We start from the raw sequence: 60948 nt of genomic DNA on the forward strand, positions 1-60948 counted from the left end.
TCATTTCTTCACGATTTTATTATATGTATGTAATTGGTTTTGTGATTTTGTACTGCATATATATGTGCTTTGAGTGTCACACTGTTATGCTTGAGAAAGGCTCACATCGAGCTGATACGTTGCACACACGTGGAATAAAAGGATCTTCGTTTTGAATATTTGGTAGTGCTGTCTCAATTTCTTTTTGTCCTGATTGAGGGGTCACTCTTGGACTGTGACCTAGGAGGCGTGCACCCGCTTGAAAATATTGTCTTGTGCTGCTAATCTGTATCTATCTCCTGTGTCACTCCCTGTGTCACCCCGTAAAGAAATTGTGGGGCGCCTTTGGGTTTCCATGGCAGCCGGGGGCCTAACAGAGGCATGGCCTAATAGATTGCCTGTCAGTTTTACACTAACAGGCAATAATGCTTTGGTATTCTAGGCATACCAATGCATTTTATAAGAAATCGGCAGATCCCATGAAGAAGTCCTCTAGTGGGACAAAAAAAAAGTAAAACAGTTAAATAAAGTTTATGAAAAAAATTAAATAAAAAGTTTACTGTAAAAATAAAATAAAATCACTTTTTTTCCCCAAAAAGTGGTTTTAGTTAGTAAAAGTGTAAACAAATAAATAAATAACACATACACATATATGGTATCGCCGCAATCAGAATTACTCAAACAATAAAGTTAACACATTAATTAAACCGCCGAATGGCGTCCAAAAAAAATGCAAAAAACAATGGCAAAATTCCTTTTTTACTCCCATTCCCACCAAAAAAATTAAAAATAAAAGTTAATCAATAAGTCCCATGTACCACAATATACTACCAATGAAAACTACACCTTGTCCCGCAAAAAACAAGCCCACATATGGCTACATCAATGGAGAAATAAAAAAGTTCCGGCTCTTGGAATGCAGCGATGCAAAAACAAGTAATTTTTTCTTTTAAAAGGATTTTTATTTTGCAAATGTAAACATAAAACCTTAAAATATTTGGTATCCCCGTAATCGTGACAACCCATAGAATAAAGGTAACATTTTATTTATGGCGCATAGTGAACGGCTTAAATTTATAACGTGAAAAACAATGCTGGAATAGCTGCTTATTTTCAATTCTTTCCTAAAATAAAGTTAATATAAGTTAATCAATATATTATATGCACCCAAATATGGTGCAATTAAAAAATATGTTGACGGAATAAAAAAAAGTTACCACACTTAGAATGCAACAGTGAAAAAACAAAAAATAATCCTTCGTCATTAACGTGCAATATGGCCTGGTCATTAAGGGGTTAAAACAAAAAAACACAAAAAAACAAAACTTTACTCTAATATACCGTATTTTCCGGATTATAAAACGCTGTTTTTATCTGTAATACAGATAATAATCTGTGCTGTAATCTTCTGCTGCGTCTTATCTCCTAAAGGCAAACCTGCCAGTGTATGAAGAAGCCGGAGCTTCAAAGGCCCTTGCAGTGTGGTATAATGGAAGCAACATGTCCTGTTCTGTGTGTAAAGAATCTCTCTATCTGCTCACTGAACAGTCACATCTAAGGCTTCGTTCACATCTGTGCTAGGGCTCCGTTCCAACGTTCCGTCAGAGCCTTCCGTCGGAACGGAGCCCTGACAGACACAAACGGAAACCAGAGGTTTCCGTTTCCATCACCATTTATTTCAGTGGTGACGGATCTGGTGCCAATGGTTTCCGTTTGTCTTCGTTGTGCAAGTGCTCCGTTGTTTTGACGGAATCAATAGCGTAGTCGACTCCGTTCCAACAGAAAGCTCCGACAGATCGTCGGAACGGAGCCCTAGCGCAGATGTGAGCGAAGCCTAACACACAGACTACTGTCATGTCACTGTTCACTGAGTAAATAACACAGACATTCAGTGGCGTAGCTATAGGGGTCGCAGCGGTCGCAGTTGCGACCGGGCCCCCGTTGCCATACAGCAAGCTTCCTAAATAAATCTTCTGTGCCGTGAAGCCGGCACTTCCTGGTTACTGCGGTCACATGGTACACTTAGTGTACCATGTGACCGTGTTCTCACGTGACACGTCTTCCAGACAGTGGAGTGGAAGAGTCGGTTCGGAGGACTCCAGGTAAGCTGCAATCTGTAATGTAATGTATTGTGTGGTGCTGTAATGTAATGTAATGTAATGTGTTGTAATGCAATGTAATGTGTTGTGATGCCTTGTAATGTATTGTGTTGTATTGTGCGGTTTGCGGTGGAGAGGGGGGGCGTTTAATCACAGCCCCCCCTCCTCTCTCCACCGCAAACTGCACAATCCAACACAATACAGTATAGTACACATGGCTGTATGAGAGCGGGGCTGCGGCTGTGTAATACAGTCATTGCCCCGCTCCTGAGTCCTGACATGTGCGCGCGGTCAGGATGATGTGATTCAGCCGGCGCTGCACTAATGATCTGCGGCACTGAAGACAGAACATGGCGGGCGCGCTACAAAACCCCCCCATGTTCTGTCCTCAATGCCTGAATGCTCATTAGTGCAGCGCCGGCCGCATCTCCTCATGCTGACCGCGCACACGCACTTAATGTCAGGAGCGGGGCAATGGCTGTATTACACAGCCGCAGCCCCGCTCTATAACGGCGGAGATCAGAGAAACCTCTCATCTCCGCCGCTATTCTCCTGAATGCTGCGATCAAAGCTGACTGCAGCATTCAGGGGAAAATGAGAAGGGGGATGCCCCTGGATCGCGTCACATTCCTTCCTGTGACGCGATTGAGGGACATACCATATATGGGCAGACAGCCCAGGGTCCATTGAAGGACCTCAGTGCTGTCTGACCATATTTCCTGTTGTTAGGGCATACTTAGGTCTGTCCTAACAACTGACTGTGTACTATCAGCACACAGGCTAATGTACTGTAATATAGATATATGCCAGTACATTCAAGTTTAAAAAATTAAGTAAAAACAAAGTAATGTTAAATTAAAAAAAATACACATACGCCTTTTTTACAATAAACATTAAAATAAGTCTCAATACATAAAATATACATATAATCGGTATTGGCGCGGCCGTAATAACCTACACAACAATTTTTTTAATAAATACCTATATAGAACCAGACCTAACAATAAACGTTATGGTAAACGTCCACACATATCAAGGAAAACAAGTAATAAATACCTATAACTGTATGTGAGGACAGATATATGCACCCCTAAGGGTAAAATATAAAACCCAGTACAACCAAAGAATTTGCAAAAATATATAATCCTTTATTACAATAAATACAAGAACATTTTGGCCATCAAGACCTAAAAACCACAAACAATTAAAATATGCACAGTGGACAACATGGGATTTATTGACAAATGGCATATATACAATAAATCAAAAAATGCCAAACAAGAATCATACTGTCAGTCATGCCATAAATGTAAATGAATGTCCACAGCAGGGGCTCCTGCTGTGGACATTCATTTACACTGATCTGGCATGCAATATATTGGTTGGTATGGCTTCTGGGACTTATTATGACTTTAGGTGATTTTCTGGTTTCTATACCTACATATTCACACTGACTACTCAGTGTTGGCTACTTAGTTTTTTTTTGCATGTCATTTTTTGACCAGGGTCTATACTATACTGTTAAGTCTTTGCATATCTTTCTGGAGATACAGCTCCAGGCTTCTGCTATATATTCATTTGAGTATACACATTTATGGCATGACTGACAGTATGATTCTTGTTTGGCATTTTTTGATTTATTGTATATATGCCATTTGTCAATAAATCCCATGTTGTCCACTGTGCATATTTTAATTGTTTGTGGTTTTTAGGTCTTGATGGCCAAAATGTTCTTGTATTTATTGTAATAAAGGATTATATATTTTTGCAAATTCTTTGGTTGTACTGGGTTTTATATTTTACCCTTAGGGGTGCATATATCTGTCCTCACATACAGTTATAGGTATTTACAACAATTTTTTTGCATCATTTATTAAATAAAATAAAAACTGCTTTCTATCACTTATTGTGGGGCACGAGGTGCGATGATGAATTTAACCTCCATGTGCCTCACATTAGGGGCTCATTTACACGAGCGTGTGCGTTTTGCGCACGCAAAAAACGCTGCGTTTTGCGTGCGCAATTGGCACTTAACAGCTCCGTGTGTCAGACGCGTATGATGCGTGGCTGCGTGCTTTGATGACACTCCGTTTGAATGTTTGTCAACAGAAAAGCATGTGGTGCTTTTGTTTATGCAAACATACTTTTGACTCCTGTTGCGCAAATGACGCGCGTCCCACGGAAGTACTGCCGTGTGGTGCGCGTGATTTTCACGCAGCCATTGACTTCAATGGGTGCGTGATGCGCGAACAGCGTACAAAGATAGGACATGTCGTGAGTTTTTTTCAGCGGACTCAGACTGAGGCCTCATGCACACGACCGTAAAAACTCCCGTTATTACGGGTCGTAATTACGACACGTAATAACGGGCTCATAGACTTCTATTGGCGACGGGTGCCTTCCCGTTTTCTCACGGGAAGGTGCCCGTGCCGTTGAAAAAGATAGAACATGTCCTATTTCAGGCCGTAATAACGGCACGGACAGTCCATAGAAGTCTATGGAGCTCTCGTAATGACGGGTGGCTACATGTGTGCACCCGTCATTACGGCAGCGTTGCTAAGCGACGTCAGTAAATAGTCACTGTCCAGGGAGCTGAAAGAGTTAACTGATCGGCAGTAACTCTTTCAGCACCATGGACAGTGACTACCGATCAGAATAAACCTGTAAAAAAATAAAAATAAAAGATGTTCATACTTACCGAGAACTTCCTGCTTCCTCCAGTCCGGTCTCCCGCCCGTTGCCTTGGTGACGCGTCCCTCTCGACATCCGGCCCGACGTCCTGGATGACGTTTCAGGCCATGTGACCGCTGCAGCCAATCACAGGTCAATCACAGGCTGCAGCGGTCACATGGACTGCCGCGTCATCCAGGGATGTCGGGCTGGATGTGAAGAGAGGGACGCGTCACCAAGACAACGGCCGGGTAAGTATGAATTTCTTTAACTTTTATTACAGAAAGGGCTGTCCCTTCTCTCTATCCTGCACTGATAGAGAGAAGGGGCTGCCGATTAGTGCAGTGCTATTTTGCCGCCAAAAACGTGCCCGTAAATACGGGTGGAATACGGGTGACACCGGACCCATATTTACGGGCACGGGTTCGTAAATACTGGTGCAAAACGGGTCGAATACGTGTGACACCGGACCCGTATTTACGCCAGTATTTACGGGTGGGAAAAAATACGGTCGTGTGCATGAGGCCTGAGCAAAACTCACGGACTGTCTGCATGCCCCCATAGACTAATATAGGTGCGTACGACACGCGTGAAAAGCACGCGCGTCGCACGCACGTATATCACGCCCGTGTAAACGAGCCCTAACAGTAATTAACCCCATCATGTACCTTACACATTAACCCATTTTGACTGAGAAACATGATGGGGTTAATTACTATTAATGTGAGGCACATTCAAAATTCATCATCACACCTCACATCAGAAAACGAAAGAACTTTTTTTTTTTATTACTTTTGGCAAAGTAAACGAAGTATCGGTTTTGTAGTGCAAAATTTGGTATCGTGACATCCCTACACTGTGGGTCGCGTCCCCCTTGGGGGTTCGTGTGAAGACCTCCGGGGGGTCGCGAGTCACTCACCGAGGTCCCGGTTCCATTCAATGCTGGAGCAAGGAGCTGACATCTCCTTGATCCAGCATTCACTGTGCCCTGAGCGACTCGATGCAGGCAGGCGGGATGCAGAGACATCATCGCGCCTGCCTGCGCTGAGTCACTCATAGCACACACTGGAGGAGGCGAAGGATCCTCCACCCGATGTGGGAACGGGGATAGGTAAGTAATTATGTTATTTTTCTATTATGCACATATGGGGGCATTATACTGTATGGGGGCTGATATTGCAGGGGGGGGCATTATACTGCATGGGGGCTGATAAGATGGGGGGCATTATACTGTATGGGGAGCATTATACGGTATGGGGCTGTTATGGGGGGCATTATACATTATGGGGCATTATACTGTGTGGGGGCATAATACTATGGGGGCTGTTGGGCAAGGTGTCTGGGCATAGGCGCGAGCAGGGGTCTGATGATGATGATGATGGTGGTGTTGGGGAGTGGTAGGGGACCCAAGCTGAATTCTTGCACCCGGGCCCATGAGCCTTTAGCTACGCCCCTGCAGACTTTGGTACACACAGCACAGTAAATCTGTGCAGGTACTGATCTGCAAGGACCTTCTAACCACGTCCCCTCCTACGTAGAGAGCAGCAAGAAGAGCAGATTCAACACCATTAACCCCTGTCTCTCCACATCTCTGATGTGTGGTGAGTTCATGGGAGGGTAAGAGCACTATAGCTGCCAACATCTTGTATTTCTGGGTCTGACATTGTTATTGGGCTCACATTGTATTGAGGCTCTGTGGCTGGCATTGGAGCACTGTGGCTGGCATTGTATTGGGGCACTGACTGGCAATTTTATGGGGCACTGTGGTTGGCATTCTATTGGGGCACTGTGGCTGGCATTGTATTGGGGCACTGTGGCTGGCATTGTATTGAGGCACTGTGGTACTCTATTGTCTCAGTATTACCCAGGAAATATACAGTTAAAGGCAAAACCTTTTTTTCTCCTCTTTTATGCTACAATTTATGGGTGTGTCTCATGGTCCAGTGCGTCCTATTGTCCGAAAAATAAGGTAAGCCCACTGGCTATAGCAACTAATAAAGATTACCATTGTTGTTTTTTTTGTTTTTTTTTACTATAAACATTCGTTTATAATTATTTTACCTACTAAATGTAAACCTAAAGAGGTTGTTTCATTACATCAACACCTATCCATATTCTATTTTAGGTTCCAGCTCAGTACTCCCCTGTATGAGCCACAGCAGGGAATTCCTTTAGGGTATGTTCACACGTCTTAACAAATTACGTTTGAAATTACGGAGCTGTTTTCAGGCGAAAACAGCTCCTGAATTTCAGACGTTTTTGCAAGTACTCGCGTTTTTCGCGGCGTCCATTATGGACGTAATTGGAGCTGTAGTCAATGAAAAATGGCTTCAAAAACGTCCCAAGAAGTGTCCTGCACTTCTTTGACGTGGGCGTATTATTACGCGCCGTCTTTTGACAGCGACACGTAAAATTACACCTCGTCTGAACAGAACATCGTAAAACCCATTGCAAGCAATGGGCAGATGTTTGCAGACCTAATGGAGCCGTCTTTTCAGGCATAATTCGAGACGTAAAACGCCTGAATTACGTTTGAAAATAGGTCATGTGCACATACCCTGAGGCCTCATTTACACGAACGTAATATACGCGCGTGCGACGCGCGTGCTTTGCACGCATGTCGTACGCACCTATATTAGTCAATGGGGCAGTTTAGACGATGCGTGAATTGCGCTCAGCGCGTGTGCGCAGAAATAACTCACGACATGTTCTATAATCGTGCGTTTTTCGCGCACTCACGCACCCATTGAAGTCAATGGGTGCGTGAAAACCACGCATGCCGCACGGAAGCACTTCCGTGCGAACTGCGTGATTCGCGCAAGAGCATTCAAACTCCTGAATGTAAACAGAAAAGCACCACGTGCTTTTCTGTTTACAAACATCCAAACGGAGTGTCAAATTCGAGATGAGCGCACCGAACTTCACCGGGTTCGGCCAAACTCGTTTTGACCGAAACCGGTAAAAAATGTTCGGGTACGCGACGTCAGGAGACAGTCACTGTCCACGGTGCTGAAAGCGTTAAACTGGATCAGCACCATGGACAGTGACTTCCGCTCCGAAAATCCATAAACCTGTAAAAAAAAAAAAAAGTTCTGACTTACCGATAACTCCGGTCCGACCTCCCGGGATGACAGTTAAGTCCAAGTGACAGCTGCAGCCAATCACAGGCCAAGCACAGGCTGCAGCCAATCACAGGCTGCAGCGGTCTCATGGACTGCGGCGTCATCCTGGGAGGTGGGGCCGGATGACAAGAGTGGGACGCGTCACCAAGGCAACGGCCGGGAGCCCGGACTGGGGGAAGCAGGAAGTTCTTGGTAAGTATGAAAGTCTTTTTTTATTCACAGGTTGGTGTATATTGTGTTCGGCATTCACTGTCGAGGGTGCTGAAAGAGTTACTGCCGATCAGTTAGCTCTTTCAGCACCTTGGACAGTGACGGGCGTCGACAAGCCTCATCTCTATGATGGCGGCTGCGCGAAAATCACGCAGCCGCGCATCATACACGGATGACACACGGAGCTGCCAAATGCCTTTTGCGCGCGCAAAACGCAGCGTTTTTTGCGCGCGCAAAACGCACACGCTCGTGTAAATCAGGCCTGAAACTGTGGATCTCGCACTAATGGACCCAGAGCCGTCCATGTATTACATAGAAGGTCATTAATTTGATACAGGTGAAATGTATGGCAGCCAGTTGATCACCTGGGGTATCTGAAGATGGACCCATGGCGATCATTATTTAAAGGAGTTGTCAAGATGATTTGATATACAGCTATGTCCACTCTGAACTCCTCTGGAGTTGCGTTAAGTTATACAATTTATCATGATGCTAATTCAATACAATCTCGAGTCTATGGGCAATGGAAGGCCGACAGATGGCATCTGTCAGAGGCATCCATCATAGCCATCGAGTCAAGAAGTATATGTTAAACGCATCCGTCTGAGTCATGCAGTATTTTTTTACATGTTTATTTAACATCTCTCACCATACATCTTGGAATATGTCGGTTTTAGAGATAAGTTAAGGAAGGAAACATCTGTATTAAAAGTGTTCTGGCCCCTATACTGCTCTATGTATATAATATCAACAATTAAAACACATGTATCACTTATTTAGCTATGCATGTGCAGAGATTCCTGATATGTATAAAAATCTCATATATTCATATTGAATTTAGCCATTTGTCCAGTCCTCTAATCTGCCTCTACAAAACCAAAGGGAAGAGCAATCATAACCTTCGAACAAGAACAATTTAAGGAATACATTGCAGATTTGCTATCCATAATGGTAGTGATAGTTTGCTGTACAGTGAATCAAGTTTTAGAGTTGCATAACTGATATCACAACATTTTTCAACATTTTATAAAAGGGGTTGTGTTACGACAGTTCTTTATTTTAGAAGTGGCCAAATCAACGTACTGTGGCATACAAATTTACAGCATTTGCATGTGTATTTATTGAAAAATTACTCACTCTGAGCCGCTTGCTCTGCCATCGTTATCTGATGTGGCTCCTTGGTCCTTCCTGATTGATAGGTGGGAATTCAACCCACCCCTATGTGACTGCCAGGAAGAGGAGAGAAGTGATACCATGTGGTGAAGAGATGGCTTCCTCCTTCAAAAAAACCTGTCTATCCTAGATCTACAATTACCTCTAAGATAGGTGAACCCTGAGTGACCAGGGTTATGCCTGATGTGGATATCCACCAGACGAGCATCGCTAACTATGCTATTTAATGTCACACTATCATAAGCCAGTCCATCTCTGGTACCTTCTCTATCTTGGAGTCTAACGACAGTATTAAACTTTCCTCCAAAGATGTCTTGTCGGCTCGTAAAAAGGTTAGGTTTAATTCTCATGAAGAGGCTCTTCCTGTCCCATAGATATTGATTAATCTTAGTTCTTGCCCCTTCGTGAGAACATCTAAGATCAATCACCCTCCCATTTCTTACTCAATAATCTGTCGGCATTTTACCGGTGCGGTGAAAAAAAACACCACACCGCTATACGGCTCAGCCGCAAGTGACCAGTAGGAGGGCCCGCGTCGCCACTCCCTCCTAGTTTTTATGACGTCTGACAAAAGTGACAGCCTGGTCTCCTGCAAAAACAAAATGTCGTCTTCAACTCGGCCGAGAAAATCAAAGGCTGCAAATCTAGCCGTTTCAGACTTAATGCTGACAATGTTAATCGATGCCAGCGTCAACGGTGTGGGTGCCGCCATCTAAGATGATTGTGTTAGATGGCTCTTTTCGTCCCACCCTGCTCTTCCTTATCCGAGGAAGACCCTCAGAATTTCTCCCCTTTGCTCTTTTTTTTTCAATGGAAGGGTCCATTTCTTCCAAACATTTTATCTTCCTGTCTTTATCGTCAGACTACTGGGCAACTTCCGCCCTAAGGCCAGTGCACCTCGTAAGGGAGGAGGTTCAACATCCCTAGAGAGCCCTAACTTGCCCTCCTCCTCGCTTTGAGGAGCTGGAACCTCCACAAGGGCTTGGTAGCGGTTGGGGGAGAGACCCAGAGGGTTGCAGGTCCTGCTTTCCATGGTCAGGGCAGAGCCAGATGTACTTGGCTCTTTTAAGTTCCTTCCCTGTGTCCCTTTTTCTTTAGGCTGAACCCTCTCCTTCTCACCAACATTTTCATAATGGGAGGACTGAGAGTCTTCAGCCACTCGCTCTCTCATGATCCTCCTGATCTCCTCATTCAACTCGGCCTCCTCAAGGGCATCTGTTTCTGGGCAGGGTCCAGGTCAGGGCTAGAGATCACCACAGTTGCCTGGGATTCTCTCCGCTCCCTTTTCTTTCACCTTATCTCCTGCTCTTAGCGTTTTTAACTTGCCCTTGCTCTGCCATCTCCACATGCTTCCTGACCTGCAGAAGCCACTCCACTTTCCTCTTCCACAGGTTTAGAGATCGTTGACCATGGAGCGAGAACACTGACTAAATGGGTGACCTAAGTCACCACAGAGGTGGCACCTAATCTGGTCACACATTGCAGACAGATGGCCTACCCATCCGCAATGAGCGCACTTCTGCACAGTGCAGCCCACGCTCAGGTGTAAAGGGCCGCCACACCAGTGACACAGCTTCAGTTGCCCCTGGTAGAAGACCAAGATTCGATCCCTCCCGAGAAAAGCGGAGGATGGAATGTGGGACACAGTTTGCCCCAGACGTTTAAGTTTTACCATAAACATACAGGCCCCTGACCAGATGCCATATTCGTCCGAGTTCTTCCTTGGCATCTCAGCCACCTCACCATAACTGCTCAACCAGGTTATGATTTCAACACAAGAAAGTGACTCATTACGAGTGAGAATGGTCACCTTCTTGACACCACTCTGGCAGGACATTGCTTGTACAGCCAGCCGGGCTAGCTCTTCACCAGCTCATAATTCCCCTCATAATTCCCCCAGAAGACCTCAAGGCCCCCCCCCCCCCGGGTAAACAAAGCTGATAACAAACTCAGCCATACCATGAGGGTGTATCAAGGCACTTGCCTTGAAGCCAATGTCCAGCAGCAGCTCCAGCACCCTCTTTCTAGGAGGGCACGCATCATTGCCAGGCCACGAGAGACAGACTACATTCCACCTGGCAGCCCGGTTGTTGGTAGCAACCACTGATCTCCCCTTCTCTCTCGGAAGGCATCGAGACCATACCTCTCTATCCAAAAGGATAGGTCTCGTACCCCGTACTATTAGGGTCTGCGTACCCCCTACTATTAGGGTCTGCTTAACTTCCCGTAAGACATCCATGAGACGCTGTTGCAAGTTACCGTCCCTGGGGCCGTAGGATGAAGAAGGGTTAGCCGATGGTCCCCCCTAACACCCCAGCAAAAGATCTGCTGGGAGTAGTAGTGGAGGGAGCATTCGGCCCCTCCGCACCTTTAGTTGGCAGACTATCTACATTATTAGACACGTATACCACGTTTTCCCACATGCTTTTGGCAGGCTTGATGTAGGTCTTAGCAAAACATAGCCGGAAAAGGCTTCAATCTTGCCACCCTACACTACAGCCCATACATATGAAGAATATGGGAGATTGTTGTCACATGCGCCTACACAACCATTACCTGCCAGAAAGTCCTGCAGCAACATCAATGTTGCTGTAGGCCTCTTGGTAGCCTCCCGGATCAATTTTCATCTTTTCTTTTCATCAAGTTTTGAGGGACGTCTAGTTCTTGGTAATGTCACTGTTGTGCCAAATGTAATCCAGTTCTTGATGACCGTCTTCACTGTGTTCCATGGTATATCTAATGCCTTGGAAATTCTTTGGTACCCTTCTCCTGACTGATGCTTAGTGCAATCAGATCCCTTTGATGTGTTGTAAGCTTTTTACGGACCATGTCTTTTGCTGTCACATGCAACAAAGAAAATGTCAGGAAAATCCTAATAGAACAGATGAACTTTATATGGGGTTACTAAGAATCACTGTGTACTGACTACTATTTAACATGCGTTTAAGGGTAGGAATACACATGGCGTATTCAGGGTGGATACACTGCGTCACCGCAGGGAATGCTGTCCGAAAACTCGCACCGTAATGTGGTGCGTTTTTTCGGGCATAAATTCCGCTGCATACTGACCCTCTCCCTCCTCTTACGTTCACTCCGGCCTACCTGGATGACTTTGCAGGTCATGTGACCGCTGCAGCCTGTGATTGGCTGCAGCGGTCACATGGCCTGCTAGGTCATCCAGGGAGGCCGGACTGTAGAAGAAGCAGGGAACTCTGGGTAAGTATAACTTTATTAATTTATTTCTTATCACTGTGATTCCACCGCAAATATTGCAACAGACGCCACTTTGTTGCGGGTTTAAGCATCCCATGGAATTCAATGAGAAAACCCGCAACAGAAGACCTAGGATTCCGCAGCATTAATTGACATGCTGCAGTTGAAGAAACCAGACCGCAGGTCAATTTATGTGCGTTTTTTCAGCTGCATTTTTCCGCAGTGTGGGGACGAGATTTGTTGAAAATGCTGCTACTGTAAAACGCTGCAGATTTTCAGCAATGAATCCGTTGTAGAAAATCTGCAGTGTTTACGCTGTGTTCCTACCCTAAATGTGATTGGCTAATACTGAACACAACCACATCCCCAATTATAAGAAGGTGTTCACACTTATGCAACCACATTATTGTAGTTATGTTGTTTTTATTTCTCCCCTCTAAATGATTTTAGTTTGTTTTTCAATGGAATTGTAGAGATTATGGATCACATTAAAGGTGGAAAAAGTTCTTAAATGATACATCTTGTACTGATTTTGTAACATGACAAAAACTGGCATTTTAACAGGGGTGTGTAGACTTTTTATACCCACTATATATTATCAGCTGCATGAACATTTCTTTTAATTCCTGAAGTCATTTAGTATTTTATTATAGCATGCATTACTATCTATGTATCTTAAGAGCATATATGATGATATAGAAATAAAGTGTGTATTCTATAATAAATTATGAACTGTGCTCCGGGAAAGAAGAAATGTCCATGCAGCTGATATATATTTATAAATACCTATACTGATCTAGACCACAGACAAACATCTCAATAAACGTCCGCACATATCAAAGCATAGAAAATCAATACCTATAAATGTATGTGAGGACATATCAATATCCAAGTAAAAATAGTAATACAAAGTGCAAGATGTGTACCATGCAAAATACAAATATTTTATTAGAATTACCATAAAAACAAATTGTCCATCAAGACCTAAAAATAGACATACAATTAAAATACAATAGTGTGGTGATGAGTAGGGACTACAAAAACGACATACAATTGTCATACAAACAGAATAAGACGTAATACAGCATTAGTAAGCTACACGGAAAAGCAAATTACATGTACATGGGTCAATTATGAAGCAAGAGTACAATTTCATAAGCACCAGGAAATAACCAAACATAAGGGCCCTAGACCAAGTACCAACCCGTGTGTTGCATGATAAGCCTATTATATATACAAAAATTGCCTGCGGCAAATAAACCCGTCAATGATGGTAGGAATAAAAATAAAAAAACGTTATTGTGCTTCATAGAGCAAAAGACTAACCACATAGATATTATTAAAATCAGTATATATCTCCTCCGATGGGAATAGTGAGGGACTGTGCCACTTGATAGATTGAGTATAGGATGTCAATGGGCCGGCGGCTGCAGAACGCCAAGGCCAACTAACAATACATATAGGAACTACCAAAGGAGGTACACATATGTTTAAGATTTAGAAGTGTGAGAGCCTCCCCCCCCCCAACATGTCTCACTACACGAGGCAGCGTCTTCAGGGGTTCCGGTGCTAATCATTAGCCTAAAGCCGGGGCTAATCATTAGCCTAAAGCGTTAGGAAACTGTATAAATGCTGTTTTGAATACTTTGAGTGGTGCAGTTTTAAAATGGGGTGATTTATTGGATGTTTCTATTTCATAGGGCCCTCAAAGCCACTTCAGAACTGAACTGGTGCCTAAAAATATAGGTTTTGGAAATTTTCTTGAAAATGTGAGAAATTGCTGCTAAACTATTAAGCCTTGTTACATTATAGAAAAATAAAAGGACGTTCAAAAAATGATGCAAACATAAAGTAGATATATGGGAAACATTAACTTGTAACTATTTTGTGTGATATTACTGTCTTACAAGCAGATATATTTAAATTTAGAAAAGTGCTAATTTTTGAAAATTTTCTGTTTTGGTGTTGTTTTTTTTAAAGAAATAAACACTGAAGCCAAATGCACACGATGTGTATTATGTTATCTGTCCCTGAGGCACAGTGAAAATCCAACAAAAGTGACCACATTTGGGAAACTACACCCTTAAAGGGAAGGTGTCATGATTTTTTTTTTATTATTATTATATTGCTTTTAATATAATATTAACAACAATTTTATTTATTTGTGTTCTGATTTTTTACTTTTTACTGTATTCATACTTTTACTTCTCTATGGGGGCTGCCATTTTTTTTTCATCTCTGTATGTGTCACGTTGGGTTCGTGGACCCACTGGGCCGTACCGTCTTGGCGGTAAGGCAGCTGGCCAACAGGGCGCAGGTCACAGTCTATAGTTCGTATAGGGTACCTGTGGCAGCTCGGACAGTAGCAAGGCAGGCTTGGCAGGAACTTGGCAGCAGGTGGACGTCAGGCATGGAGAAGCAGGACAGGCGTGGTATATAGCACAGCACGGCACGGCACTACATCAGGATACAAGTATAGGATACAGAAACAGGGACAAGAACACTGGGAGCAGGAAACACTAGGGGGCCATATGCAAGATATACAACAAACAACAGATACACAACAAAGCTCAGGCATAGAACTAGGGGGCTGGACCCTTCTTATAGTCCAGAGTACTCACGGGTCAAGTTTCATGAACGAGGTCCGGTGTGCACTCTGCCCCTTTAAGAGCGGGCACGAGCGTGCGTGCGCACCCTATGGGATCTGGCTGTGGTGAGTAGATGCGAGCGCTGGCTTCTCCTGAGGAGGAGGCTGGGGCCAGCGCTTGCCGACTCATGGCTGCGGCTGTCAGGGGGAGAACGGAGCTGACAGCCCGCAGCCACGAACATTACAGTATCCCCCCTCTTATGCCCACTCTTCTTGGGACTAGAGCAAGAGAGACATTTTTTCAGAAGAGCAGGAGAATTGAGGTTGTCCTCTGGCTCCCAAGACCTCTCTTCAGGACCAAATCCCCTCCAATCCACCAAATAAAAGGTCTTTCCTCTCACTCTTTTGGAGTCTAGGATCTCTTGAACCTCAAAGGTGTCTGAAGGGCCGCTGGCGACAACCACAGGGCTAGGAGTCTTGGTGTAGCGGTTCAGGACCACTGGCTTCAGGAGAGATACATGTAAGGAGTTGGGGACCTTGAGGGTAGGAGGCAGCCGAAGCTTATAGGCGACAGGGTTGATCTGTTGTAGGATCTCGAATGGTCCGAGGAACCTGGGAGCAAACTTGCATGACAGCACCCTTAGTCGAATGTTCCTGGAGGACAACCAGACCTTTGTGCCAGGAAGAAACTGAGGTGGTGCTCTTCTCCTTGTGTCCGCCCTCCGTTTCATACGGTCAACTGCCAGCAGGATGGAGGATCGAGTCTGCTGCCAAATCTGTAGAAAGTCCCTAAAGGCTGCGTCAGCAGCTGGTACCTTGGATGAATCAGGAACCGGGAGAGGTATTCGTGGGTGTTGGCCAAGGACTATGAAGAACGGAGTGTTCCTTGTGGACTCGCTGGTATGATTGTTGTAGGATAATTCAGCCCACGGAAGCAACTGTACCCAGTTATCATGCTGCCTAGAGACGAAGTGACGCAGGTAGTTCTCCAAGATTTGATTGATTCTCTCGACCTGTCCATTGAAATGAGGATGGTAGGTCGAGGAAAAGTCCAATTTCACACCTAGAAGTCCGCAGAGGGCTCTCCAAAACCTCGAGGTGAACCAAACCCCCCCCGATCCGACACAATATGCTGTGGCAAGCCGTGCAAGCGGAAGATGTGTTGGATAAACAGATTTGCCAGTTGAGGAGCAGACGGAAGGCCGGTCAGAGGAACGAAGTGTGCCATTTTCAAAAATCGATCCACCACTACCCAGACAGTACTGCATCCGGCAGAGAGAGGCAGGTCAATAACAAAGTCCATAGCTATATGCTGCTAGGGAGCATCGGGCACAGGCAATGGCTGGAGCAGACCAGCAGGTCTGGAGTGAGCGACCTTGTTAGCTGCACACACAGAGCAGGAGGAAACAAAGTCCATAACATCTTTGGGCAGCGTGGGCCACCAGAAATGACGGGCAATCAAATCCTGGGTCTTACGGATCCCCGCGTGACCTGCCAGTCTGGAGGCGTGTCCCCAGCAGAGAACTCTCATTCGGTCAGCCATGCGCACAAAAGTCCTCCCTGGAGGGATGTCCCCAACTTGCAGTGGATTGACTGAGACAATACAGGACGGGTCGATAATGTTCTGGGGCATCTCCATGGTGTCTTCTGTCTCAAAAGACCTGGACAAGGCCCCCACATTCTTGTCAGCCGGGCGATAATGGAGCTCAAACTGGAACCTGGCAAAGAACAGTGACCACCTGGCCATGACGGGGATTCAGCCGTTGGGCTGTCTGGACGTAGGTGAGGTTCTTGTGGTTCGTAAAAATCAGGATGGGGTGAGCTGCGCCCTCTAGTAGATGTCTCCACTCCTCCAGGTTCAATTTGATGGCCAGTAACTCCCGATCCCAAATTGAGTAGTTGCACTCTGTGGAAAAGAAAAGCTTAGAGAAATATCCACATACCCTAGACTTGCCCTTGGAACCTCTTTGGAACAGGAGTGCACCAGCACCAACAGAGGAGGCATCCACCTCCAGCGAGAACTGTAGGGAAACGTCTGGATGATGGAGGATAGAAGCTGACGTGAAGGCACTCTTCAGGTTATTGAACGCGGACTCTGCCTCAGGAGTCCACACCTTGGCGTTCATGCCCTTCTTGGTGAGGTTAGAGACAGGAGATATCAGTGAATAGAAGTTTGGGATGAACTGTCTGTAAAAATTGGCGAATCGCAGAAAGCGCTGCATGGCCCTCAAGCCTTGAGGACGTGGCCATTCCAGGACGGACTTTACCTTTTCAGGATCAATCTTGAGACCTCTATTCTAGATGATGTAGCCCAGGAAGGGTAGCACATCTCTCTCAAACACGCACTACTCCAATTTGGCGTACAGATAATTCTCCCTTAACCGCAGCAAGACTTGACAAACATGTTTCTGATGAGTCATAGGATCTGGAGAAAAAAATCAAGATGTCATCAAGATAAACCACAACACAAACATAGAGGAGGTCACGGAAAATGTCATTAATAAACTCCTGAAAGACCGCGGGGGCATTACACAGGCCGAAGGGCATTGCTAGATATTCATAGTGTCCGTCCCGGGTGTTAAATGCCGTCTTCCATTCGTCACCCTGGCGAATCCGGATTAGGTTGTAAGCCCCCTGCAGGTCTAACTTGGAAAAAATCTTGGCACCACGTATATGGACAAATAATGAGATCAATGGCAATGGATACTTATTTTTCACCGTGATCTGGTTGAGACCCCGGTAGTCTATACAGGGACGAAGAGAACCATCCTTCTTTTTGACGAAGAAGAACTCGGCTCCTGCCGGGGAGGAAGACTTGTGTATGAAGCCCCACTCCAAGTTCTCTCTAACATAAGCGGACTTAGACGAAGTCTCTGGCAGAGAGAGAGGATATACCATACCACGGGGAAGGGAAGCACCAGGAACCAGCTCGATAGGACAGTCATACGCCCGATGTGGGGGCAGTGTCTCTGCCTCTTTCTTGATGAAGACGTCTGCAAATGAAGCAGAATGACTAGGCAATCCTGCCAGTGATTGATGCAGAGAAGGCTGAGTCGAACGAATCTGTCCCAGGCAATGATTGTAACACTCGGGGCCACACTGGAGAACCTCTCCAGAGTTCCAGTCCAGGACTGGGGCATGCAATCGGAGCCAAGGCAGGCCCAGCAACACAGGGTCAACGGCTCTGGGTAGGACATAGAACGACAGCAGTTCAGAGTGGAGAGCCCCTACTTGGAGCCTCAGTGGTTTGGTCACAGCAATAACTGGGTCTGGCAGGGGTAGACCATCCACTGAAGCAATTGTCAACGGGCTCTCCATGGGGGTGGTAGGCAATAGAAGAAGGTCCGCCAGGTCTCTAGGGATGCGTTCTCTCACCGGACACTATGGTCACGGGTAAGGACAATTTGGACAGAAGTCCTTTTTACCCAGGGTTGTCACTCCTAGCAACCCTAGGCTTTGGGGCTTTTGGAGGCACAGGCGCACAAGATGGCCACCGAGGCCGCAATATAGACAAAGTGCCGAAGTGCGTCTGCGTTGTCCCTCCTGGGTGGATAGCTTACCCTGGTCTATTATCACAGACTCCTTAGGAGGATCGAAATCTGAGGACAGCAGGGTTTGCTGCAAAGTAGGTACCAGACTAGGGGGTCTCCCTCCCGATGAACCTCTTGGAGGTGTTCTCGGATCCGCATATCAATCCGGGCGGACAGAAGGATGAGGTCATCCAGAGTAGATGGCAGGTCTCGAGCGGCAAGTTCGTCCTTAATTTTAGGAGACAGTCCATGCCAGAATGCTGCTACCAGAGCCTCATTGTTCCATAACAGTTCTCCCACCAGGGTGCGGAAGTGGATGGCGTACTCGCACACGGAGGTGTCTCCTTGGCGTAGTTTAATCAAGGTAGCCGCTGCAGATGAGACCCGTCCAGGCTCCTCAAACACCATTCGAAAAGTCTGGAGAAAGGCTTGGAAGTCACGGTTCTCTGGTCCTTGTCTCTCCCAGATAGGGTTTGCCCATGCAAGAGCCTTGCCAGTGAGGAGAGAGCTGATGAAAGCGACCCTTGCGCCGTCAGATGAAAATGTCCTAGTATACAGGCTGAAATGGATCTGACACTGGTTCAAAAATCCACGACAGGAACCTGCATCTCCATCAAAGTGGTTTGGAAGAGGCAAAGAAAAACGCGGGTCGACACTGCCAGGAGGTGTAGTCTGAGGAGCAACACTGCCAGGAGGTGTAGTAGGAGGAACGGCAGCTCGTGCCTCCTGCTGACGTACGAGAATGTTCAAAGCCTGGAGTAGTTGGTCCTGTCGAGACTGGAGGTCCAGCAAATCCACCCGCATCCCCTGTGACGTCGTCATGGTCTTGGATCGACCATCGGGGTCCATGGCCTGAGCTTACTGTCACGTTGGGTTCGTGGCAGCAGGTGGACGTCAGGCGTGGAGAAGCAGGACAGGCGTGGTATATAGCACAGCACGGCACGGCACTAGATCAGGATACAAGTATAGGATATAGGAACAAGAACACTGGGAGCAGGAAACACTAGGGGGCCATATGCAAGACAGACTAGGAATACAAAACAAAGCTCAGGCATAGAACTAGGGGGCTGGACCCCTCTTATAGTCCAGAGTACTCACGGGTCCAGGTTCATGAACGAGGTCCGGTGCGCGCGCTGCCCCTTTAAGAGCGGGCACGCGCGTCCTACGGGATCCGGCTGTGGTGAGTAGACGTGAGCACTGGCTTCTCCTGAGGAGGAGGCTGGGGCCAGCGCTTGCCGACTCGTGAACTTGTGTTGTATCGTTATAGGTCTGTTGTTGTTGATATCATTGATTATTTGGCTGGTGTGTAAAATTGTTAAGGATCAAAAGAAAGATTACCCTGTTGCTCACTTGATCTGAGAGAGATGAGTGTCGGAGATGTCTGACTCAGCAGTACTACAAGTGTCTGTAGGTGATACAACTATCTGTAGGTGACAGACTGTCCGTGAGTGACAGAAAAGTTTCATATTCGTGGGTAATATTCTATCAGTAGTACCACAATGACTTCTGCAGTTGTCCTGACGATGGGGATCTCAGAGAGCAGAGTGACCCCGTGGTATACAGCCAAAGAAATTATGACAAACAGGACAGGCAAGGACGCTGCAACAAACTGTGACGAAATGCTTAAAGAGGCTGGCATGCAAAAAGATTGTTATTTGGACATTGATAAATGGAAGGACTTTGTGGAGATAAACAAGGGATGGTTGAATGATCATGAGTTGACAGGGAAACCTGAGACGTGGCAAAGGAAGGGATTACTGGTGATTACAAGGAAGTTGATATGAATAGCATGTGTATAACAGGCATAGATGGAAATTTCTTCCCAATGTTAGGAAAACAAAAAGAAAGAAAACAAAGGAAAAGGATAGCAAAGCTTACAAATTGAACAGGTATTGCATGTCTGATGGGCTGAGAGACCAAGTGGCCACAGTATAAGGCTGCGTTCACGTCTGTGTCAGGGCACCGTTCCGACGTTCCGTCTGAGCTTTCCGTCACTACGGAGCCATGACTGACACAAACGGAAACCATAGGTTTGCGTTCGCATCACCATTGATTTCAACGGTGACATATCCAGTGCAAATGGTTTCTATTTGTCTCAGTTGTGCTGGGTTCCATCGTTTTGACGGAATGAATAGCGTGGTCAAGTACGGTATTCATTTGCGTCAAAACAACGGAACCCTTGCACAACTGACACAAAAGGAAACCATTTGCACCGGATCAGTTACCGTTGAAATCAATGGTGATGCGAACGGAAACCTATAGTTTCCGTTTGTTTCAGTCAGGGTTCCGTTCTGACGGAAAGCTCCGACGGAACGCCAAAACGAAACCATAATTGGAAATAAAAGGAGACACGGCGCCACATAGTGCAAAGTAAAAGCAGGATGGGGCAGAGGAGCAAACTTGTTTAAGAAAACGCTCACCTGGCCCAAGGACACAAAGGTAGTGGTGGTAATGAAACTGCTGCTGCCAAGTCCAAATCACAACAAATGAGGTTTGTTGTCCCGAGAATATTTGTAAAAAAATATAAAAATAGGACCATCGGTGCTGCACGAAGAGACAGAAAATTAGATGACTTAGATGACCATCATGGCAATATTTAATGGAAGGGCCACATCGGCACCAGAGGCTACAGTTGATTCTGCAGCAGCATCAGCGTTTGCAGGTAAGTAGCTACATCGACTTACCTGCAAACGCCGATGCTGCTGCAGAATCAACTGTAGCCTCTGGTGCCGATGTGTCCTCGCTCGTCCGACACGATGCAGGACCTGTGAGTGACGACACAGCGTGATCTCTCGAGAACACGGCTGTGTCTGCACTGCCAGAAGCTGGGCGTTCTGAAGAGAAGTGGATGATACTTCTCGTCAGAACGCCCAGCTAGTAAAAGTAGTAAACACGCCCCGATGTACGCACATAATACACGCCCAGTTGTACTTTTACTTTAAACACGCCCACTTGGACTTTTGCAATCCTCATTTGCATAAATACAAAAATGGTCATAACTTGGCCAAAAATGCTCGTTTTTTAAAAATAAAAACGTTACTCTTATCTACATTGCAGCGCCGATCTGCTGCAATAGCAGATAGGAGTTGCAAAATCTGGTGACAGAGCCTCTTTAACCCTGCCTCCTTATTTTTAAATTCACAGCTCCTCGCCTCCCCCAGCACACACGAAATCCTGTGCTTGTGCATCGATGTCCTCTTCTGGTGTGTGTGTGTGCACAAAGCGACACCGGATTATTAAAAGGAGCTAAATGTTTGCAGAACGTTATTTACAGTCAGAGGAGGAGTTTAGGAGAGGGTATAACGGCGATTAACTTTTTACAGTAGCGGACAGTGAGGGGTGAGTAGAGTTCAATAGGTGATATGCTGGTGACAGGTTCCCTTTAAGGGGTTAAAAACACACACGTTTTTTAAGTGTTTAAGCTGTGATCTGGTTGTGAATTTAATGATCATAGGCTTACAGCTGAAACACTTTGTAAAAACAGAAACACTTTATAAAAATATGTGGGTATTTAAATAACATGTGTTGCACGCAGTTTTTGTTTTTTTTACCACTAAAGTTTTTATCAAATTTTTTAGAGAAAACAAACAAAACGGGGAGAATTCTCAACATGAGGATCTCCTCGTCACCCATAGACATAACGCATAATGCACGCATTTTTTTAATGCATTTTTTTGGGCAGTGTCTTAAAACACAACTAAAATGCAACAAAAACACCTCATTTGAACCCAGCCTAATAGCTCCTTTTAATGATTGACATAATATAATTATATTAGGGAATATTCAAAACATTTTCACCTTAATGCTCATTTCATTTTGCATATTATGAAAGCATATTTATGTCCCAGAAAGGTATATAGATAATACATAAGGGTAGTGTATTTTCCTATGACAGAAATGCACAAAGAATTTTCTGGGTGCGATTTGTTCATGATGGATTTACGAATAGAGCGTCTGAACATTTTCATGTGCTCCATTGGTGCTTCAATTTCCAAATCTATATGATTCAAGATTATGTTCATAATAGTTTTACAGATGAATAAAGTTATGTTGCGACGATAGTCAATTTTGTGTAACTATGCTTAATCAATTCTTCCTAGGTTTATGATATCCACTTTGTATACTCTAGGATAAGAGTTGTTTAAGGATAAATATGTGCAGTACATTTACCGCAGTCCATGGTCAACTTTTACATTGTTTTCCCAGAAAACTAAGATAGGACATTTAGATATTTCCTTCAAAAAGTAAATACATTGATTTATGGTGTTTACTGTTCTAAGCCTATTCTTCTGGAGCTCGCTATGTGGGAAAGCAACAGATGCTCAGATCAGATAACAGTGAATCCGGCTTTATAAGCAGACATACTCAGCAAGGCTCACATATTTTATTGATAGTTACCATTTTCTGTGGAATGACTATGTTAATGTTTCTCTGGCTAGTAATAGGATTAGGCTATGCCAATCCTGACATATCTAGTCACAATGACAATTACCCACCAATGTGGGAACATGTCTCTGAAAACCTGGCTGATTTCCGTATTCACAACGACAAAGTTGTTATCAATCCCTGGAATTATCTAGAGCGAATGGCAATGTATAAAATATTATTAAAGGTTACTGCACCATTTTTGGATATGAAAGAACCCGGCAACAAAAAGAATGTTCTTTGGGGATTGCCTCTGCAACATGGATGGCAGTTCCATACAGGTAATATAATCTGTGTAACACGGAATTCATAATTCTAATATTTTACATACAGTTCAACTTGGGTTATCAAATGTTTCGGTCATTTGTCGTGCCTTAATACCTTAAAGAGGCTCTGTCACCAGATTTTGCAACCCCTATCTGCTATTGCAGCAGATAGGCGCTGCAATGTAGATTACAGTAACGTTTTTATTTTTAAAAAACGAGCATTTTTGGCCAAGTTATGACCATTTTTGTAGTTATGCAAATGAGGCTTGCAAAAGTCCAAGTGGGTGTGTTTAAAAGTAAAAGTCCAAGTGGGCGTGTATTATGTGCGTACATCGGGGCGTTTTTAATACTTTCACTAGCTGGGCGCTCTGATGAGAAGTAACATCCTCTTCTCTTCAGAACGCCCAGTTTGTGACAGTGCAGATCTGTGACGTCACTCACAGGTCCTGCATCGTGACGGCCACATCGGCACCAGAGGCTACAGTTGATTCTGCAGCAGCATCAGCGTTTGCAGGTAAGATCGACTTACCTGCAAACGCTGATGCTGCTGCAGAATCAACTGTAGCCTCTGGTGCCGATGTGGCCGTCACGATGCAGGACCTGTGAGTGACGTCACAGATCTGCACTGTCACAAGCTGGGCGTTCTGAAGAGAAGAGGATGTTACTTCTCATCAGAGCGCCCAGCTAGTGAAAGTATTAAAAACGCCCCGATGTACGCACATAATACACGCCCACTTGGACTTTTACTTTTAAACACACCCACTTGGACTTTTGCAAGCCTCATTTGCATAACTACAAAAATGGTCATAACTTGGCCAAAAATGCTCGTTTTTTAAAAATAAAAACGTTACTGTAATCTACATTGCAGCGCCTATCTGCTGCAATAGCAGATAGGGGTTGCAAAATCTGGTGACAGAGCCTCTTTAACGCCAAGGCCTATTTTGGACTTAAGCATTCTTTTTTCTTTTTTTCATCTTTGCATTCCCAGAGTTATAATGTTTTTATTTTTCCGTCGATATACCCGTATAGAGGCTTGTATTTGCGGGATGTGTTGTTTTTTTCAATGGCACCATTTTTGGGTGCATATATTATATTGATTAACTTCACTATTAACTATTCAAATTTTTGGGGGGAGGGTATTGAAAATAACATCTATTGAAGCATTGTTTTTTGTGTTTTAAATTGACAGGTTCACTATCTGGCATATATAACATATTACCTTTATTCTATGGGTCGGCACAATTACAACGATACTACATATGTATAGGTTTTTTTATGTTTTACTACGCTTGCACAATAAAAAACTTTTAAACAAAAATAATAAATTTTTGCATCACCACATTCCAAGAGCCATAACTTTATTATTTTTCTTTTGATATCACCATATGACAGCTTGTTTTTTGTGGGATGAGTTGTAGTTTTCATCGCTACTATTCTGTGGTACATGGGACTTATTGATTAACTTTTATTATATTTTTTGGGGGGGGGGAGAAAAAAATTATTTGGCCGTTGTTTTTTGCATATTCTTTGTACGGCATGCACACACATCAATTTTCAAGTTTGTTTTTACACTTTTAATAAATAAAACCACTTTTTATGGAAAAAAAATAAAAATTTATTTTTACTCTACACCTTTTTTTATTTTGTCATAAACTTTATTTAAAGAGGCTCTGTCACCAGATTATCAAATCCCTATCTCCTATTGCATGTGATCGGCGCTGCAATGTAGATAACAGTAAAGTTTTGTTTTTTTTAAAAAACGATAATTTTTGGCCAAGTTATGAGCAATTTTATATTTATGCAAATGAGCTTTGAAATGGACAACTGGGCGTGTTTTTTTTCGTATTTCCAACTGGGCGTGTATTGTGTTTTTAACAACTGGGCGTGTTTACTTGTTTTACTAACTGGGCGTTGTGAATAGAAGTGTATGATGCTGACAAATTAGCATCATACACTTCTCATCGTTCCCACCCAGCTTCTTTCACTAAAGACACACAGCGTGATGTCACCCACAGGTCCTTCAACCTTGTCGTCGGACAAAGAAGATACATCGGCTGAAAGGCGTCCAAAAGGTTAATATGCTCTTCTCTAGGGAATTTGCTATGCTTACCTGCACATGGTGATGCTGCTGCAAATTCAATTGTACGCCTGGAGCTGTGGTGTCTTCTCTCTTCCGACGCCAAGGTTGAAGGACCTGTGGGTGACGTAATCACTCCCAGCCAGCTTATTTCACTGCAGATTCAGCGTGACGTCACCCACAGGTCCTTCAACCTTGTGCAGGTAAGCATATCAAACTCCCTAGAGACGAGCCTTTCAGCCGATGTACCTTCTCAGACTGACGCCAAGGTTGAAGGACCTGTGGGTGATGTCACGCTGTGTGTCTTTAATGAAAGAAGCTGGGTGGGAACGATGAGAAGTGTATGATGCTAATTTGTCAGCGTCATGCACTTCTATTCACAATGCCCAGTTAGTAAAACAAGTAAACACACCCAGTTATTAAAAACACAATACATGCCCAGTTGGAAATACGAAAAAAAACACGCCCACTTGTCCATTTCAAATTCCATTTGCATAAATATAAAATTGCTCATAACTTTGCCAAAAATGATAGTTTTCCAAAAAAACAAAACGTTACTGTTATCTACATTGCAGCGCCGATCACATGCAATAGGAGATAGGGATTTGATAATCTGGTGACAGAGCCTCTTTAACTCATTCTGGAACAATGGTCATCGATCCTTCAATGACCAGGCCTAAACACATTCCTTTACACAGTTATAACTTTTGAACTATTTTGGATAACAACCATTTTTTTTAGAGTTTTTCTTTAGCTAACTAGCTCTGTTCACACCTGTGTCTGAGGCTTAGTTAGGGGACTCCACCGCAGATCCAGCAGGGTTTACCGGAGAAAATAGTGCATTATGCTGCGCTATTATGTCCAGTAAAATCACGAACACCCCGATGGAAAGCCGATGGAGCCTATTAAAGTAAATGGGTTACGTAGGCAACCGGCCATGTCCGTTGTGCAATGAAATGATTGGCTCCGTTATTCCCCTGTTCTGCTCCTCTGACGGAGCAGAACAATGGAACACACCAACGCAGGCATGAACATAGCCTTACCTACTATTCCTGCCTGCCTATTTTAACACTAAGGGGCACAGGGAATACAAAGTATATACTTCATATATACTTTATAAATGTGCACTGATTTTATGCATTTTCAGCACATTATGCTCTATTTTGGCTAACAAACAAAAACTAACCAAAAATGTTGACTTCTTATACATGTGCTTCCATATGTTTTAAATAATTGAATAATATTGTCTACAATGACTTGCAGTGTGGGATGTATGGTGTAGACAAGATAGTATAAGGCTGGGTTCACACGTGGCGGAATTTCACTTAAATTCCGCTGCGGACACTCCGCAGCGTTAATCCGCAGCGGTGCCGTTTGTCCATTGACTTACACTTTAATTTAGCAGTGTTCGTTTAGACGAGGCGTAAAATTCCGCTGCGGAGCATAGGCTGCGGAGCGGAATTTGGTGTCCGCAGCATGCTCTGTCTGTTGCGGAGCAGTGGCGGACTCATGGCGGAATTTCTCCATTGACTTCAATGGAGAGTCAAAATTCCGCAATGAAGTCCGCAGATCTTATGTGTGCTGCGGAGCGTATTGGTTTTACTACCATGACATTTCTTCATTCTGGCTGGACCTATGTATTTCTAGGTCTACAGCCAGACTGAGGAAGTCAATGGGGCTCCCGTAATGACGGGAGCGTTGCTAGGAGACGTCTGTAAATAGTCACTGTCCAGGGTGCTGAAAGAGTTAAGCGATCGGCAGTAACTGTTTCTGCACCCGGGACAGTGACTACCGATCTCAATATACATGTATCTGTTAAAAAATATATAAGTTCATACTTACCGAGAACTCCCTGCGTCTGTCTCCAGTCCGGCCTCCCAGGATGACGTTTCAGTCTAAGTGACGGCTGCAGCCAATCACAGGCCAAGCACAGGCTGCAGCGGTCACATGGACTGGCGCGTCATCCAGGGAGGTCGGGCTGGATGCCGAAAGAGGGACGCGTCACCAAGACAACGGCCGGTAAGTATGAAAATCGTTTACTTTCACTAGGGAAAGTGCTGTCCCTTCTCTCTATCCTGCACTGATAGGGAGAAGGGAAGCACTTTTCCCGCAGTCCGCAGCAGCTAGTCCGCATCAATGTACTGCACATTTTGTGCAGATCCGCAGCAGAATCTGCAACGCAGATTCTGTGCGGCATTGATGCGGACAGTTGCGGAGGAAATCCGCCACGTGTGGTCATGCCCTAAAAGATTAAAAGACGATGTGTTGTCCACCATCTATGCCTGCACTTTGCCTCTCTTAACTCACAAGTGTGGATTAGTATCCAGATTTCAGTTGGTGAGACTGAAGGGTTTTAAAAGTAAAGTGCTTGAGTTCTGTTTAGAACTCAAGCACTAGCACTAGCTAATGGCGCCCATACACGAGGCAGGATTATCCAATGATCTCATGTGCATGGGACTTTCCAGCTCTTCCGATGTTGGATGCAGATGTTGGATTTCAACATGTTTGATCCTTTGTTCCCATGGGAGATAAGCCACTACCAAAAATCTATTCCCTTCTCCCTATTGAAATAAACATGAACACTCTGCCATGCCGAACAATTGTCCGACAATTATTTATTGTGTATGGTCATCTTTAGTGTGGAAGCTATAGAGAAAAAAATAGGAAACATTACTTTTCATTCCTTATGTGATACCATATTTGATACAACACACCTTTTGTTTCTGAAAGTAGGTAGTAGAACTTCTCAGATTCCATATTTAACTGCTCTAGAAATTAGCTCCATAAATATCTGTTTTCTGCCCCTTGAATATAAGCAAAATGGTTTCACTGGTAGTGCTGTAATACTTGTAAATGATTGTTTCTTTATAGATATAAAAAATACTTCCCTAGCATCAGCTCTGATTATATTATAATACAGCAAAGAAGCTATGGTAATTCAAGTTGATCAGTGGGTTCCCTGGCAGCCCATTAAAATACTACAGTTTGTATTCTGTATTTTAGAGATTAAGGGTAGGAACACACACAACATAATCATGTCAGATACGCTGTGTCAAGCTGCACAGCGTATTCGCCCTGAACACTGCAGGGAATGCCGTCCAAAAAAGGCAAACCACATTCATACATACCCCCCTTGATCCTCTCACGTCATTCCAGGAGGCCGGACTGGAGAAGAAGCAGGGAACTCAGGGTAAGTATAAAAAAAAAAAATTTTTCTTACTTGCGATTTTTGTGGCGGAATCGCTGTGATTCCGCCGCAAATGTCGCAATAAACACTATTTTGTTGCGGGTTGAATTCAATGGGGAAAACCCGCAACAGAAGAGCTGTGATCCCGCAGTATTAATTGACATGGTGGAGCTGAGGAAACCGCACTGCAGGTCAATTTATGTGCGTTTTTTTGGCTGCTTTTTTTTGCTGTGTCGGGACGAGATTTGTTAAAATCTCACCCACACTGCTGCTACTGTAATACGCTGTGGATTTTCCGCAAAGAATCCGTATGCGTAAAATCCGCAGTGTTTACGCCTAGTGTGTTGCTAACCTAGGAGAGCATCTTCCAGTAGACTGACAGATTCAGAGAGAAAAAGGGGAATATTTGAATTTTGCACAGCCATGCATAAGTATTATTAAAGAATTTATGCATAGATTCAAATAAAAAAAAAAATAGCAGTTTAGCGAAAAAACAATACATTTGTCTTATATGAGACTGCTGAGTAGAAAACTGATGATCTCATGTATACACATGACAGCTTATTTTAAAAAGTCACCTTAAAGCTTTGGTAGGCTTTAAAGAGAACCAGTCGCTAGATTTTTGGACACTAAACCACCAGAATGCCGTTATGCTGCTGGGGTTTAGCGTCCTAAACATGCCCCTCTCAAAACTGTTAGTTTTAGCATTTTCTATAAAGAGAATAGTCTTAAGATGTGTCCAATGGCATCCTGCACATGCTCAGTGCTCAGATGCAGCCGAGGCCAGACTGCGCTACTGATTCCGTCGAAAAAACGGAAACCTGCCGGAATGGAAACCATTAGCAATGTTTCCGTCACCATTGATATCAATGGTGATGCAAACGGAAGCTAAGGTTTTCGTTTGACTTTCCGTTTCGGGGTTCCACGACGGAAACCTCAGACGGAAACCTCCGATGGAACCCCTCAATGGAAACCCAACGCTGATGTGAACAGGCCCTAAGAAAACTTTTCTGAGTATTTACATACAGCGCACACTTTATTATAACTTATTTTTACACAAAATGCTAAAATGGACAGTTTTGAAAGGGGCATGTTTAGGATGCTAAACCCCAGCAGTATAATGGCATAATGGCATGCTCGTGGTTTAGTGTTCTAAAATCTAGTGACATGTTTATTTTAATAAGTTACAGTGTAACATATCATATAAAATTTTGGGCATTCATTTTACATCTTAAAGAGGCTCTGTCACCAGATTTTGCAACCCCTATCTGCTATTGCAGCAGATCGGCGCTGCAATGTAGATTACAGTAACGTTTTTATTTTTAAAAAACTAGCATTTTTGGCCAAGTTATGACCATTTTCGTATTTATGCAAATGAGGCTTGCAAAAGTACAACTGGGCGTGTTGAAAAGTAAAAGTACAACTGGGCGTGTATTATGTGCGTACATAGGGGCGTGTTTACTACTTTTACTAGCTGGGCGTTCTGATGAGAAGTATCATCCACTTCTCTTCAGAACGCCCAGCTTCTGGCAGTGCAGATCTGTGACGTCACTCACAGGTCCTGCATCGTGTCGGCACCAGAGGCTACAGTTGATTCTGCAGCAGCATCAGCATTTGCAGGTAAGTAGCTACATCGACTTACCTGCAAACGCCGATGCTGCTGCAGAATCATCTGTAGCCTCTGGTGCCGATGTGTCCTCGCTCGTCTGACACGATGCAGGACCTGTGAGTGACGACACAGCGTGATCTCTGGAGAACACGGCTGTGTCTGCACTGCCAGAAGCTGGGCGTTGTGAAGAGAAGTGGATGATACTTCTATACACAACGCCCAGCTAGTAAAAGTAGTAAACACGCCCCGAGGTACGCACATAATACACGCCCAGTTGTACTTTTACTTTTCAACACGCCCAGTTGTACTTTTGCAAGCCTCATTTGCATAAATACGAAAATGGTCATAACTTGGCCAAAAATGCTCGTTTTAAAAAAATAAAAACGTTACTGTAATCTACAGTGCAGCGCCGATCTGCTGCAATAGCAGATAGGGGTTGAAAAATCTGGTGACAGAGCCTCTTTAACATTGTTAGGGTATGTCTGATGGGAAAAATATCCCCCACAAATATTATTAACAGATATAAATAAATAATTTAACAGAACAACTATATTTTGTATCTAAACTAGGTCGATTACAAGATACATCTAAGCAGAGAAGTGAAGACCAAACAAGCATCTCAGCAAAAAGTTGGTGGGCTTGTAAGTATAGCTATACAAATCTGTTGTAGGCTTTCACCAGTGAAACAAACATTAGTATAATAATCTTATGTCTACCTGTAATTCAGAGAAGTATTACCTCAAATAAATATTGTAAAATATTGAGAAAACTATATGGAAAAGGATGAATGTCAGATATTTGCATATGCTGGATACTCTGTCAGCGAAATCTCCCAGCTAGGGTTCATTGATCTATGGTTCATGTGAACCCCTGCGGGCTGAAGTCTTGAGCAATTTTATATTTATGCAAATTATATTTTCAATGGACAACTGGGCGTGTTTTCTCGTTTTACCAACTGGGCGTGTATTGTGCTTTTACCAACTGGGCGTGTGTTGTGTTTTTACCAACTGGGCGTTGTGAATAGAAGTGTATGACGCTGACTAATCAGCGTCATACACTTCTCATCATTCCCACCCAGCTTCTTTCACTGAAGACACACAGCGTGACGTCACCCACAGGTCCTTCAACCTTGGCGTCGGACAGAGAAGATACATAGGCTCCAGCCGTCTGAGGGGGTAATATGCTCGCCTCTAGGGAGTTTACTATGCTTACCTGACACGGTGATGCTGCTGTAGATTCAACTGTACCCTCTGACGCCTGGAGCCGATGTGTCTTCTCTCTTCCGACGCCAAGGCTGAAGGACCTGTGGGTGACATCATCATTCCCAGCCAGCTTCTTTCACTGCAGACACACAGCGTGACGTCACCCACAGGTCCTTCAACCTTGGCGTCGGACGAGAGAAGACACATCGGCTCCAGGCGTCAGAGGGTACAGTTGAATCTGCAGCAGCATCACCGTGTCAGGTAAGCATAGTAATCTCCCTAGAGACGAGCATATTACCCCCTCGGGTGGCTGGAGCCAATGTATCTTCTCTGTCCGACGCCAAGGTTGAAGGACACTCAAGGGACCATTTGCAAAGACTGACACGGGTAGGTACAAACAATGCTCAGGCAATGCAGGAAGGGGCAGGGCTCTTCTTATAGTCCAGGGTGATCTGGGAGCAATCAGCTCAATCTCACACATGTGTGCGCTCTGGCTCTTTAAGGCTGGACTGAGCTTGCACGCGCCCTCTAGTGGTTACTGTGGAATAGGATGGCCGCATGTGCTAGCATCTTTGGAGAGAAAGGCGTCGGCAGGATGAGAGGAGGTTGTGGTCAGCGATTACGGACGTTACAGTATCCCCCCTCTTATGCCCCCTCTTCATGGGACCAGAACGAGAGAGAAATTTCTTAATGAGGGTAGGAGCATTGAGATTCTCTTCTGGCTCCCAGGACCTCTCCTCTGGACCAAACCCCTTCCAATCTACTAAATAAAAGGTTCTTCCTCTTACTATTTTGGTGTCCAGGATCTCCTTAACCTCAAATATCTCCGCAGAACCGCTGGGGGCAACTGCAGGGCTAAGAGTCATAGAGTAGCGGTTCAGGACCACAGGCTTCAGAAGAGACACGTGAAAGGAGTTAGGGATCCGGAGGGTAGCGGGCAGCCAAAGCTTATAAGAGACCAGGTTAATCCGCTGCAGGATCTCAAAGGGTCCGAGGAACCTGGGAGCGAATTTTGCATGACGACACCCTCAGCCGGATATTTCTTGAGGAGAGCCAGACCTTGGTACCTGGAAGAAACTGAGGCGGCTCTCTTCTCCTCTTATCTGCCTTTCGCTTCTTGCGATTGACTGCCAGCAGAATAGAGGACCGGGTTTGCTGCCAGATCCGTAGGAAGTCCCGGAATGCAGAGTCAGCTGCAGGCACCTGGGACGGAGCAGACACTGGGAGAGAAATACGTGGATGTTGCCCATAGACTATAAAGAACGGTGTGGAGGTGGGGGACTCACTTGTGTGGTTGTTACAGGAGAACTCGGCCAAAGGAAGAAGCTGCACCCAGTCATCATGCTGCCTGGAGATGAAGTGCCGTAAGTAGTTCTAAATGATCTGATGTATCCTATCAACTTGGCCATTGGACTGTGGGTGGTAGTCTGACTAAAAGTCCAACTTTATATCGAGGAGTTTGCATAGGGCCCTCCAGAACTTTGAGGTGAACTGAGCACCCCGATCAGACACGATATGCAGAGGTAGGCCATGTAGGCGAAAGATATGTTGGATGAAGAGGTTGGTTAGTTGAGAAGCAGAAGGTATGCCGGTCAGCGGAACAAAATGAGCCATTTTTTAGAATCGGTACACCACCACCCAGACAGTACTGTATCCAGCAGAGGGAGGCAGACCTGTGACGAAGTCCATTGCAATATGCTGCCAGGGAGCATTGGGCACAGGCAGCGGCTGGAGCAGGCCAGCCGGTTTGGAGTGAGCAACTTTGTTTGCTGCGCACACCGTGCATGAGGAGACAAAGTCCATGATGTGTTTGGGCAGTGGGGGCCACCAGAGCTGACAGGCAATCAGGTCTTGGGTTTTACAGACACCGGCCTGACCTGCCAATTTGGAGCTGTGTCACCAGCGGAGGATTCTTCTTCTGTCTACCAGTCGCACAAAAGTCCTCCCCGGAGGGATATCTCTAACTTGCAGAGGGTTAACAGAGATGATGCAGGATGGGTCAATGATATTTTGTGGAGACTCCATGGTGTCCTCTGTCTCGAATGACCTGGACAAGGCATCGTCCCTAACATTCTTGTCGGCAGGGCGGTAGTGGAGCTCAAATTGGAACCAGGCAAAGAACAGCGACCACCTGGCTTGATGGAGGTTCAGCCGTTGGGCCGTCTGGAGATAGGTGAGGTTCTTGTGGTCAGTGAATATCAGGATGGGATGAGTTGCGCCATCTAGTAGGTGTCTCCAATCCTCCAGGGCCAGTTTGATGGCCAGTAACTCCCGATCCCCAATCGAGTAGTTGTGCTCTGCGGTGGAGAAGAGCTGGAAGTAATAGCCACATACCACTGTCTTGCCTTTGGGACCTCTCTGGAACAGAAGTGTACCATCTCCAACAGAGGAGGCGTCCACCTCCAATGAAAACTGTAGAGATACATCAGGATGATGGAAAGTTGAGGCTGACGTGAAGGCACTCTTCAAGCTATAAAAGGTGACCTCTGCCTCTGGAGTCCACACCCTGGCATTCATGCCTTTTTTGGTGAGGGTAGAAATGTGATCTGTCAGTGAGGAGATGTTCGGGATGAACTGCCGGTAACAGTTGGCGAATCCCAAGTATTGCTGTATGGTCCTTAAAACTTGAGGGTGTGGCCATTCCAGGACGGCATTTACCTTCACAGGATCCATCTTCAGGCCTTGATTCGAGATAATGTAGCCCAGGAAGGGTAGAGACTTTCTCTCGAACACACACTTATCCAGCTTGGCATAGAGATGATTCTCCCTTAATCGCAGCAAAATTTGACGGACATGTCTCTGATGAGTCACTGGATCTAGGGAAAAAATCAGAATGTCATCAAGATAGACCACAACACAGACATAGAAGAGATCTCAGAAGATGTCATTGATGAACTCTTGGAAGACCGCGGGAGCGTTACACAGACCGAAGGGCATTACCAGGTATTCATAGTGCCCGTCTCGAGTGTTAAATGCTGTCTTCCATTCGTCAACCTGGCGAATCCAGATTAGGTTATATGCAGGTCTAGCTTAGAAAAAAATTTTGCTCCTCATATGCGATCAAAGAGTTCTGAAATCAATGACAACGGATAACTATTTTTTACCGTGATCTGGTTGAGACACCGGAAGTCGATGCAGGGTTGAAGGGATCCGTCCCTCTTCATGACGAAGAAGAACCCGGCCCCGGCCGGGGAGGAGGATTTCCGTATGAAAACCCTCTCCAAATTCTCCTTAATATAGTCGGACATAGACTGAGTCTCTGGCAAGGAGAGAGGGTATACCCTTCCACGGGGAAGGAATGTGTTAGGAACCAGATCAATAGGGCAGTCAGTCGCCCGGTGTGGAGGCAGCGTCTCAGCCTCCCTCTTGCTAAAGACATCTGCAAACTACGAGTAGTTAGAAGGCAGTCCTGCCAATGACTGAGACTAAGCCGGATGGATCTGCCCCAGGCAGTGGTTGAGGCACTTGGAACCCCACTGGAGAACCTCTCCAGAATTCCAGTCCAGAACTGGGGCATGTAGTCGGAGCCAGGGGAGGCCCAGCAGCACAGAGTTGACGGGTTTGGAGAGGACAAAAAATGAGATGAGCTCGGAATGAAGGGCTCCCACTTGAAGCGTCAGTGGTTTGGTCACAGCTACAATTGGGTCTGGCAGAGGCAATCCATTCACCGAGGCAATGATCAAAGGCCTCTCCAGGGGGGTTGTACGCATCTGAAGAAGATCCACCAGGTCTTTTTGAGTAAAGTTAGCTACGACCCGGTGCTGTATATATGACTGCACTTTGTTCTGGTGCCATATATATGTACTGAGCATGGTTCTGGTGCTGTATTTATGTACTGAGCCTGGTCCTTGTGCTGTATTTATGTACTGAGCTTGTTCTTGTTCTGTATTTATGTACTGAGATTGATTCTGATGCTGTATTTCTGTACTGAGTGTAACGTCCGTGGTCGATAACCACGAACTCATCCATCCAGTCGACGCCCTTCTCTCTAGAGATGTCTGCACATGCGGCCGTCCTGTTCCACAGTGACCACCAGGGTGCGCTCGCGAGCTCAGTCCAGACTTAAGGAGCCAAAGCGCACACATGTGTGAGATTGAGCTGATTACTCCCAGAGCAACCTGGGCTATAAGAAGGGCTGTGCCCCTCCCTGCAATGCCTGAGCATTGTTGTCGTACCCTAATCTGTCTAAGCAAATGGTCTCCTAGTGTTTTCCAGTTCCCAGTGTTTCCCGTTCCTGCTACCTGTAACCTGTATCCCGTTCTATCCTGGTCAAGTACCGTGTTGAGCTGAAGTTGTGCTGTGCTGTATACCATGCCTGTTTAGTTACAACACGCCTGGAGCCTGCCTGCTGCCTAGTCCCAGCCGAGCCTGTCTTGCTACTGTCTGAGCTACCACAGGTACGCTATATGAACTATAGACTGTGACCTGTGTTCTGTTGGCCAGCTGCCATACCGTCAAGGCGGTACGGCCCAGTGGGTCCACGTACCCAACATGACACTGAGCTTTCTTCTGGTTCCGTATTTATGAACTGAACTTAGTTCTGGTGCTGTATTTATGCACTGAGCTCTGTTCTGGTGCTGTATATATGTACTGAGCTTGGTTCTGGTATTGTATTCATGTACTGAGCTTGGTTCTGGTGCTGTTTTTTTTGCACTCAGCTTGGTTTTGGTGCTGTATTTATGTACTGAGCATGGATCTGGTGCTATATTTATATACTAAGCTTGGTTCTGGTATTGTATTCATGTACTGAGCTTGGTTCTTTTGCTGTTTTTATGCACTGAGCTTGGTTCTGGTGCCCACCTTACGTACCGAGCTTTGTTCTGGTACTGTATTTATGTACCGAGCTTAGTTATGGTGCTATATTTACGTACTGAGCATTGTTCTGGTGCTGTATTTATGCAATGACCTCTGTTCTGGTGCTGTATATATGTATTGAGCTATGTTTTGGTGCTGTATTAATGTATTGAGCATGGTTCTGATATTGTATTTATGAACTGAGCTTGGTTCTGGTGTTGTATTTATGATATGAGCATGGTTCTGATGCTGTATTTATGCACTGAGCATTGTTCTGGTGCGGTATTTATGTACTGAGCTTTGTTATGGTGCTGTATTTAAACACTGAGCTCTGTTCTGGTTCTGTATATATGTACTGAGCTTCGTACTGGTTCTGTATATACGTGCTGAGCTTGGTTCTGGGCTGTGTTTACGTACTGAGCTTGGGTCTGTTACTGTTTTTATGAACCGAGTTTGGTTCTCTTAATGTATTTATGTACTGAGCTTGGTTCTGGTTCTGTATTTATGCACTGAGCTCTGTTCATATGCTGTATATACACTACCGTTCAAAAGTTTAGGGTCACTTAGAAATTTCCTTATTTTTGAAAGAAAAGCACAGTTTTTTTTCAATGAAGATAACATTAAATTAATCAGAAATACACTCTATACATTGTTAATGTAGTAAATGAATATTCTAGCTGCAAACGTCTGGTTTTTAATGCAACCATCACTCCAGTGTTCTAATGGTACATTGTGTTTGCTAACTGTGTTAGAAGGCTAATGGATGATTAGAAAACACTTGAAAACACTTGTGCAATTATGTTAGCAGCGCTGTAAACTGTTTTGCTGTTTAGAGGAGCTATAAAATTGACCTTCCTTTGAGCTAGTTCAGAATCTGGAGCATTACATTTGTGGATTCGATTAAACTCTCAAAATGGCTAGAAAAAGAGAGCTTTCATGTGAAACTCGACAGTCTATTCCATGCGAGAAATTGCCAAGAAACTGAAGATTTCCTACAACGGTGTGTACTACTCCCTCCAGAGGATAGCACAAACAGGCTCTAACCAGAGTAGAAAGAGAAGTGGGAGGCCCCGCTGCACAACTGAGCAACAAGGCAAGTACATTAGAGTCTCTAGTTTGAGAAATAGACGCCTCACAGGTCCTCAACTGGCAGCTTCATTAAATAGTACCCGCAAAACGCCAGTGTCAACGTCTACAGTGAAGAGGCGACTCCAGGATGCTGGCCTTCCGGGCAGAGTGGCAAAGAAAAATCCATATCTGAGACTGGCTAATAAAAGGAAAAGATTAATATGGGCAAAAGCACACAGACATTGGACAGAGGAAGTTTGGAAAAAAGTGTTATGGACAGACGAATCGAAGTTTGAGGTGTTTGGATCACACAGAAGAACATTTGTGAGATACAGAACATCTGAAAAGATGCTGGAAGAGTGCCTGACGCCATCTGTCAAGCATGGTGGAGGTAATGTGATGGTCTGGGGTTGCTTTGGTGCTGGTAAAGTGGGAGATTTGTACAAGGTAAAAGGGATTTTGAATAAGGAAGGCTATCACTCCATTTTGCAACGCCATGCCATACCCTGTGGACAGCACTTGATTGGAGCCAATTTCATCCTACAACAGGACAATGACCCAAAGCACACCTCCAAATTATGCAAGAACTATTTAGGGAAGAAGCAGGCAGCTGGTATTCTATCTGTAATAGAGGGGCCAGCGCAGTCACCAGATTTCAACCCCATAGAGCTGTTGTGGGAGCAGCTTGACCGTATGTTACGCAAGAAGTGCCCATCAAGCGAATCCGACTTGTGGGAGGGCCTTCTGGAAGCATGGGGTGAAATTTCTCCAGATTACCTCAGCAAATTAACAGCTAGAATGCCAAAGGTCTGCAATGCTGTAATTACTGCAAATGGAGCATTCTTTGACGAAAGCAAAGTTTGAAGGAGAAAATTATTATTTCAAATAAAAATCTTTATTTCTAACCTTGTCAATGTCTTGACTATATTTTCTTGTCATTTTGCAACTCATTTGATAAATATAAGTGTGAGTTTTCATGGAAAACACAAAATTGTCTGGGTGACCCCAAACTTTTGAACGTTAGTGTATATACTGATCTTGGTTCTGGTGCTGTTTTTATATACTGAGCTCTTTTCTTGTGCTGTATTTATGTACTGAGCTTGGTTCTGGTGCTGTATTTATATACTGAGCTTTGTTCTGGACCTGTATATATGTACTGAGCTCTGTGCTGGTACTGTACATATGTTCTGAGTTTGGTTCTGGTACTGTATATATGTACTGAGGTTGGTTCTGGCGCGGTAGATATGTTCTGGCACCCTACCTGTCCATTAGCCCGTCAATTTGTCACGGTTTACTGTGCACGCTGCACTGCCCTCCACCCATCTGACAGTGCACAGCCCAACTTAATTGGCTGAGCATCCTTAGAATATTGGATCTGCGCATATAGGACTATATCTAATTGGTGAGTTTATTATAATGTGTGGGTGGGAAGGTATGTATGCTTATGTAATTGTACACATAGTTTGGCAATCTAGTTAAACATTTTTAACAGGGAATTTCTTTTTTGAGAGTCCACTATAATATAGGGTGTATTTGGAATATAAAAAAAAAATAATAGTAGTATTTTAATTATTTTCCATGGTGCGATACAACTCCATACACCGCAACCTTTGCCCGCCCGCCACGTATGTCTTCATCAGCAAAACAGAGAACTGTGTTTGTTTAATAAGCCTGATGAAGATCTAGGTCCTAGGTTGAAACGCGTAGCATTTCTTTTTACTAGTGTTTGTTATGTTTTAAAGCTTATTTGGAATAAATAAGAAAAAAGAAACGTACTCTCCCTTATTGTAAATTGAGCACACATCACCAACTGGAGCGCCCCACACTGGCGCTTTTTTTCTTTCCTCACTCCATTTTTTCATGGCTAAAAAAATGACAGTCGTCAGAACATTTTCCAGTGTAAGCAGGTAGCTCCTTGTGTATAGAGCTAACAAGCGTCGATTGGCGCTTGATTTGCTGGCCACCATAGGGCCATGTAAAACAAGTTTATGGGTGCTGTAGTATAAACCCATTCAAAACAGATCCATAATAAGATATCTATATGTTAATAAGGAAGGCTGCAGGGTATACTAAACAGAGAGAAATTAAAAATTAAATAGATTAACATTAGCATGTTGACACTTTTCAGATAACAACATGAAGTTGTTGTTTATTTTTACTTCACAAAATCTCATTTGATTCCGGGTGTAAAGGTGCTAGATTCAGTGGCTACCAGGCCTGAGGCATTAGGGGGCCAATGCTCAGTGACGCCGCTAGCAGCTGTCATGGCTAATATTTATGGGCCGGGCAGTACGGGCCCCCTCATTCCCAGCGGTGTTGCTAATTCCTGAAGGAGCCCTGGTGCTAGCAACAGCCACATTCATTTGTATCTGCATCCTCAGGGAGCAGATACAAATGAACACTATAGGCTGCAGGCCACGTTAGGCCTGCAGCCTATAAGGCGCAGGGAAGACTCCCTGCGCAGGCCAGCGTGATGACGTAACTGCATCACGCTGGTCTGCGCATGCATCCCGCCCAGAGGCAATAAAGCGCTCCGTCCTTCACGGGAATGGGGCAAGGTAAGTACAATTTTTTTTTCGGGGGGGGGGGGCTGTGTGGCAATATACAGGGGGTAGAGCAGGGCGGCACTAAATATGATGGGGGGAGCAGGGTGGCACTATATACAAGGGGGAGCAGGGTGGCACTATATACAAGGGGGAGCAGGGTGGAACTATGTACAAGGCAGGGGTCAGGGGTGCACTATATACAATGGGGGGAGCAGGGTGGCACTATATACAAGGGGGAAGCAGGGTGGCACTATATACAAGGGGGGCATGGTGGCACTATATACAAGGGGGCAGGGTTCCCTTATATACAAAGGGGGTCAGGGGGCACTATATACAAGAGGGAGCAGGGTGGCACTATATACAAGGGGGGAGCAGGGTGGCACTATATACAAATGGGAGCAGGGTGACACTATATACAAGTAAGGCAGGGTGGCACTATATACAATGGGGGCAGGGGGGCACTATATACAATGGGGAGCAGGAAGGCACTATATATAAGGGGGAGCAGGGTGGCGCTATATACAAGGGGGAACAGGTTGGCACTGTATACAAGGGGGGAGCAGGGTGGCACTATATAAAAGGGGGAGCATTGTGGCACTATATACAAGGGGAGGCTGTGTGGCACTATTACAAGGGGGCAGCTGGTTGGCACTATATACAAGGGGGTGAGCAGTGTGGCACTATATACAAGGGGGGAGCAGGGTGTCACTATATACAAGGGGGTGAGCAGGGTGGCACTATATACAAGGGAGCAGCAGGGTGGCACTATATACAAGGGGGGCTGTGTCGCACTATTACAAGGGGGTAGCAAGATGGCACTATATACAAGGGGGTGAGCAGGGTGGCACTATATACAATGGGGGGAGCAGGGTGGCACTATATACATGGGGGAGCAGGGTGGTAGTATATACAAGGGGGAACATGTTGGCACTGTATAAAAGGGGGAGCAGGGTGGCACTATATACAAGGGGGCTGTGTATCCCTACTACAAGGGGGGGCATAGTGGCACTATATATATATATGAGGGGGTGAGCAGGGTGGCACTATATACAAGGGGGGAGCAGCGTCGCAATATATACAAAGGGGGAGCAGGTTGGCACTATATAAAAGGGAGGGCAGGGTAAAACTATATACAAGGGGGGAGCAGGGTGGCATTATATACAAGGGGGAGCGGGGTGGCACTGTATACAAGGGGGAGCAGGGTGGCACTATATACAAGAGGGCAGGGTGGCACTATATACAATGGGGACAGGGTGGCACAATATGCAAGGGGGGCAGGGTTCCACTATATACAAAGGGGGCGGGGCGCACTATATACAAGAGGGGGCAGGGTGGCACTATATATAAGGGGGATCATGGTGGCGCTATATACAAGGGGGGACAGGTTGGCACTGTATACAAGGGGGGGCAGTGTGGCACTATATAAATTGGGGAGCAGCGTGGCCCTATATACAAGGGGGGCTGTGTGGCACTATTACAAGGGGGCAGCAGGTTGGCACTATATATAAGGGGGTGAGCAGGGTGGCACTATATACAACGGGGGGAGCAGGGTGGCACTATATACAAGGGGGAGGCGGTATGGCACTATTTACAAGGTGGTGGTCTGTGTGGCGCTATCTACAGGGGGCTGTATGGTGCTATCTACAGGGGATCTGTGTGTGACACTATCTATAGGGGGCTGTGTGTGGCACTATCTACAGGGGGCTGTGACTGGCGGTATCTACAGGGGGCTGTGTGGCACTATCTACAAGGGAGGGGGCTGTGTGGCAATACATACAAAGGGGTTGTGTGGCACTATATACAAGGGGGCCTGTGTGGCACTATATACAAGAGGGGGCTGTATGGTACTATACAGGGGGAGCTGTGTGGCACTATATACAGGGGGGCTCTGTGGCACTATATTAAAGGGGGGCTGTGTGGCACTATCTACTAGGGGACTGTGTGTGGCAGAATCTACAGGGGTCTGTGTGTGGCGCTATCTACAGGGGGCTGTGTGGCACTATCTACTAAGGGGGGTGGTGTGGCACTATATACAAGGGAGGGGGTTGTGTGGCACTATATACAGGGGGGCTTTATGGCGATATCTACAAAGGGGAGGCGCTATCTACAAGTGGGGTCTGACTGTCTACAGGAGTTGCTGTTTGGCACAATTTACAGGGGGCAGTATCTACTGGGGGCACTAACTATAAGGGGGCTGTGTGTGGCATGTGGGGGTTGTGGGGGGGGGCCGAGTCAAAATATTTCTATGGGGCCCAGTCTTTACTAGTTACGCCTCAGGCTCGATTTTACATTTGATGACTCTATAACCAGTGTTTGATGTGCTTCACTTTAAACAAAAAACATTATTCTAAATCAAAGTCATATCTGTGTGTCCGTTTGCCTCAATAATGACAGTAATCCGTTTTATAAATAGTGAGCCTTAGTCAATTTTTATTTTACGGTATAAATGCTTGATTCCATTACACCATATATTTTACTTTTATTTAGGTATGAATTACTATTTGTCTGTCATCCCATTTCTTGGCGCTGTTGATGCTGAATTATTTGAAGGATTTCCTTATGGCATAGACATATCTCGTCCGGATGAATCTCAATCTGATTTTTGCTACAGCATGGAAGAGTGTCGCTCATCTTCTACTAAAGCCATGGATAAATGGAAAACCTTTTTTGAGGTAACACTGTTCTTTGCTTTAAAACCGCTTGCTTACCCTTGTCATAGTGAAGCTACTGTCAAAAGTGTCTGGCAGTGGCTTAGCCAGGGGCGTAGCTATAGGGGGTGCAGAGGAAGCAGGCGCACCTGGGCGCTGAAGCCTGAGGGGGCCCAAAAAGCTCCTCAGCCACATAAGAAGACACCAGTATTATAAATTATATATCGTAGGTGGGGACCCTGTTATAGAATTTGCATTGGGGCCCAGGAGCTTCAAGTTACGCCTCTGAGCTTAGCTTCCACCCCCCTATTAAATAAACTTATTATTTTATTATTTGGGCAGATGTGCTTCACATTTTTCCAAAATGTAACAAGTAATCACTGGGAACCAGAGCACCACTCTAAAGCTGTTTTTCGAATTCCTCTAATAACTAAAGCAATGCATGTACCATATTTTTTGGACTATAAGACACAGCTTTTAGCAAGAATAAATCTTGCTAAAAAGTCCCTGCATCTTATAGTCCGCAGTCAAGGGACCGGCATCGCCAGGCCCCATGACCGCTTCATTACTTTACCCCTTCCGGACCCATGACGTGCCGGCACATCATGGAGCTGGAGGGGGTGATGTATGGAGCGGGCTCACACGCTGAGCATGCTCCATACACTGCAGGTGTCAGCTTCTGACATGCTGCTCTAACGACCAGGAACAGCAATTTCACTGTTCCTGGCAGTTTAAATGGCTTGTGCCATAAAACACATGTATCCCCTATCCACAGGATGGGGGATACATGTGTGATCGATAAGGAGAACGGGGACCGAAAGTTACCAAGAGAGCTGCACGAGAAGCTGTCACTTCCGCGTTCTGTGTCCGGCAGCGTCATAGAGATCAATGGGATTCTTCTGCGCATGCGCGGGCGGCTCCCCATTGATCTCTATCGAGCTGCGGAACAGATAAGCCGGACACAGAACCCGGAAGTCCAGGCATCTCATATAGGGCTTTGGGTGACTTTTGGTCCCCTGTTCTACTTATCGCTGGGGGTCCCAGCAGTGGGGCCCCCAGCGATCTCACATGTCGCCCCTATCCTGTGGGTAGGGGATAAATGTGTTTTATGGCAAACCAATTTAACTAGTTAAATGCCGTGGTCAATAGCGACCACAGCATTTATAGGGGTTTTTCCATGAAGGACATTTATGACATATCCACAGGATGTGTCATAAATGTCAGATAGAGGCAGGACCCGCATCTATCTCTAGAACGGGGCCCCCTAAACCCCGTTTTAGCTTTCTGTGCTCTCCCGGCCACTTGATTACATGTGGAGTTACTGAAACAGCGTAACTCGCTGAGCTACGCTGATTGCGTAACTCCCATAGAACTCAACAGTAGTTACGGAAACAGAGTAGCTACCATGCTATGCTGCTTCCGTAAGTGCCATTCACTACTATGGGAGTTAGGGAAACAGCGTAGTTACGCTGTTTCAGTGACTCCACATGTAACCAAGTAACCACTGGTTCAAGTCCCTTAGGGTAACTAATAAAGTGTGTAAAAAAAAAATTAGATACATTTTCAGGAGTGTAAAAAAAAATAAATAATAAAAGTTCGAAAAAAAAAACTTTTCACATTTTTCCCCAAGCACAATGTAAAAAATAAGATATTTTGGTATCGCTGCATCCGTAAAAGTCTGATCTATTACACTATACCATTATTTAACTTGCACACGGTGAGTTTAAACATTTAAAGATCAAAACAGTTTTTTGGTCACCTTAGTGCTTAAAATATGAAATAAAGAAAAAAGTGATCAAAAAAATTGTATGTACCAAAATATGGTGCCAATAAAACTACAGCTCGTCCCACGAAAAATAAGCCCTCACAACGCTCAATTTCTGAAAAAAATATAAAAAAATGTTGGCTCTCAGAATGTGGTGAAACAGAATAAATTATTTTTTAACAAATAATTTTTTTCCTATTTTCTGTTTTCTAAAACCTGGGTGCGTCTTATGGTCAGGTGCGTCTTACAGTCTGAAAAATACGGTGCTTTACAAAATATATTACCAGTGTAATATTATTGCATTCTATACAGTATTACTCTTTTTCTGGAATTATATTAAATCCGCCAGTAATTGCAACTAATTTAGTATCTGATAAAAAATGTTCCAAGGGCTGATTTAGAACTAAAATTGTATGCCATTTTCATGGTTATGTAGGTAAAGATGCACTGGCGACAAGCATTGACATCCTGGGAAGGAATTATTTAAATTCTCAAATCTGAACAAATAGTCTGAACAATTTCATAATCTATATATTTGGTGCTGAGATTGCTAGATTATCAGAGTTTTATTGGATATTTGATCTGTGAAACATCACTGTTGCTTACAATAATTTTTAAATGATCCGTATGTATTTTTGAAATCTTCTCCTTGTCTTCGTCTTTTCTAATGTGGACATGTCCCTTCCAGTAGTACATGCTGGATGTGAGGTCTGTGACTTCAGGATACTGCTGTCTTCACTAGATCACATGTATCAGTACAGCTTCATTCCTGTACTGATTTACCCTACTATTGCTTCGTTCACATCTGCATTGGAGTCCCGTTCTGACGTTCCTTCAGAGCTTTCCGTCAGAACGGGACCCTGAACAGACACAAACTGACACAAACGGAAACCAGAGTTTCCGTTTCCATCACCATTGATTTCAATGGTGACGGATCCGGAGCACATGGTTTCCGTTTGTCTCTGTTGTGCACCGGACTCTTCGTTTTTCCGGAAGCAATAGCGCGTATTGGAACGTCAGAACAGGACCCCAACGCAGATGTGAACGAAGACTAATACAGCCCCTGTATAATCTCTCTACTGTTCATACATACACACTGATACTGAGGAGAGTGATTCCCCTCTTTCCCTGCCGAATCTGAGGTGGGGAATCTCTTTTCACTTTACACAACCTGTTTGATTACCACCTGCCCCCTGCAGACTGCGATATGTGCTTTCCTCCTTATATGCATTCTTATTCATTGTAGCCTGTGTCAGGGACAGACTTGGACTAAAAAAGCAGTCCTGTCACACAAACCTCACCAGCCCACATACAATAACACCCCACACATATCCCTCTGTGGCAAATTTAGCTTTATTTGGTCATGTGCCTTGCCACTCCCTTACAAGATTTGTACCAGAATAGGATAAGTGATAATTGTCTAACCACTGGGACCTCCACCGATTTTGATAACAAGAATCCTAAGCTCCAGTTCTTCCTCACTCCACACTTTCATTGAGGAGGAGCTTGAATGGAGCGGCGGCGGTCGAGCATGCACCCACCACCCTATTCCATTTTTATGGGACTGACGTAAATAGTCAAGCGCTGCACTCGACTGTTTTCGTCATTCCCGTAGACTTTAAATGGAGCAGCAGTGCCATTCAATGTACTCCTCACTGCAGTTGAGCAGTAAATAGGAATGGGGAGTTTGGACCCCCCCTTTTTGCAATCTGTTATGTTCCCAGAGGTCGGCCCCCAGCGATTAGACAGTAATGACCAATCCTGTGTATAGGTGATAATTATTGATTCTGGGAATACCAGTTTAGATATGTAAACCACATCATCAACAAAAGAAGGAAAATAAGAGTGAAACATAGAAACACCTGATCACATTGTCAGGGACTTAAAAAGTCAGGTACAACTGTTTGCTCCCACAAGACAAACACCAATATAACCAATAATACTGCTGTACAGTTACCATGAAGGGGTTCAATACCAGGCCTACACAGGCACTCTGCAGAGTTTCATCACACTGCAGACTTTACAAAAGGATACAGTGCTGATCTGACGTAGTAACAGGCAGAAAACATACCAATTTAAGATGACCTACTGTATCAGCTCTCCTGACATGTCTGTTTTGGTAAATACTTATATTACCCATGAGATAACAATTCTGGAGTACCTTTTCTTAGAATGCTGCATTGTGCTGTTCCTCTGTTATTCCTCCTGAAAATGTATGAATAAATAATAAAAATGGCTGTTGCCATTCTCCTTGTCAAAGAGCTGTGTCCCTACACTCTGATAGTGTCCAATTATTGCTGACAGTGTCAAACTTTTCAGGGACACATCCTATTGGCAAGAGGAATTGTAATACCCAGTGATCAATTAGGCCTGGGCTGCACAGAGACTTTTTGTAGAACTACTGATTAATTTCCAAAATATTGCATGCAAATCAATGTATGGCTTTGTACTGCAGCTGTAGCTCCATTGTTAAAATCAGTTACTTGCTTCACAAAAAAGTCTCCATGTAGGCCTAGCCTTATTCATACATTTCCAGAGGAATAACAGACAAATGCCACAATATTGAGATCCAAATACAATTTTTCCAGATTTGTTATGGGAAATACAAGGATTTATTATAACAAACATGACAAGAGAGGTGACAGGCCCCTTTTAAAACTAGTGACTTACAGGAGACTCTTCTCTAATTGTAGATGTTTCCTTTTCTTCTAAATCCAACCTAGGCTGTCATGATGACGTCTCCTAACGACTGCAAAGTTTACTGCTCCGACATCTTCTGCTTCTTACCTCAGCAGTCAACCTAGCCTCCATAGCAACACAAATAAATTAAAGACCTGAGAGCATACCACTCATTCTGATCCACAGTATACAACTTCCTCCCCTTCCCTGCTGCATCTCTAACACTGAGAGAAGTGAGGGTGAGAGCAGAGAGAGCAGATAAGTCAGCCCCCACAGGAGCAATGTGCTGTTGGATCTATGTCAGAAGCAACAAGACAACCAGCTATGTCAAGGAGTTACACAGACTCTACAACAGCAACATGGTAGAACATTTTTAAAGAAGACTATTTTGAAAGTTGCTTAGTTCTGCATTTAGAAAGCAAAGGAACAAGAAAAATTGTTTGAGTTCAAAGGTGGCCACAGCCTTTAAAGAAGCTCTGTCACCAGATTTTGCAACCCCTATCTGCTATTGTAGCAGATCGGCGCTGCAATGTAGATTACAGTAACGTTTTTATTTTTAAAAAACGAGCATTTTTGGCCAAGTTATGACCATTTTTGTATTTATGCAAATGAGGCTTGCAAAAGTACAACTGGGCGTGTTGAAAAGTAAAAGTACAACTGGGCATGTATTATGTGCGTACATCTGGGCGTTTTTACTACTTTTACTAGCTGGGCGTTCTGACGAGAAGTATCATCCACTTCTCTTCAGAACGCCCAGCTTCTGGCAGATCACGCTGTGACGTCACTTCCCCAGGTCCTGCATCGTGTCAGACGAGCGAGGACACATCGGCACCAGAGGCTACAGTTGATTCTGCAGCAGCATCAGCGTTTGCAGGTAAGTAGCTACATCGACTTACCTGCAAACGCCGATGCTGCTGCAGAATCATCTGTAGCCTCTGGTGCCGATGTGTCCTCGCTCGTCTGACACGATGCAGGACCTGGGGAAGTGACGTCACAGCGTGATCTGCCAGAAGCTGGGCGTTCTGAAGAGAAGTGGATGATACTTCTCGTCAGAACGCCCAGCTAGTAAAAGAAGTAAAAACGCCCCGATGTACGTACATAATACACGCCCAGTTGTACTTTTACTTTTCAACACGCCCAGTTGTACTTTTGCAAGCCTCATTTGCATAAATACAAAAATGGTCATAACTTGGCCAAAAATGCTCGTTTTTTAAAAATAAAAACGTTACTGTAATCTACATAGCAGCGCCTATCTGCGGCAATAGTAGATAGGGGTTGCAAAATCTGGTGACAGAGCCTCTTTAAATTGTTGCCCAATTGTGTTGCCATGGTAAAAGGTGCTGTTGTTCTACTGAATTAGAAAAATTTCTTAGGCTCTAATCACATTAGCGTCATGGCTTAATTTTATAACGGAGCCATGACAGATATGACGTATCTATTTTTGGATAACAGCGAATTCTGATGGACTCCCGTCGGGAGTTCCAATATTTTTGATGGCAAGATTCATGCCATCAAAAATACAGAGAACCTATTAGTGCAAGTGTAAACAGAGTCTTACTTTACAAAAGTGTGAGACAGATATTTATACCCCTATAACTGTCCTTGTTTGGGGGTACTATAATACTGTACTAGGTAATTTGATTGCACAACTTGTGATATAATTATGTATAATGAATAAATATTTATTTTCCTACATTAAAAAGATTTCCTAAATATTTATTTTTTATTTTTAATGCAGTCAATAAAGGCGTCAAGTCAAATGTCCGTCGTGTCTGTACCACCATTAGCTAAAGAAGAAGATATTGTCTTATCCTATATGTGGAGGGCTCATGTTGAGTCTATTAATGTTGCACTTCCACGCTGCTCAGAAAGGTACTGTGGCTGCAAAGCAACATTGCTACATAGCCACTTGATGCCAGCTTTTTTTCACATATCACAAGTTTTTACAAGTTTTTTGTTGGTGTAACGCATCTATATTAGTAAAACTACTGCACAGAAACAGTAAGCATTTTGCCCACAGCAACTAATCAGGTTGCTGCTTCTATTTTCCAGATGACATTAGAAATACCTGAGCTGACACCAGATTGGCTGCTATGTACAACACCTGCATTTTTTCATCCCACAATTCCTAATACATTTCCACCATCATGTAACCTCTTAGGCTATGTTCACACGGGGTATTTTGCCAAGTTTTTTGACGCGGAAACCGCGTCGCAAAACTCGGCAAAAACGGCCCGAGAACGCCTCCCATTGATTTCAATGGGAGGCGTCGGCGTCTTTTTCCCGCGAGCAGTAAAACTGCCTCACGGGAAAAAGAAGCGACATGCCCTATCTTCGGGCGCTTCCGCCTCTGACCTCCCATTGACTTCAATGGGAGGCAGGAGAAAGCGTATATCTCGCTGTTTTATGCCCGCGGTGCTCAATGGCCGCGGGCGAAAAACGGCGCGATAATTGCCGCGAAAATCGGCGTGCAGGGAGAGGAATATCTGCCTCAAAGTTCCAAACTGAATTTTGAGGCAGATATTCCTCCCCCAAAATACTCCGTGTGAACATAGCCTTAGAACTGTATATGAAAGTTTTTTAAGTATAACTCACTTAAGAATTGTAGAACGCCGTCAATATTTATCTATTCATTTTCGCAGTGATCACTAAACATTCTGACTTAATTTTCATATTTATGCACAGGTTACGCTACCTCTCTGGACCTGAAGGAGGCTTTGGAGAAGACTGGGCTACGGCAGTTGAATTTATTGCAGCTACAAATTTCCCTACTAATTTTCAGAGTACAAATGATTTTCAGACTTTTCTGCCACACAGAATATTGGTTGAGAATGATAAAGTTCCCAATATCCCTGACTTGTCAGAAACAGAAAATAGGGTTCTTTCTACATTACATTCCATTAACAAAGTCAACAGATTTACAGGTATGTACAGTCTATGGTTAAAGTCAGTCAATATTAACACAAACAATACAAAAAATTAAACTATAAGGGTATGTGCACACGGTGAGAGGCTTTTACGGCTGAAATGACAGACTGTTCTCAGGAGAAAACAGCTGCCTCGTTTCAGCCGTAATTCTTCCTCCTCGCATTTTGCGAGGCTTCTCTGACAGCCGTAAATTTTGAGCTGTGCTTCATTGAGTTCAATGAAGAACGGCTCAAATTACGTCTGAAAGAAGTGTCCTGCACTTCTTTTGACGAGGCTGTATTTTTACGCGTCGTCATTTGACAGCTGTCAAACGACGACGCGTAAATGACAGGTCGTCTGCACAGTACATCGGCAAACCCATTCAAATGAATGGGCAGATGTTTGCCGACGTATTGTAGCCCTATTTTCAGACGTAAAACGAGGAATAATACGCCTCGTTTACGTCTGAAAATAGGTTGTGTGAACCCAGCCTTAAGCTTTCCAGGTCTGAGAATGGAGTAGACAAGCAGACTCATATGACTAAGGTTACATTCCTTTGTCCTTCACCTCCATTCAGGAGACTGTGCTGATAATATTTTTTCTAAATGTAATATAAAGAGGCATACACCGTTCAGCCATAACATTAAATCCACCTGCCTTATATTGAGTAGGTCTCCATTCTACTACCAAAACAGCTCTGACCCATCAAAGCATGGACTCCACAAGCCCTCTGGTGGTGGTCTGTAGTATCACAAAAATATTAGTCCTTTAAAGGAACAGTGTCATCACAATTTTTTTTTTAATATGTTAAAGATGTTAGTGCTTTATTAAAAACGTGTATATTTATTTGTGTGTTTGTGTTTTACTTTTTCTTATTTTTACACTTTTTCTTCTCTATGGGGGCTGCCATTTTTTGTTCCATTTCTGTATGTGTCGATTAACGACACATACAGACATGGAATACGGCAGCCACAGTCCCATAGAGACTGCGAACGGGTCCCGTCCCATCCACTTCTGTGTACGCCGTCTGTGTGGGAACTGCGCATGCGCCGCTCCCACACAGTCCAACTTGAAATTGGCGCCGTCCGGCGCCATTTTCCTGTGGACCGGAAGTCGCGGCCGGACAGTAATATTACTACTTCCGGTCGCGGCTTCCGGACTTGTGCACTTGGACCAGCGGCAGCAGACGGAGCGGACGGGCCGGAGGGAGCCGCGGCGGCAGGAGCAGGTAAGAGATTTCAATGTATGTTCGTGTTTGTGTGTGTTTACTACTGTATGTAAACCTACTACACTGTGTGTTAGCTCAAAAAATGGCGACACACAGTGTAGGAGGTTAGACCGTTCAAACCCCTCGTTTATCCCGGCACTAGCCAGGATAAAGGAGGGGGGGGTGCTGAGAGCTCACTAGAGCGAGGGCTTTTTACCCAATTTTGCAATGCTGCAATTTTGGGAATAGCTCCATCTAGTGACCAGCAATGGGAAATACTATAAATTAGAATTAATTTATAATATTTCCTGACTCGTGAAAAAAATAAAAAAAATGTGAACAATGTTTAATCACCTACACACTAAATGTTTAATTAAAAAAAAAAAAACATGTTTTTCTGGCAACACATTACCTTTAAGACTTTGGGTATGTGCACACGTAGTGACCAAAAACGTCTGAAAATAAGGAGCTGTTTTCAAGGGAAAACAGCCCCTGATTTTCAGATGTTTTTTGAGCAACTCGCGTTTTTCGCGGCGTTTTCGCTGCGTTTTTTTACGTCCGTTTTTGGAGCTGTTTTCATTGGAGTCTATGAGAAAACGGCTCCAAAAACGTCCAAAGAAGTGTCCTGCACTTCTTTGACGAGGCAGTCATTTTACGTGTCGTCGTTTGACAGCTGTCAAACGACGACGCGTAAATTACAGGTCGTCGGCACAGTACGTCGGCAAACCCATTCAAATGAATGGGCAGATGTTTCCAGACGTATTGGAGCCGATTTTCAGGCGTAAATTGAGGCATAATACGCCTCGTTTACGCCTGAAAATAGGTCGTGTGAACCCAGCCTTTAAGTTATGAGGTGGTGCCTCAATACGTCATACTTCATTTTCCAGCACAGTCCACAGATTCTCGATCATATAGTGGCTGAATGGTGTATATGGTTCCAAAAAATATATGCATGGCCATTGTTACTGCAATGAGTATAAAAATTATTTACTGAACAGATAGTAGAATGTGTGAAGAATATGCTGAGTATTCCTACAATTATAAATGTATATTCACATGAAATGTTTTGTCTGCTGTCTGGCCTCTGTGATTATAACTTCAGTAGCTAGATATTAAATTCTGTAGCGCCGGTGGCTGCGGGTCTCACTCAACTCAGCGGCCACCAGCCTCCCTGTCTTCTGTGCTGGCGTCTCTATTCTCTGGAATGCCGGTGCGCTCTGCTCTCTCCATCGCCCTGTACCAGTAGGAAATATTGCTCCCAACCTATCCCAGCACATCCTGGACCTTATAAGCAACACTGCCCACTTCCTCAGTGCCCGAGAAATTGTTTGTGTCAAGTCCACTGTCCGTGACGACTTCAGTATCCATGTCCGGTGTCCGTGTCAACTACAGTGTCTGTGACAAGTCCAGTATCTGCGTCCTGTGTCCAAGACCAGTTCTGCTTCGGTTAATCCAGCACAAACCAGTTTCTGATATTCCAGCACAAGCCAGTTCCCAATAATCCGGTACCAGCATGCCATCCAGGTACCACTGACCAGTGACTGTCATATATTGTTTGACCAGCTGCTACTCCGTTACGGCAGAGTGGCCCAGTGGGTCGACAACCCAGATGGACGTTACACATTGTAGTCAATTGGATCTGTAAAAATCTTGTTCACACAATGTGTGTCAATGTGTCACAGTTTTGCCGTGAACTTGTCAGGGTTTTCCCATTGATGTCAATTGTGAATATACACGACCTTAAAAACTGCATTCAAAACCTTTGATTGCAGTCTGAACATGCAATTGCAGCGTTCCATGGATGCAGATATAAGAACATTTAAAATAGCCACTTCTTTCTGATGTAAAGGTTGTTAAAGTCGAAAACTGGAAAATTAGTTATAGTAATCTTTGATACGTCATAGATACGTGTTAGCAGTTCACATTAATAAAGTCTGTCATTCCGGGCAATTACCGATTTCTGGAAGAGCTCTATAGATTGTTGGAAATCTGAAATATAAAATACAACAAAGTAAAAATCCATTCAAATCAAAACCAACTTGCATAGAATGTTGTGTCAGATTTTGAGTAAATAAATCTGGGTAGTCCCAAAACGGTTTGAGCTGTCTGGAGTCCTTTTGCCCTGTAGATCAGTGGTCGTCTACTTAAATGTAGCTATAGACAGAGAGCAGGCAGTAAATGGAGCTTTTCAATGGAACTTCTTAGAATTCAGTCAATTTATTTGTTTATTAGTTAAGATATTCTTCTTTATTTAAAATATTAGTGTACAGAAAATGTGTAAAGAGGCTTGTACAGCCTCGAGACACGTGGCCTTTGTACACTAAGGGCTAATGCACACGACCGTGTGTGCTGCCCGAGTCCCGTCCATAATCCATGGAAAGATAGGACATGTTCAACCTGTAGCACCGGCGTCCGCGGGTCTCACTCTCCCCATTGGCCGCCATCCTCCCTGCTCTGGGATGCCGACGCGCTCTGCTTTCTCCACCGCCCTGTGCCCGTAGGATGCGTGTGTGTGCTCGTTCCCATTCTTAAAGGGCCAGCGCGCGCACCAGGAATATTCCTCCCAACCTATCCCAGTGGACCTTATAAGAAGGACGGTCATAAGGGGGAATACTGTAGCGCCGGCGGCCGTGGGTCTCACTCTCCCCAGTGGCCACCAGCCTCCCTGTTCTCTGTGCCGGCGTCTCCCTCCTCTCTCCACCGCCCTGTGCCCATAGGGTACGTGTGCTTGTCCCCATTTTTAAAGGGCCAGCGTGTGCACCAGAAATATTACAACCTATACCAGCACATCCTGGACCTTATAAGGAACTATGCCGTCGTCCTTAGTGCCTGAGGAATATTGTGTCTAACCCTGTGTTAGTCTGCAAGGGTTCCATAGCTTGTTCCTGTTTTCAGTATCCATGTCCGGTGTCAAGTCTAGTGTCCATTATGACTTCAGTATCCTTTTCCGGTATCCGTGTCAAGTCCAGTCTCTGTGACGACTTCAGTATCCGTGTCCGGTGTTTGTGACGACTTCAGCATCTGTGTCCTGTGCCCATGAGGAGCCCGATTGTCCAGTAAAAGCCAATTTCCCATTATACAGCATAAGCCAGCTTCCCATTATCCAGCACAAGCCAACTGCTACTCCGTTACAGCAGAGTGGTCCAGTGGGTCCACATTCCCCAGAGCGGTGACAGTTTGTTCAGGTCATGGATCCAGCTGGTCAACCTTAGTCGGCAGTTCAAGACATGCAAGCGGACATGCAAGATCTCCGATCACGCCAGGATCAGCCACTGGAAGCAGTTAATTCCATTGCCAGTCGCCTGGACATAGCACTTGTTCCTGCTCCAGCAGCTCCACCAGTGGTGGCCACAGCTACTCCTCAGCCAAGCCATAGTTCCAGTCAGCTCCAGAGCCAGAATTAAATTCCCACTTTCGCCCCGTTATGAAGTGGACACCAAAACCTGTTGAGGCCTCCTTAATCAATGTAAGATCCACTTTCAACTGCATTTTCATCTGTTTCCATCAGACCAGATGAAAATAGCCTTTATTATCTCCCTGTTGTCTGGTAAAGCCTTGGCATGGGCGAATCCCTTCTGGGAACGTGAAAGACCAGAGTCCACTAATCTGCAGTGCTTCCTGGACACCTTCAGCACCGTCTTCAAGGAACCAGGCCGTACATATTCTGCCGCTGCTTCCCTTCTATCCATTCGTCAAGGGTAGTTGTTAATCGTTTCTCCAAAATGGCACATTTTATTCCTCTATCTGGCCTTCCCTCTGCTCCCTCTGTGTAAACTCCTGAGCATAAAACCGGACTTCTCATCTGTGTACCATCTGCAGTCCAACAGTCAAGTTGAACGAATTAACCCAGTACGCAAATTTTCATACAATAATCAAACAAGTGAATCCACGACGACAGTTTTTTATAGTTTACAGCCAAGATTCTCGTGTGCCTCTCCGAGTGCCTGCTACCTCCGAAGTTTCTGCACCTAATGTTTCCTATGGAAGTTTCCTTCAAATCTGGCAGAAAACCAAGTCCGCTATCTTGCAGGCGGTGGCTCGAGTGAAGAAATGCACTGACAGAAAGAGAAGTCCTCAGTTCTCTGCCGAAGTATGGTTATCCTCAAAAAATATTCACCTAGAAGTTCCTTCCTACACATTTGCTCCCAGGTTTCTTGCTCCCTTTGAAATCTTACGATAAATCAATCTGTGTCTTACAAATTACGTCTGTTTTTTACTTTCAAGATTCCCAACTCCTTCCATGTTTCTCTCTTGAAACCTTTGGTCCTCAACTGGTACAGTAAGTCTTCTAACTCTGTGTCTGCTCCCAGAGGTTCTTCAGATGTATTTGAAGTCAAGGAGATTATGGACTACAAGAAGGTTGGAGGGATGACTTTCTACCATGTGGATTGGAAGGATTTTGGTCCTGAGGAAAGATCTTGGGAACTCGAAGAGAATATTGTTTCCCCGCCGCTCATCAAAACATTCCTCTTGCACTGTGGACCTAAGAGGGGGGATACTGTAGCACCGCCGGCTGCGGGTCTCACTCTCCCCAGCGGCTCCCAGCCTCCCTGTCCTCTGCGCCGCTGTCTCCGTGCTCTCTCCACCGCCCCCCGGGGAACATAGGGTGCGTGCACTTGTCCCCGTTCTTAAAGGGCCAGCGAGCGCACCAGGAATATTGTTTCCAGCCTATCTCAGTACATCCTGGACCTTATAAGGAACTCTGCCCACTTCATCAGTTCCTGAGCAATGTTGTATCTAACCCTGTGTTAGTCTGCAAAGGTTCCATTGCTTGTTCCTGTATTCAGTATCTGTGTCCGGTGTACGTGTCAAGTCCAGTGTCCGTGATCACTTCAGTATCCGTGTCTGGTGTCCATGCCAAGTCCAGTGTCCGTGACAACTTCTGTATCCGTGTCAAGTCCAGTGTCCATGACATCTTCAGTATCCGTGTCCAGGAGTCCGTGCCAAGTCCAGTGTCCGTGATGTCTTTGGTATCTGTTATCTGTGTCCCGTGTCTGTTACAAGCCTGATTATCCAGCACCGATAGTCAGGCACAAGCCAGCTTCCAATAGTCCCACACAAGCCAGCTTCCGATAAACCAGCACAAACCAGCTATCCAGGTACACTCGTCCTAGTGACTGTACTGATATTTGTTTAGCCAACGGCTACTCCGTTACGGCAGAATGGCGCAGTGGGTCCGCATTCCCCTGAGCTGTGACACTATCTTTCCACAGATCGGAGATTCACCCACAAAAGTGAATGGGTTTGTGAAAACTATCGGGTGCCACTCGGATGCCATAGATAACAGCCCGAGTGGCATTCGGTTGTGTGAAACTGGGCTAATATCCTAAATAATGGTGGAATTCTTATCTATTAAATGTCTCCACTTGATTGAATTAGAAGTATAAAAAAAAAAAGATCCATTACTACATCTCTGTATGTAAAATACCCAACCCTTGGATCCAGGAGGAACCACTTGCTACATACGTTAGAACTTATACTACATTCAAGGTACTGTAGGTTGTTGCGCATCTAGCTGTGGATCCTATGTATCTAAGATGGTGTTTCCTATATGAAGTGCCGTTTGTTTTGTTTGTTTTTTCACATGTACATTTAAATATATCTATGACATATCAGAAGATTATTCTGCAGACTTCAGATAACATAAGAACAACTAGCAATACATTTGCGCCTTTTTCGACTTAGAGATATTTTATTATTTTTTTTTTTTCATTTCCTGTGGTGAAGGATTGAATTTTGTGGTGAACTCAGCAAGGTAGTGATCACATTTCCTTTTCACTTGCAAGATAAAATATTTTTCTACTTTAACACTAAGACCTCATGCACACGACCGTAGCCATGTGCACGGCCGTTATTTCCGGGTCGGCCGGCCACGGAGTGACAGCCACGAGCCGCCCACAAATCGCGGGCTGTGCACATGGTCGCGGTCATTATTTTCAAAGAGCCCGGACAGCAGAACACGGTCGTAATAAGGCTTGCCCATTCTTTCTGCGGTCCGGGCTCCGGGGCAATGCACGGACTGTGAAAGCCACGGTCGTGTGCATGGCCCATAGGAATGAATGGGGCCGCAATTCTCCCGTGGATTTTCTGGGGAATTGCGCCCGCAAAAGCACATTTGTGCATGGGGCCTAACATTTAGCGTACAATGTAACTTCTCTGATTAAATTTAGCTGTCACTTGTACTCGAGTTTTTTTGTATTATTTACATTTCATATGGCAATAATGCTCGCCAAACTTTATGTACTTTGATGGATAATTAAACGTAGAGTTTGCTGACTTAATATTACCAGATGAATAATTGAATGCCTTCACTTCAAATGTAATTTTCAGAAATGATTTAGTCAAATATGCTCATGTAAACTGGAAACTTTATACCATAATTATTCTTAGAACATTTCCATGCAGTTCTCATTTCCCTCAGTATTCATCAAGGTGCATATGAAAGAATATGTTAAGAACGTGCTCAGTATATTAACTGAGTCTCTCAAAGAAGTGAACTGGTGTGAAATAATAGTGCAGCCAAATGTGAAATATAGTAATACAACAGAATCATATAAAAATGAAGAACTTCGCATGGCTTATTTTATACAAGAAGATGAATATAATTAGTTCTGTAAATCACAGCAAGGTAGTAATGAATGTTGTTACTTCAATGGTTCTTCTTTCTAAATGAAATAAGTAAGCCCCATAGAAGTGTCCAAGGTTCTCCTCAAGGGAACTTGCCAAAAGCATCAAGTGATATGTTATTTTCATAATGCCTCAGTTGTAACAGTGCTCAGAACAATATTTGCCATTTAATTTATCAGAGCCAGAGATTGATAGTGTCTTTATTAACCTTGCTTTTTTGGCATGCTCACAGAAAACTGCATAGATTAAAGTACAAGATTTAAAAAAATTGAATAACAAAATGTTAAGGCTGGATTCATTCGTAGCTTTTGATGCAGTGTTTTCAGCCAAACACATAAGTGGATCCAAAAGTAAGGAAATAAATAAAAGACAGACTTTTTCCCTCTATTGTATCCACTCCTGTGCAGTAACAAAAACAGCTAATGCGGTAGACTATTCCACAGTGACTGAAGCAGAACTTCTACTACATGGAGTGGTGGTGCCATGTCTATCTTTAGCATATTGGCATTACCAAGCAGAATAATTCTATTCTCCAGTACCACCTTTTTGTCTATAAACCAGGTCAAGAAAACAACATAGATGAAGAGATTGTGCTGTGTATATTCAGCTGTTCAGCAGTGATTATGTCTCCACTTGTTCACAGCAATCAATGGTGACTGAAACGGAAGCTGTGGTTTCAGTTTGACTTTCCGTTGCGGTGTTCACCCGACAGAAAGTCAACGCTGATGTGAACAGGCCCTAACATATGTGGAGCCCCACAATCTGCACTCCTCTAAATTAATTTTTATGCATTTTAATTGTCTTTTTCTTCCTACCATTTAAAGAAAAACACTTGGCGTATCTTCCTTTTTACACCTTCACTAATGGTGTTATGTTCCTATTCTATATAGGTCAGTTAAAGTATTTAACACATATTTGTGTAAAGAATGTATCACCAGGATTTCCCCTTTAAATGAGGTCATCTGTAAAAAAAAAATCTAATAATACCAAATTAGTGAGTGAAGGTGTACATTTTAATGGAACTTAAGGAGAGTTGAATTTCTGGTTTAAAGGAACACTGTCACGAAAAAAAAAAATTTACATCAGTTTTATTTTAGTGTTTTATTAAAAACTTTTATATTTATTTGTGTGTTTGTGTTTTACTTTTTTTTATTTTTGAACTTTTTCTTCCCTATGGGGGCTGCCATTTTTTTTTCCATTTCTGTATGTGTCGATTAACGACACATACAGACATGGAATACGGCACATACAGTCCCATAGTGAATGCGAACGGGCCCGTTCCATCCACTATGCTGTACGCCGTCTGTGTGGGAACGGCGCATGCTAAGCTCCCACACAGTCCAAGTTGAACTGTGCGCCGTCTGGCGCCATTTTCCTGTAGACCGGAAGTCGCGGCCGGACAGTAAGATTACTACTTCCGGTCGCGGCTTCCGGACTTGTGCACTTGGAGCGGCGGTAGCAGACGGAGCGGACTGACCGGAGGGAGCGGCGACTGGAGCAGGTAAGTTATTTCTGTGTATGTAAGTGTTTTACTGTGTGTTTACTAGTATATGTAAACCTACTACACTGTGTGTTAGCTCAAAAAATGGCGACACACAGTGTAGGAGGTTTGACCGTTCAATCCCCTCGTTTCTCCCGGCACTAGCCAGGATAAAGGAGGGGGGGATTCTGAGAGCTCACTAGAGCGAGTGAGTTTTCTCAAATTTTGCAGCATAAAGCAATGTGGTTGCTTTACCACATGCAATGCTGCAATTTTGGGAATTGCTCCATCTAGTGACCAGCACTGGGAAATATTATAAATTAGAATCTAATTTATTATATTTCCTGACTCGTGAAAAAAATTTAAAAAATTAGAACAATGTTTAATCACCTATACACTAATTGTTTAACTAAAAAAAAAAAAAAATGTTTTCTAGCGTCACATTCCCTTTAAAGGAGCCTTTGAGGATGCCATATAATTCATACTGTATCTTTTAACCAGCAGAGAACACTCAGTAAAGGAAGAGATGGCACCAAATATGCTAATTGTATGGCACCAAATATGCTAATCGTCATACATGGATCACTTTATTCCCTATATGAACTTTTTTACAGATTGGGTGGGCTCTTAGTAATGCAATATTCTGTTCTGGTGACATATTCCCTTTAAAGAAATGAAACAAATACAAAATAAAATTATTATGGTCATGAAGCTGATGTTGATTATTATGTGTAGTTGTAATAATATTCATCGCTTTGTTTTTTTTCTCTTTTTCTCCCAAAGGTGGTTATCTTTTGAGTCTCTGGAAAAAAGCCATGTGTTCTGAACAAGGAAAAGCTGCAGGACGAAATCTTCTTCAAAATATGGTCACTGACCCAAACTTGGCACCCCAAACAATGATTAAGATTATGATAGAATTGCTAAAAAATTCAGCATGTGAGGTGCAGCAAAAAATTCTTAATGAAATTATATTGAGCAGAATTGGATTGTTAACAACCCTATTTTAAACTCTTAATAAGTCAATACTATTGCAGATAATTTTCTTGTTTGTCTCATTCCACCCTCTTTAAGACAAATCGAGCCAAGAATACAAATGAGAACACTATTAATTAGTATGCTTTAGTTATTATAAGATTGATATAAGGCCAAGTGATAACTGGATAGAAGCCGCACTGCATAAAGCAGAGAATCGAGCTTTAGTAGGACAACTGCTTTGTATTAAAGACTGGATATAATTTTCCTGTGAATTGATTTATGTTTCTAGCAAATAGCAATGCCATTAAGCCTATCTCACTGAAGTGTGATGACGATAGCGCGGGCAATACCAAGGGATTGTACAAGTTCAAAAACAATAATTGTTTTCTGTTCCTTCCATTGCATCTGAATCCGGTACCAGAGTTGAGAGCATTGACTAATGCCACAAGTTCATTGAAATGGGAATAATTACAATCTTTACAACGCTACTTATTTTTTCACCATAACAGGTCAATTTCAAGCTTGTTGTGTGCACTCGCTGCAACCAATTTTACAGTCCATAATTATATTTTTAGATCCTAAAAACATTTTCTTAAACAAGTAAGAAATAAATAAATAAATAAATAAATGGAATTTTCAGACAAAGTTTGATTCAATACTTTTATGACCTTTAATATCTCTAGATACAGTTTTCATTTACATTGTGTCACTCAATTGATACACTTATAGTATGGTATCATTATTTCACAATTTTCAAAAGAAAAGAAAGCAATGAGGTCTAAAGAAGTCAGTTTTTTTAATTACTTGGTTCACAGATCAGAGTAATTCTATTTTAACAGATATTATATATTATAACCTTAAAGTAATTACTGCAGCTGCCAGCTGTTGAATAATTAGGTTAAT

At 44.1% G+C, this 60948-nt stretch overlaps 1 protein-coding gene across 1 annotated transcript; it reads left to right on the plus strand.

The window, feature by feature from the left end:
* Nucleotides 1-22947: 22947 nt before the first annotated feature.
* C4H6orf58 (chromosome 4 C6orf58 homolog) lies at nucleotides 22948-60669 on the plus strand. The gene is made up of 6 exons (XM_075864259.1): nucleotides 22948-23289; nucleotides 30717-30788; nucleotides 42245-42429; nucleotides 48588-48721; nucleotides 49535-49773; nucleotides 59854-60669. The coding sequence occupies exons 1-6, from the start codon at nucleotides 22995-22997 to the stop codon at nucleotides 60075-60077; spliced, it is 1149 nt and encodes a 382-aa protein (XP_075720374.1). The 5' UTR covers nucleotides 22948-22994; the 3' UTR covers nucleotides 60078-60669.
* Nucleotides 60670-60948: the final 279 nt, after the last annotated feature.

The sequence above is a fragment of the Rhinoderma darwinii genome, chromosome 4 (assembly GCF_050947455.1).
Source record: "Rhinoderma darwinii isolate aRhiDar2 chromosome 4, aRhiDar2.hap1, whole genome shotgun sequence".
Taxonomy (NCBI): Eukaryota; Metazoa; Chordata; class Amphibia; order Anura; family Rhinodermatidae; genus Rhinoderma; species Rhinoderma darwinii.

Bases quoted from the DNA above. Each gene is read 5' to 3' on its own strand.
- C4H6orf58 (XM_075864259.1), top strand. From the start codon at position 22,995: ATGACTATGTTAATGTTTCTCTGGCTAGTAATAGGATTAGGCTATGCC. The intron at 42,430-48,587 runs GTAACACTGTTC...TTTTTAATGCAG, and splicing joins AATGGAAAACCTTTTTTGAG to TCAATAAAGGCGTCAAGTCA. The intron at 49,774-59,853 runs GTATGTACAGTC...TTTCTCCCAAAG, and splicing joins CAAAGTCAACAGATTTACAG to GTGGTTATCTTTTGAGTCTC.